A 72,089-nucleotide genomic window follows, 5' to 3' on the forward strand; every position below is an offset into this window, starting at 1 on the left:
GCCTCCCGCCCGGTGGCCGCGCCGCCCGGCCGCGCCCCGGCCGGCCACCGAAGGTCCTCCGCCGCCCGCGCTCGACCCCCGAGCCGCGCCCCATGCGCCGCCCCGTCCGTCCGCGCCGCCTCCCCGCCGCCGTGGAGCCCCACGCCCTCGCCCGGCGCCCGAGCCCCTGCTCCAGCCGCCGCTCCTCCGCGCCGCCCCGGCCATCGTCCGCCGGCGCCGCCGCCTCCATCCCAGCCGACCCCCTCGCTGGGAGGCCTCCTCCCCGAGCTCCGGCGAGCTCCTCCCGGCCGGACCCGCCCTTCCTCGCCCTCTCCGGCGAGCTCTCCGGTGAGATCGCGTCCCTGCCTCGATCCGCGTGCGAGGGATCCAGATCTGTCTGAAGGTTGACTTTCCCCTTCCCCGAAATTCATCTAAGTCCCGAATATTTTACATAATCATGCCATGTTCATCGCATTGTATCTCTGCATCCGTAGCTCCGTTTCGTGCGTGTAATATGTCAAATTGTTCGTCTCAATGAGTACATCATTTCATTCCATTACATCATGTTCATTTGAGGTCAAGATGACCGCTACCCTGGATCTCACTACTATCATTGCTATGCTAGTTGCTTCGTTCTATCGCTATGCTGAGTTACCTATCATTTTCTCTTCAAGCCTCCCAAATTGCCATGAACCTCTAACCTTTGACACTTTTCCTATGCAAACCGTTGTTTGGCTATGTTACCGCTTTTGCTCAGCCCCTCTTATAGCGTTGCTAGTTGCAGGTGAAGTTGAAGATTTCTCCATGGTGGACAGGATTTTATGTTGGGATATCACAATATCTCTTATATTATTAATGCATCTATATATTTGGTAAAGGGTGGAAGGCTCGGCCTTATGCCTGGTGTTTTGTTCCACTCTTGCTGCCCTAGTTTCCGTCATGCCGGTGTTATGTTCCCGGATTTTGCGTTCCTTACGCGGTCGGGTGATTTATGGGACCCCCTTGACAGTTCGCTTTGAATAAAACTCCTCCAGCAAGGCCCAACCTTGGTTTTACCATTTGCCTCACCACCACCTATATTTCCCTTGGGAGTAATTAACCCAAGGGTCATCTTTATTACAGCCCCCCCGGGCCAATGCTTGTCTAAGTGTTGGTCCAAACTAGAGCACCGTGCGGGACCATCCCTTGGCAACTTGGGTTACGTCGGTACCTGTACGCTTAGCTTATCCGGTGTTGCCCTGAGAACGAGATATGCGCAGCTCCTATCGGGATTGTCGGCGCATCGGGCGGTCTTGCTGGTCTTGTTTTACCATTGTCGAAATGTCTTGTAAACCGAGATTCCGAGTCTGATCGGGTCTTCCTGGGAGAAGGTATATCCTTTGTTGATCACAAGAGCTTATCATGGGCTAAGTTGGGACACCCCTGCAGGGTATAATATTTCGAAAGCCGTGCCTACGGTTATAGGCAGATGGGAATTTGTTAATGTCCGGTTGTAGATAACTTGACACCAGATCCGAATTAAAACGCATCAACCGTGTGTGTTGCCATGAGGGTCTCTTTTCGGCGGAGTCCGGGAAGTGAACACGGTTTCTGGGTTATGTTTGACGCAAGTAGGAGTTCAGGATCACTTCTTGATCATTGCTAGCTTCATGACCGTTCCGCTTGCTCTCTTCTCGCTCTTATTTGCGTATGTTAGCCACCATATATGCTTAGTCACTGCTGCAACCTCACCACTTTACCCCTTCCTTTCCCATTAAGCTTTGCTAGTCTTGATACCCATGGTAATGGGATTGCTGAGTCCTCGTGGCTCACAGATTACTACAACAACAGTTGCAGGTACAGGTTTTGCGATGATCATGACGCGAGAGCGACGTTTGCTTGTGTTGGAGTTCTTCTTCTGCTTCTTCTTTGATCAGGGGATAGGTTCCAGGTCGGCAGCCTGGGCTAGCAGGGTGGATGTCGTTTGAGTTTCTGTTTGTGTATCATCCGTAGTCGGATGTTGCTCTTATGTTTTGTGATGTTGTATTCGTGTGGCATTGTATGCCCTATGTATGTATCCCCTTCTATTATGTAATGTTGATGTAATGATATCCACCTTGCAAAAGCGTTTCAATATGCGGGTCTATCCTTGGTGGGACCTTCGAGTTCCTTTTGGATAGGGTCGCATATTGGGCGTGACACCTTCTTTGCCTTCTCCAGTCATTCCCCAGATCCCCTTTCTCACTCTCATCCTTCTCGCTTCTGAAATCCCCAGATCTACTCCAACCCTGCATCCTATCAAGGCATGGCGCCTCACCAGACCCCGGCCGGAGCTTGGTACTCACCCGCTTTGGATCCTCCGAACGTGACGGAGAAGAACCTTGCCTGGACGCGCCAGATGATGGCGGCGCAAGGCAACGATGGGGTGGCCGCGCTCAAGGTTGGTTCCGCCCTTCCCGAGGACAACGGAAGCACCTTCTAACTGCTCTTCGTGAGCGCCATCGCCGTCGGTTTGGTGCCTCCATTTTCCGAGTTCTTCTTTTCTGTTCTCCGCCATTACAACCTGCAAGCTCTGGACCTCCATCCCAACTATGTTCATCTTCTGGCGATTTTCGCCTACTACTGCGAGGCTCATGTTGGGGTAAGGCCCTCAGTGGCCTTGCCGCGCCATTACTTTTACCTCCGGGTTTCCCATGGCCCCATCACTGCGTGCACGAGCTTTATTGCGTACTCCAGCTCCAATGCTATCTCGAAGCCCGGGAAGAGGATTGAAGGCTTCTGGAGCAAGTGGGTCATGGTGGATGCTGGGCGCATCCACCCCCGGCTGATCCTGCCCATGAGGCAGCCCGAGGCCGTTGACGGTTGGTCCCACGCGGAGCTCGTCGATCCCCGCGTGAAGCCAGTGCTGGAGAGGATGGACGCGGACCTGTGGCCGGGCAACATGGCGACGACGAAGCTGACCGGGGCGTCTGTCCTGAGGGAGTTCCTGGAGCACCGGGTGGCTCCGCTTCGGGAACACTCGCTCCCGCTGTGGAGGCTTCGCCCGAGGCCCGTAGTCTTGGCCGACGAAGATCTGGCCGCGGTCCTCCAATCCTTGGTTGGGGGAGACGTGGCTGTTGGAAATATGCCCTAGAGGCAACAATAAAAGGATTATTATTATATTTCCTTGTTCATGATAATTGTCTTTATTCATGCTATAATTGTATTATCCGGAAATCATAATACACGTGTGAATACATAGACCACAATACGTCCCTAGTGAGCCTCTAGTTGACTAGCTCGTTGATCAACAGATAGTCATGGTTTCCTTACTATGGACATTAGATGCCGTTGATAACGGGATCACATCATTAGGAGAATGATGTGATGGACAAGACCCAATCCTAAGCATAGCACAAGATCGTGTAGTTCGTTTTGCTAGAGCTTTTCCAATGTTAAGTATCTTTCCTTAGACCATGAGATCGTGTAACTCTCGGATACCATAGGAGTGCTTTGGGTGTACCAAACGTCACAACGTAACTGGGTGACTATAAAGGTGCACTACAAGTATCTCCGAAAGTGTCTGTTGGGTTGACACGGATCGAGACTGGGATTTGTCACTCCGTATTACGGAGAGGTATCACTGGGCCCACTTGGTAGTGCATCATCATAATGAGCTCAAAGTGACCAAGTGTCTGGTCACGGGATCATGCATTACGGTACGAGTAAAGTGACTTGTCGGTAACGAGACTGAACGAGGTATTGGGATACCGACGATCGAGTCTCGGGCAAGTAACATACCGTCTGACAAAGGGAATAGTATACGGGGTTGCTTGAATCCTCGACATCGTGGTTCATCCGATGAGATCATCGAGGAGTATGTGGGAGCCAACATGGGTATCCAGATCCCGCTGTTGGTTATTGACCGGAGAGCCGTCTCGGTCATGTCTACATGTCTCCCGAACCCGTAGGGTCTACACACTTAAGGTTCGGTGACGCTAGGGTTATTAGGAAGACTTGTATGTGATTACCGAATGTTGTTCGGAGTCCCGGATGAGATCCCGGACGTCACGACGAGTTCCGGAATGGTCCGGAGGTGAAGATTTATATATGGGAAGTTGTCATACGGACACCGGAAAGTTTCGGGGGCATATCGGTATTGTACCGGGGCCATCGGAGGGGTTCCGGGGGTCCACCGGGAGGGGCCACCCCTCTCGGAGGGCCTCATGGGCCGCAAGGGGCAGAAAACCAGCCCCTGGACGGCTGGGCGCCCCCCCCTTGGGCCCATGCGCCTAGGGTTGGGGGGGGGAACCCTAGTGGGGGCGCCCCCTTGCTTGGGGGGCAAGCCCCCCTCCCTGGCCGCCGCCCCCACCTCTAGATCTCATCTAGAGGGGGCCGGCCCCCTTCCCCCTTCCCCTATTAATAGAGGGGCGAGGGGAGGGCTGAACACCTGATCCAAGGCGCAGCCCCTCCCCTCCCCAACACCTCTCCTCCTCCGTTGAGTGCTTGGCGAAGCCCTATCGGAGTACTGCCTCTCCACCATCATCACGCCATCATGCTATTGCTGGAGCCTTCTTCCTCCTTCCCCCTTGCTGGATCAAGAAGGAGGAGACGTCATCCGCTCCGTACGTGTGTTGAGCGCGGAGGTGCTGTCCATTCAGCACTTGGTCATCGGTGATTTGGATCACGGCGAGTACGACTCCATCATCCCCATTCCCTTGAACGCTACCCCACGCGATCTACAAGTGGTATGTAGATGCAATCTCTCTCCCATGAATCGTTGCTTAGATGAACTCATAGATGGATCTTGGTGAAACCGTAGGAAATTTTTTATTTTCTGCAACGTTCCCCAACAGTGGCATCATGAGCTAGGTCTATGCGTAGTTCTCTATTGCACGAGTAGAACACAATTTTGTTGTGGGCGTAGATCTTGTCAACTTGCTTGCCGCTACTAGTCTTTTCTTGCTTCAGCGGTATTGTGGGATGAAGCGGCCCGGACCGACCTTACACGTACGCTTACGTGAGATAGGTTCCACCGACTGACATGCACTAGTTGCATAAGGTGGCTAGCGGGTGTCTGTCTCTCCCACTTTAGTTGGAGCGGATTCGACGAAAAGGGTCCTTATGAAGGGTAAATAGAAGTTGACAAAATCACGTTGTGGTTATTCGTAGGTAAGAAAACGTTCTTGCTAGAACCCAATTGCAGCCACGTAAAAGATGCAACAACAATTAGAGGACGTCTAACTTGTTTTTGCAGCAATTGTCATGTGATGTGATATGGCCAGAAGTTGTGATGAATGATGAATGATATATTGTGATGTATGAGATCATGTTCTTGTAATAGGAATCACGACTTGCATGTCGATGAGTATGACAACCGGCAGGAGCCATAGGAGTTGTCTTTATTTTTTGTATGACCTGCGTGTCATTGAAGAACGCCATGTAAATTACTTTACTTTATTGCTAAACGCGTTAGCCATAGAAGTAGAAGTAGTCGTTGGCGTGACAACTTCATGAAGACACAATGATGGAGATCATGATGATGGAGATCATGGTGTCATGCCGGTGACGAAGATGATCATGGAGCCCCGAAGATGGAGATCGAAGGAGCTATATGATATTGGCCATATCATGTCACTACTATATAATTGCATGTGATGTTTATTATGTTTTATGCATCTTGTTTACTTAGAACGGCGGTAGTAAATAAGATGATCCCTTATAATAATTTCAAGAAAGTGTTCCCCCTAACTGTGCACCGTTGCTAAAGCTCGTCGTTTCGAAGCACCACGTGATGATCAGGTGTGATAGATCCTTACGTTCACATACAACGGGTGTAAGACAGATTTACACATGCAGAACACTTAGGGTTAACTTGACGAGCCTAGCATGTACAGACATGGCCTCGGAACATAAGAGACTGAAAGGTCGAACATGAGTCGTATGGAAGATACGATCAACATGGAGATGTTCACCGATGATGACTAGTCCGTCTCACGTGATGATCGGACACGGCTTAGTCGACTCAGATCGTGTAACACTTAGATAACTAGAGGGATGTCAAATCTGAGTGGGAGTTCATTCAATAATTTGATTAGATGAACTTAATTATCATGAACTTAGTCTAAAACTTTTGCAAAATATGTCTTGTAGATCAAATGGCCAACGGTCATGTCAACATGAACTTCAACGCATTCCTAGAGAAAACCAAGCTGAAAGATGATGGCAGCAACTATTCGGACTGGGTCCGGAACCTGAGGATCATCCTCATAGCAGCCAAGAAAGCATATGTCCTAGATGATCCGCTAGGTGAAGCACCCATCCCAGAGAACCAAGGCGTTATGAACGTTTGGCAGTCATGTGCTGATTACTCCCTCGTTCAGTGCGGCATGCTTTATAGCTTAGAACTGGGGCTCCAAAAGCGTTTTCAGAAACACGGAGCATATGAGATGTTCGAGGAGCTGAAAATGGTTTTTCAAGCTCATGCTCGGGTCGAGAGATATGAAGTCTCCGACAAGTTCTATAGTTGTAAGATGGAGGAAAACAGTTCTGTCCGTGAGCACATACTCAAAATGTCTGGGTTGCACAACCGCCTGTCCCAGCTGGAGATCAACCTCCCGGACGAGGCGGTCATTGACAGAATCCTTCTGTCGCTCCCACCGAGCTACAAGAGCTTTGTGTTGAACTACAATATGCAGGGGATGGTGAAGACCATTCCTGAAGTATTTTCAATGTGAAGTCAGCAGAGGTTGAAATCAAGAAAGAACATCAAGTGTTGATGGTCAATAAGACCACTAAGTTCAAGAAGGGCAAGGGTAAGAATAACTTCAAGAAGGACGGCAAGGATGTTGCTGCGCCCGGTAAGCCAGTTGCCGGGAAGAAGTCAAAGAATGGACCCAAGCCTGAGACTGAGTGCTTTTATTGCAAGGGGAAGGGTCACTGGAAGCGGAACTGCCCCAAATACTTAGCGGACAAGAAGGCCGGCAACACTAAAGGTATATTTGATATACATGTAATTGATGTGTACCTTACCAGTACTCGTAGTAACTCCTGGGTATTTGATACCGGTGTCGTTGCTCATATTTGTAACTCACAACAGGAGCTGCGGAATTAGCGGAGACTGGTGAAGGACGAGGTGACGATGCGCGTCGGGAATGGTTCCAAGGTCGATGTGATCACCGTCGGCACGCTACCTCTACATTTACCCATGGGATTAGTTATGAACCTCAATAATTGTTATTTAGTGCCAAGTTTGAGCATGAACATTGTATCTGGATCTCGTTTAATACGAGATGGCTACTCATTTAAATCCGAGAATAATGGTTGTTCTATTTATATGAGAGATATGTTTTATGGTCATGCCCCGATGGTCAATGGTTTATTCTTAATGAATCTCGAACGTAATGTTGCACATATTCATAGCGTGAATACCAAAAGATGTAAAGTTGATAACGATAGTCCCACATACTTGTGGCACTGCCGCCTTGGTCACATTGGTGTCAAGCGCATGAAGAAGCTCCATGCTGATGGACTTTTAGAGTCTCTCGATTATGAATCATTTGACACATGCGAACCATGCCTCATGGGCAAAATGACCAAGACTCCGTTCTCCGGAACAATGGAGCGAGCAACCAACTTATTGGAAATCATACATACCGATGTGTGCGGTCCAATGAGCGTTGAGGCTCGCGGAGGATATCGTTATGTTCTCACTCTCACTGATGACTTGAGTAGATATGGGTATGTCTACTTGATGAAACACAAGTCTGAGACCTTTGAAAAGTTCAAGGAATTTCAGAATGAGGTAGAGAATCAACGTGACCGAAAGATAAAGTTCCTACGATCAGATCGTGGAGGAGAATACTTAAGTCACGAATTTGGTACACACTTAAGGAAATGTGGAATCGTTTCACAACTCACGCCGCCTGGAACACCTCAGCGTAATGGTGTGTCCGAACGTCGTAATCGCACTCTATTGGATATGGTGCGGTCTATGATGTCTCTTACCGATTTACCGCTATCATTTTGGGGATACGCTCTAGAGACAGCTACATTCACTTTAAATAGGGCACCGTCTAAATCCGTTGAGACGACACCGTATGAATTATGGTTTGGGAAGAAACCTAAGCTGTCGTTTCTAAAAGTTTGGGGATGCGATGCTTATGTCAAGAAATTACAACCTGAAAAGCTCGAACCCAAGTCGGAAAAATGCGTCTTCATAGGATACCCTAAGGAAACCATTGGGTATACCTTCTACTTAAGATCCGAGGGCAAGACCTTTGTTGCCAAGAACGGATCCTTTCTGGAAAAAGAGTTTCTCTCGAAAGAAGTAAGTGGGAGGAAAGTAGAACTCGATGAAGTACTACCTCTTGAACCGGAAAGTAGTGCAGCTCAGGAAAATGTTCCTGTGGTGCCTACACCAACTGGAGAGGAAATTAATGATTATGATCAAGGTACTTCGGATCAAGTTGCTACTGAACCTCGTAGGTCCACAAGGACACGTTCCACACCAGAGTGGTATGGCAACCCTGTCCTGGAAATCATGTTGTTGGACAACGGTGAACCTTCGAACTATGAAGAAGCGATGGCGGGCCCAGATTCCAACAAATGGCTTGAAGCCATGCAATCCGAGATAGAATCCATGTATGAAAACAAAGTATGGACTTTGACAGACTTGCCCGATGATCGGCGAGCGATAGAAAACAAATGGATCTTTAAGAAGAAGACGGACGCGGATGGTAATATTACCATTTATAAAGCTTGACTTGTCGCTAAGGGTTATCGACAAGTTCAAGGGGTTAACTACGATGAGACTTTTTCTCCCATAGAAAAGCTGAAGTCCGTCTGAATCATGTTAGCAATTGCCGCATACTATGATTATGAGATATGGCAGATGGACGTCAAACCGGCATTCCTTAACGGGCATCTTAAGGAAGAACTGTATATGATGCAGCCGGAGGGTTTTGTCGATCCTAAGAATGCTAAAAAAGTATGCAAGCTCCAGCGATCCATTTATGGGCTGGTGCAAGCATCTCGGAGTTGGAACATTCGTTTTGATGAGATGATCAAAGCGTTTGGGTTTATGCAGACTTATGGAGAAGCCTGCGTTTACAAGAAAGTGAGTGGGAGCTCTGTAGCATTTCTCATATTATAGATGACATACTTTTGATGGGAAATGATATAGAACTTTTGGACAACATTAAGGCCTACTTGAATAAGTGTTTTTAAATGAAGGACCTTGGAGAAGCTGCTTACATATTAGGCATCAAGATCTATAGGGATAGATTGAGACGCCTCATAGGTCTTTCACAAAGCACATACCTTGATAAGATTTTGAAGAAGTTCAAAATGGATCAGTCCAAGAAAGGGTTCTTGCCTATATTGCAAGGTGTGAGATTGCGCTCGGCTCAATGCCCGACCACGGCAAAAGATAAAGAAGAGATGAGTGTCATCCCCTATGCTTCAGCCATAGGGTCTATTATGTATGTCATGTTGTGTACGAGACCTGATGTAAACCTTGCCGTAAGTTTGGTAGGAAGGTACCAAAGTAATCTCGGCAAGGAACACTAGACAGCGGTCAAGAATATCCTAAAGTACCTGAAAAGGACAAAGGACATGTTTCTCGTTTATGGAGGTGACGAAGAGCTCGCCGTAAAGGGTTATGTCGATGCTAGCTTCGACACAGATCTGGATGACTCTAAGTCACAAACCGGATACATGTATATGTTGAATGGTGGAGCAGTAAGCTGGTGCAGCTGCAAGCAGAGCATCGTGGCGGGATCTACATGTGAAGCGGAGTACATGGCAGCCTCGGAGGCAGCGCATGAAGCTATTTGGGTGAAGGAGTTCATCACCGATCTAGGAGTCATACCCAATGCATCGGGGCCGATCAAACTCTTCTGTGACAACACTGAAGCTATTGCCCTCGCCAAGGAGCCCAGGTTTCACAAGAAGACCAGGCACATCAAGCGTCGTTTCAACTCCATCCGTGAAAATTTTCAAGATGGAGACATAGATATTTGCAAAGTACATACGGATCTGAATGTCGCAGATCCGTTGACTAAACCTCTCTCACGAGCAAAACATGATCAACACCAGAACTCTATGGGTGTTCGATTCATCACAATGTAACTAGATTATTGACTCTAGTGCAAGTGGGAGACTGTTGGAAATATGCCCTAGAGGCAATAATAAAAGGATTATTATTATATTTCCTTGTTCATGATAATTTTCTTTATTCATGCTATAATTGTATTATCCGGAAATCATAATATACGTGTGAATACATAGACCACAATATGTCCCTAGTGAGCCTCTAGTTGACTAGCTCATTGATCAACAGATAGTCATGGTTTCCTGACTATGGACATTAGATGTCGTTGATAACAGGATCACATCATTAGGAGAATGATGTGATGGACAAGACCCAATCCTAAGCATAGCACAAGATCATGTAGTTCGTTTTGCTAGAGCTTTTCCAATGTCAAGTATCTTTCCTTAGACCATGAGATCGTGTAACTCCCGGATACCGTAGGAGTGCTTTGGGTGTACCAAACGTCACAACGTAACTGGGTGACTATAAAGGTGCACTACAGGTATCTCCGAAAGTGTCTGTTGGGTTGACATGGATCGAGACTGGGATTTGTCACTCCGTATTACGGAGAGGTATCACTGGGCCCACTCGGTAGTGCATCATCATAATGAGCTCAAAGTGACCAAGTGTCTGGTCATGGGATCATGCATTACGGTACGAGTAAAGTGACTTGCCGGTAACGAGACTGAACGAGGTATTGGGATACCGACGATCGAGTCTCGGGCAAGTAACATACCGTCTGACAAAGGGAATAGTATACGGGGTTGCTTGAATCCTCGACATCGTAGTTCATCCGATGAGATCATCGAGGAGTATGTGGGAGCCAACATGGGTATCCAGATCCCGCTGTTGGTTATTGACCGGAGAGCCATCTCGGTCATGTCTACATGTCTCCCGAACCCGTAGGGTCTACACACTTAAGGTTCGGTGACGCTAGGGTTATTAGGAAGACTTGTATGTGATTACCGAATGTTGTTCGGAGTCCCGAATGAGATCCCGGACGTCACGAGGAGTTCCGGAATGGTCCGGAGGTGAAGATTTATATATGGGAAGTTGTCATACGAACACCGGAAAGTTTCGGGGGCATATCGGTATTGTACCTGGGCAACCGGAGGGGTTCCGGGGGTCCACCGGGAGGGGCCACCCCTCTCGGAGGGCCTCATGGGCCGCAAGGGGCAGAAAACCAGCCCCTGGAGGGTTGCCCCCCCCTTGGGCCCATGCACCTAGGGTTGGGGGGGAACCCTAGTGGGGGCGCCCCCTTGCTTGCGGGGCAAGCCCCCCTCCCTGGCCGCCCCCCCCCCTCTAGATCTCATCTAGAGGGGGCCGGCCCCCTTCCCCCTTCCCCTATAAATAGAGGGGCGAGGGGAGGGCTGAACACCTGATCCAAGGCGCAACCCCTCCCCTCCCCAACACCTCTCCTCCTCAGTTGAGTGCTTGGCGAAGCCCTGTTGGAGTACTGCCTCTCCACCATCATCACGCCGTCGTGTTGTTGCTGGAGCCTTCTTCCTCAACCTCTCCTTCCCCCTTGCTGGATCAAGAAGGAGGAGACGTCATCCGCTCCGTACGTGTGTTGAGCGCGGTGCTGTCCGTTCAGCACTTGGTCATCAGTGATTTGGATCACGGCGAGTACGACTCCATCATCCCTGTTCCCTTGAACGCTTCCGCACGCGATCTACAAGTGGTATGTAGATGCAATCTCTCTCCCATGACTCGTTGCTTAGATGAACTCGTAGATGGATCTTGGTGAAACCGTAGGAAAATTCTTATTTTCTGCAACGTTCCCCAACAGTGGCGAGATTGGAGAGTGCTCCTGTACCCCTGTTCCTTCAGGATGATTGGGAGCAGGTGGTGAACTCTATGCCTGCTTTCAACGGGGACGGGCCTGTGCCCGCTGAGGTTCCTGAGGACCTGGCGGCTCGGGCGACGTTGAACGTGTCCTCCAGTGACTCCGGCGGAGAGGAGGAAGAAGAGGGGCAGGAAGAGGAGCCCAATTCCGAGGCGACCGACGGGGAGTCGAGAGAGCCCGTCCCTCAGCTCAGATACCGCGCTCTTCGCCTCATGCTGGACGACGACGAGGATGCTGACGAGCGAGGCGGTGGGAGCTCGCCCCTGATCGCGAAGAAGGACAGGACAGGGCTGGTTCTCCGCGGGCCTGCCCCGGCTCCGAGGCGATCTGCAGACGTGCCTCCTGCTCCTGAGGCCCCTGAGGTTGACCCCAGCAGCCGGCTCTCGGGCTTCAAGTTTGGCCGGAGGTTGCTTGAGTCCGTGGGCGATGACCAGTAAGTGCTTGATTCTCGTTTTGCTTCTTGCTTTGTTGCTGAGGCTTGACGTCCATATTCCTTGGCTAGGCCGGTGCCTGCGGAAAAAAAGCTGAAGGGGGCCCCTGAGGCTTCGTCGGGGGCAGCACTTCCACCCGCAGGAGAAGGGGGCGGCAAGGCCCGGGCTTCTCTTGCCCGGTCATCTTTGCGAGGCCAGGCGGGGCGTGCTGGGGCGAGCTCAGCCCCCATGGCCCAAGCGACTCTCGAGGCTTCTTCGCCTGATGCTACTGGCGCAGTCATCAGGGCGCAGTCATCAGAGCGCAGAAGGTCCCCACTCACGGTGTTGTGATCACGCTGCCGTCTTCTCCTCCTACTCCGCCAACTGCCGTTTCTCCGACTCCTTCTACTATTCTGTATCATGCTGTTGCTGAGCTGGACCGGTTGCGAGGAGATATTCAGGGCGCTGACCCTCACTTGGTGGCCGGGCGCCTGGAGCTGGCCTCCGGCTGGGTCCGCTCTGATGCTTCAGTTCGGGCGGCACTGGTTCAGGCCGCGACAGCTTGCGACGAGGAGAAGCAGGCCATTCTTCAGGCCAAGGCTGCTCGCGACTCTGCCTTGGGTGAGGTTGCGGATGTCCGGCGTCGCTGCAAGGCGCTGGAGAGCGAGCTGCAAGGCCTGCACGACCAGCTCGCCAAGGAGGCCCGTGGCCGCCAGGAGAAGGAGGAAGAGATGAAGGCTCGTGAGACTTCCGCCAAGGACCAGGATGCCGAGCTTGATGAGCGCCATGGCCGCTTAGGTACGCTGGAGCAGGCATTGGAGGCGAAGAAGATCGAGCTGGACAGCATGGCGCGGGTCCTGGCCGAGGACCGCGTGGCCTTCGCGAAGCTGGAGGAGAAGCCTCGCGCCTTGCTGAAGACGCTTTATGATAGCGGCCTGGAGAACCCGCTGGCCGGCGCCGAGGACGGCCCCGCCAAGTTGCTTCCCTTCCTGGTCTGCGCCCTTGAATATGTTGCCATCGGCCTTGGCCCCATGGCTGAGGCTGAGGTGCGTGTCCTTTCTTCTGCAGCGCTGACGTGCGTCTTCACCCACGTCTACCTTCATGACCCCAACGTCGACCTTGACAGCCTGCTGGAGCCTGTGAGCGGCGAGCTTGCCGCTGCCATTGCTGAGGCTGTGAAGGGTCGAGTGGAGGCTCTGCTGGCGAGGTTTCGTGCCTTCAGCACCAAGCCAAGGCGAGGTGCTGCCGATCTTGAGCCTCCACGAGGCGAAACCGCCCAGCGCAGCTCCGCCACCAGTGATGGCGCTGCCGGAAAGTGACCCCTTCGCGGCTCCTGTCCTGCTTTTAGCTCCTGCAACATGCATCATGCCTCGTGGAGGCGTTTAAACTTGTGTTTGGCGTTGTGAAAACAATCTATGGACTGTAATATTTGCTTTTGAATTCCTTGAGATTTGCATTTTTCCTTCCTAGTTGCTTGTGTTCTACGTCGGCAGAGCCCGGCCCCGCGCATACCTCAGCCGCCATTAGCCCTGACCGGAAACCAGGACAGGACCAAGGAGTGAGGGGCTACGTGACCAGTTAGGCTCCTGAGTCACGATGCTTAGGATTCCCCCTTGACGCGCGAATAGCAAGTAGGGAGGGGAGATGTATGAGTAAATCTACCGTTCTACGTCGGCAGAGCTCGGCCCCGCGCATAGCTCAACCGCCGTTAGCCTTTCGGAACTAAGGGGTGAGGGGCTACGTGACCAGTTAGGCTCCTGAGTCGCGATGCTCAGGAGTCCCCCTTGATGTTCAAATAGCCTTCGTACCTTGGCTCTGCTCAGGAAGAGACGTGCGACGAACCAGGCCCGAGGGGCCTGGCTGGGTGGCGTGCGTCTGGGCGTGACCCAGGCGTAGCCCCCGTGCCCAGCCACCTCGCGCGGCATTCCCGAGGGGAGGCGTTACGATGAGGCCGGACACTAAGCTCTGGGCTCCTTGAGGTTGATGCGGCCGGGGGCCACCCTCGGTTGTTTATCACCAGCGCGGAGCATAGCGCTTCCGTATATGTACGGGCATAGCCGCTCCTCGGCAGTGTCGTCAGCCAGCGCGGAGCATGGTGCTTCCACTGGTGCATGGGAGGGGGCTCCCCTCCGGGAGGAGCCCCGCCCTGACACGTGGTTGGCATGGTAGGGCTTGGCGAGGTGTATCTGGGCACCTGTGAGCCAGCGCGGGACTCATGGGGCCCTACCTCAAGGCGGGTTGCGCCTGGCTCTGGGCCTTTACTTGTAATGTGCTCCTGCAAATTTGGTTACATGTCGACACTCTACATCCTCGGGTACCAGCCCTCGAGCGAGCTCAGCCGTCGCTGGTATGCCAGGTCGCGATGCCGTGGACAAGGCCAGGAGGTGAGGGCTGGAGAGCCAGTAAGAGTCCATAAGTCGTGATGCTCAGGTACCCCCCCCTTTAACGTGCAAGCAGCCGACATGAAGGAAGAAGGGTGCCGCCACAAGTATCAAGTAATGATCATGGTGGGTCAAACGCACGACCCGAATAAACGCGAGAGGGATACATGCCACTGGGTCAGGCCCGAGTGGCTTGGGGATAATGCAGCCCGAGGGGCGCGCCCAATAAAGTAAGCTAAAAACATGAACAAAAGGGATACATGCCACAGGGACGGACCCACGCGGCCTGGGAATGATGCAACCCTGAGGGCGCTCCCGGCTGAAAATGAAACTCGAAGGATGTCACCTGATGATGCTGAAGATGAAGGGATGCTGAAGTGGCGGAAGGCGCGCCCTGTGGAAGCCGATCTTTACGATCCCCCAGGCCCAGGAGCCTCGGGAGGCTCCGGAGGCGCTGGCGGCTTCTCGTGGACCATCTCCATCTCTACCAGGACTGTGGAATGCCTGATCGCTTGAGCCTCCAGGATGCTCCTCATGAGGCGCTGACGCACGGCAGCCGCGTTCAGCAAGCCGTAAGGCATGCGAACATAGCTGTGGGGTGGACCTTCTCAGTGCTCCACGCGTGAGGGCCAGATGCGCTCCTGAGAGGCGGCTCGGTTGAGCCCTGGTATGTCGATGCAGACGTGCAACCTACCATCCTCGCCCGGATGGGGAGCTGCGGCAGGTAAGTGGCGGCTGCCACTCATGACTCTTGACTCCTGCAGCTCCTTAATGATCTTGCTGACGAACTCCTGAGGGTTTGGCCCTCCTTGCCTCGCTCCTTCCTGAGGGAAACGTGCTTTGAAACACGCCTCCAAGCAGTGCCCGAGTGCGTCCCTCGTGATCTTAGCAAAGTCGATGGCCCTCCAGGAGAGAGCCCTCGAGCCTTGCTCAAGGAGGGCGCCGGGCGCGCCTTCCTATGCGACAGAAGGAGGCATCCCTGGAACGGGCGCGGACCCTGAGGGGCCTGCCTTCCGAGGGTTCGGACTAGGCGATGTCTTCTTCTTCTTAGGGAGTGCCTCGGGAAGCCTTCCGCTCCTATGATCTGGGTCTTCAATTGACGCGGCTTGAAAAGCACGCTCCAGAGAACACACAGCGTCTCTCTCTTCACAAGGCACCGTGATGACTCCACCGCTTCCTGGCATCTTGAGGACACTGTAGCTGTGATGAGTCATGGCCATGAACTCGGCTAGAGCCGGGTACCCGAGGATGGCAAATTATGGCAGGCGAATGTGCGCGACGTCGAAGTTAATGAGCTCGGTGCGGTAGTTGTCGCGCTTCCCAAAGGTAACAGGAAGGCAGACCTGCCCTATCGGAACTGTGGAACCATCAGTGACTCCTGAGAAAGGCTTGGTTGGCTGAAGCTGATTGTATGGCACTTGGAGATTGTTGAATGTCTTGACGGACAAGACATTGAGCCCTGCTCCGCCATCGATGAGGGTCCTGGTGACTTGCACATTGCTGATGATTGGGGAACAAAGCATCGGGAGGACTCCGGCTGTGGCTGTGCACTTAAGCTGATCCGCTGAGCTGAACGTGATAGCGCATGCTGACCACCTGAGGGGGCGTGTGGCCTCGAGCTTGGGGAGGACTGCATTCACTTCGCGAGCAAACTGTTTGAAGATGCGCTGAGAGGCTGGGGCCTGAGTGCCGCCCAAGATGCAAGCGATCACGCGCGGCTCTTGGAAGCCCCCAGCCCTCTCGTCCTGATGATGGTCTTCATCCCTCCTCGGTTGTGGTGGCAGAGGAGGGAGGCCCGCGTTGCCTTGTGGGCGATCCTCGCGAGGTTGGTCCTGCCAGCGGTCCTCGCGAGGTCGGTCACGCCACCCTTGGCGAGGCCCATGGTCTTCCCATCGTCCTCCACCTCTTCCTCCTCCTCGGCCATATCCCCGGTCATTGCGCTCGGGGCATCGGCCGGCACGCACGTCCCGCATGGCCCTGAGCTCTTGGCATTCGTTGGTGTTGTGGGTGTGGAGGTCATGGTACACGCAGTATCGGCTGCCCTTGGATGACTCAGGCTGATCCCTACCTCGCTTGGTGTCTGGCTCTACTGCAAGCACGGCAGCCCCCTTGCGCTTCACGTCCTTGACCTTGGGCTTCTTCTCTTCTAGGTCGGCTGCCGGCAGCTCAAGGAGGGAAAGGCGTCCTTCCTCAGCCCTGACGCACTTGGTCACCAAGTTGAATAGCTCCAGGGAGGTGCACAGGTCTTCACATGGATCGCAAGCTCCTATTTCATCTTGACGTCACGCACGCCGTCGGAGAAGGCTGAGATGATGGCCTCCTCAGACACCCTAGATATCTTAAGGCGAGCGTTGTTGAAACGCTAGATGAACTTATGCAGGGTCTCTCCTGGCTGTTGCCTGATGCGCCGCAAGTCGCTCATGGCCGGGGGCCGGTCGCGGGTGCCTTGGAAGTTGGCAATGAATCGGGTGCACATCTCGTCCCAGGAGGAAATCGTGTCAGGAGCCAGGTTCAGGAGCCAGGTGTGGGCACCGTCCTTGAGCACCATGGGAAACCAGTTCGCCATGACCTTCTCGTCCCCGTTGGTGGCTTCAATGCCCAGCTCATAGAGCTGGAGGAACTCCGCAAGGTTAGTCGTGCCAGCGTAGTGCGGGGGCAGATCTGGCTTGAACTTGCCTGGCCAGGCCACACCGCGCAGCTCGGCGGTGAAGGCACGACAGCCTCCAGTGGCCACGGGAGGCCTTTGGTAACGGAGAGCTCGATCTTGGAAGTCTCCATGCGCTGCCGCAGGAGCAGCGCGGCGTCTTGGTGCGCTAGAGCAGGAGCGCGGTCGTGACGGGCCGGTGCGGGGAGCACATGGGCAGCTTCTTGGGGACGAGGGATCTCTTGGCAGCTCTTCTCTTGCTGTGCTGGCGCCGGACGGAGTGGGTCCCGTCCAGGGGCCACGCGCCTTGGGGCCAAGGCGCCTTCTTGAGGGGGAGGCGGTTGAGGCGCCCCCGGAGCTTCGTTGCCCACACTGGGCGGGGCGCGGTGCGGCGAGAGGGATGGCGCAGGGGAGCCCCCAGCGGCGCTGACGAGCTCGGTGATGCGGGCGAGCCACTCGTCGTAGAGGACGTCGACGGGACGGTAGTGCACGAGCTCCCGCACCAGGAGCAGCGCGGCGTGCGCGTCCGCAGGAGCGCGATGGGTGTGGGACGAGGAACCGTCTGGAGTCAGCGACGGGGTGGCGGTGCGGCCTTCTCGTCGCACCGAATGATGCAGGAATGACGCCTGCTGCTCGTTCCTCGTCGAGCCGGTGGCGGCGTTGACGGCAGGCGACGGGGAACGGCGGCGGCACCCGCCGATGGGGGCCGTCTGGGCGACGTGAGTGGCGAGAGCGGCCCGGCGCTCGGCGCGGGCTTGACGAGCATCTGACATGGATGGGACGGGCGGCGAAACACAGGGCGGCGGAAGGCGGATTCCGGTGCACCCCTACCTGGCGCGCCAAATGTCGGATTTCGGGTTTCGGCAGACCCTCAAGGTTCGAACTCTGGGGTGCGCGCGGAGATCGCACCTCCTGCCTACCTATGTCTCGTCGCCTCGCAAGGATCTAAACTACACAAAGAACAACACAAGAGACACGAAGTTTATACTAGTTCGGGCCACCATTGTGGTGTGTACCCTACTCTAGTTTGTGGTGTGGTAGATTGCCTCAGGGGCTGGTGATGAACAATACAAGGAAGAATTGCCTCATGAAGGGAGGAGTTCTTGTGGTGGTGGTGGTGTTGGAAATATGCCCTAGAGGCAATAATAAATTAGTTATTATTATATTTCCTTGTTCATGATAATCGTTTATTATCCATGCTATAATTGTATTGATAGGAAACTCAGATACATGTGTGGATACATAGACAACACCATGTCCCTAGTAAGCCTCTAGTTGACTAGCTCGTTGATCAATAGATGGTTACGGTTTCCTGACCATGGACATTGGATGTCGTTGATAACGGGATCACATCATTAGGAGAATGATGTGATGGACAAGACCCAATCCTAAGCCTAGCACAAAGATCGTAGTTCATATGCTAAAGCTTTTCTAATGTCAAGTATCATTTCCTTAGACCATGAGATTGTGCAACTCCCGGACACTGTAGGAATGCTTTGGGTGTACCAAACGTCACAACGTAACTGGGTGGCTATAAAGGTGCACTACAGGTATCTCTGAAAGTGTCTGTTGGGTTGGCACGAATCGAGACTGGGATTTGTCCCTCCGTATGACGGAGAGGTATCTCTGGGCCCACTCGGTAGGACATCATCATAATGTGCACAATGTGATCAAAGGGTTGATCACGGGATGATGTGTTACGGAACGAGTAAAGAGACTTGCCGGTAACGAGATTGAACAAGGTATCGGTATACCGACGATCGAATCTCGGGCAAGTACTATACCGCTAGACAAAGGGAATTGTATACGGGATCGATTGAGTCCTTGACATCGTGGTTCATCCGATGAGATCATCGTGGAACATGTGGGAGCCAACATGTGTATCTAGATCCCGCTGTTGGTTATTGACCGGAGAACGTTTCGGTCATGTCTGCATGGTTCCCGAACCCGTAGGGTCAACACACTTAAGGTTCGATGACGCTAGGGTTATAAAGGAAGTTTGTATGTGGTTACCGAATGTTGTTTGGAGTCCCGGATGAGACCCCAGATGTCACGAGGAGTTCCGGAATGGTCCGGAGGTAAAGATTTATATATGGGAAGTCATGTTTCGGTCACCGGAAAAGTTTCGGGTTTTATCGGTAACGTACCGGGACCACCGGGAGGGTCCCGGGGGTCCACCAAGTGGGGCCACCGGTCCCGGAGGGCTGCATGGGCCAAGTGTGGGAGGGGACCAGCCCCAGGTGGGCTGGTGCGCCCGCCCACAAGGGCCCAAGGCGCCTAGGGTTTGGGGAGAGGGTGCTTCCACCTAACTTGGGAGGCAAGTTTCCCCCCTCTCCCCCCTTGGCCGCCACCCTTAGATGGGATTGGGGCTGCCGCACCCCTTGGGGTGGAAACCCTAGAGGGGGCGCACCCCCCTCCCTCTCCCCTATATATACTTGAGGGTTTTGGGGCTGCCAACACATGAGTTTTGACCTCTCCCTGGTGCAGCCCTACCTCTCTCCCTTCTCCTCTCCCGCGGTGCTTGGCGAAGCCCTGCAGGATTGCCACGCTCCTCACGCCGTTGTGCTGCTGCTGGATGGAGTCTTCCTCAACCTCTCCCTCTCTCCTTGCTGGATCAAGGCATGGGAGACGTCATCGGGTTGTACGTGTGTTGAACGTGGAGGTGCCGTCCGTTCGGCACTAGGATCTCCGGTGATTTGGATCACGATGAGTACGACTCCTTTAACCCCGTTCTCTTGAATGCTTCCGCTTAGCGATCTACAAGGGTATGTAGATGCACTCTCCTTGCTGGTTTCTCCATAGGTAGATCTTGGTGACACGTAGGAAAATTTTGAATTTCTGCTACGTTCCCCAACAGTGGCATCATGAGCTAGGTCTATTGCGTAGATTCTTTGCACGAGTAGAACACAAAGTAGTTGTGGGCGTTGATTTTGTACAATATGCTTACCATTACTAGTCCAATCTTGTTTCAACGGTATTGTGGGATGAAGCGGCCCGGACCGACCGTACACGTACTCTTACGTGAGACAGGTTCCACCGACTGACATGCACTTGGTGCATAAGGTGGCTAGCGGGTGCCAGTCTCTCCCACTTTAGTCGGAACGGATTCGATGAAAAGGGTCCTTATGAAGGGTAAATAGCAATTGGCATATCACGTTGTGGTTTTGCGTAGGTAAGAAACGTTCTTGCTAGAAACCCATACCAGCTACGTAAAACATGCAAACAACAATTAGAGGACGTCTAACTTGTTTTTGCAGGGTATGCTATGTGATGTGATATGGCCAAGAAGAATGTGATGAATGATATGTGATGTATGAGATTGATCATGTTCTTGTAATAGGAATCACGACTTGCATGTCGATGAGTATGACAACCGGCAGGAGCCATAGGAGTTGTCTTTATTTATTGTATGACCTGCGTGTCATTAACAACGCCATGTAATTACTTTACTTTATTGCTAACCGGTAGCCATAGTAGTAGAAGTAATAGTTGGCGAGACAACTTCATGAAGACATGATGATGGAGATCATGATGATGGAGATCATGCTGTCATGCCGGTGACGATGATGATCATGGAGCCCCGAAGATGGAGATCAAAAAGGAGCAAAATGATATTGGCCATATCATGTCACTATTTGATTGCATGTGATGTTTATCATGTTTATGCATCTTATTTTCTTAGAACGACGGTAGTAAATAAGATGATCCCTCATTAAAATTTCAAGAAAGTGTTCCCCCTAATTGTGCACCGTTTCGAAAGTTCGTCGTTTCGAAGCACCACGTGATGATCGGGTGTGATAGATTCTTACGTTCACATACAACGGGTGTAAGCCATATTTACACACGCAAAACACTTAGGTTAACTTGACGAGCCTAGCATGTACAGACATGGCCTCGGAACACAAGACACCGAAAGGTCGAGCATGAGTCGTATAGTAGATATGATCAACATGAAGATGTTCACCGATGATGACTAGTCCGTCTCACGTGATGATCAGACACGGCCTAGTTGACTCGGATCATGTAATCACTTAGATGACTAGAGGGATGTCTATCTGAGTGGGAGTCCATAAGATGAACTTAATTATCCTGAACATAGTCAAAAGATCTTTGCAAATTATGTCGTAAGCTCGCGCTTTAGTTCCACTGTTTAGATATGTTCCTAGAAAAAATATAGTTGAAAGTTGACAGTAGCGATTATGTGGACAGTAGAAAGCTTATGTCCTTAATGCACTGCTCAGTGTGCTGAACCCCAAAACATCATTTGTGGATGTTGCGAACATCGGACATACACATTTTGATAACTACGTGATAGTTCAGTTAAACGGTTTAGAGTTGAGGCACCAAAGACGTTTTCGAAACGTCGCGGAACATATGAGATGTTTCGAGGGCTGAAATTGGGATTTCAGGCTCGTGCCCACGTCAAGAGGTATAAGACCTCCGACGATTTTCTTAGTCTGCATACTAAGGGAGAAATGGCTCAATCGTTGAGCTTGTGCTCAGATTGTCTGAGTGCATCAATCACTTGAATCGAGTGGGAGTTGATCTTCCAGATGAGATAGTGATGTTTCTCCAAAGTCATTGCCACCAAGCTGCTAGAGCTTCGTGATGAACTATAACATATCAGGGATAGAGATGATGATCCTTGAGGTATTCACAATGTTTGACACCGTGAAAGTAGAAATCAAGAAGGAGCATCAATTATTGATGGTTGGTGAAACCACTAGTTTCAAGAAGGGCAAGGGCAAGAAGGGATACTTCATGAAACACAAATCAGCTGCTGCTCTAGTGAAGAAACCCAAGGTTGAACCCAAACCCGAGACTAAGTGCTTCTGTAATAAGGGGAACAACCACTAGAGCAGAATTACCCTAGATACTTGGTAGATGAGAAGGCTGGGTATATTGGATATACATTATGTTAATGTGTACTTTACTAGTACTCCTAGTAGCACCAGGGTATTAAGATACCGGTTCAGTTGCTAAGTGTTAGTAACTCGAAATAAAAGAGCTACGGAATAAACGGAGACTAGCTAAAGGTGAGCTGACGATATGTGTTGGAAGTGTTTGCAAGTTTGATGTGATGAAACATCGCACGCTCCCTCTACCATCAAGATTAGTATTAAACCTGAATAATTATCATTTGGTGTTTGCGTTGAGCATAGACACGATTGGATTATGCCTGTCGCAATACGGTTATTCATTTAAGGAGAATAATGGTTACTCTATTTATTTGAATAATACCTTCAATGGTCTTGCACCTAAAGGAATGGTTTATTGAATCTCGATAGTAGTGATACACATTTTCATGCCAAAAGATATAAGATAGTAATGATAGTACCACTTACTTGTGGCACTGCCATGTAAGTCATATTGGTATAAAACGCATGAAGAAGCTCCATGTTGATGGATCTTTGGACTCACTCGTTTTTGAAAAGTTCGAGACATGTGAACCATGTCTATTGGTGTATACGCATGAAGAAACTCCATGCAGATGGATCGTTTGGACTCACTTGATTTTGAATCACTTGAGATATGCAAATCATACCACATGGGCAAGATGACTGAAAAGCCTCGTTTTCAGTAAGATGGAACAAGATAGCAACTTGTTGGAAGTAACACATTTTGATGTGTGCAGTCCAATGAGTGCTGAGGCATGCAGTGAATATCGTTATGTTCTTACTTCACAGATGATTCGAGTAGATGTTGAGTATATTTACTTGATGAAACACAAGTCTGAATTATTGAATGGTTCAAGTAATTTCAAAGTGAAGTTGAAGATCATTGTGACAAGAGGATAAAATGTCTATGATATGATCATAGAGATGAGTATCTGAGTTACAAGCTTTGGCACGCAATTAAGACATTGTGGAAATTGTTTCACAATTAATACCGCCTGGAACACCATAGTGTGAGGGTGTGTCCGAACATCATAGTTGCACCCTATTGGATATGGTGCGTACCATGATGTCTCTTACCGAATTAACACTATCGTTTATGGGTTAGGAATTAGAGACAACCGCATTCAATTTAAAATAGGGCACCACGTAATTCCGTTGAGACGATACCGTTTGAACTATGGTTTGGAGAAACCAAAGTTGTCGTTCCTTAAAAGTTTGGGGCTGCGACGCTTATGTGAAAAAGTTTCAGGTTGATAAGCTCGAACCCAAAGTGGATAAAATGCATCTTCATAGGACACCCAAAACAGTTGGGTATACCTCCTAATTCAGATCCGAAAGCAATAGGGATTGTTTCTTGAATCGGGTCCTTTCTTGAGGAAAGGTTTGTCTCGAGAATTGAGTGGGAGGATATTGGAGACTTGATGAGGTTATTGAACCATCACTTCAACCAGTGTGTAGTAGGGCACAGGAAGTTGTTCCCGTGGCACCTACACCAATTGAAGTGCAAGCTTATGATATTGATCATGAAGCTTCAGATCAAGTCACTACCGAACCTGGTAGGATGACAAGGACGCGTACTGCTTCGGAGTGGTACGGTGATCCTGTCTTGAAGGTCATGTTGCTAGACAACAATGAACCTACGAGCTATGGAGAAGCGATGGTGGGCCCAAATTCCGACAAATGGCTAGAAGCCATGAAATCCGAGATAGGATCCATGTATCAGAACAAATCATGGACTTTGGTGGACTTGCCCAATGATCGGCAAGCCATTGAGATAAATGGATCTTTAAGAAGAAGACGGACGTGGACGGTAATGTCACCGTCTATGAAGCTCGACTTGTGGCGAAGAGTTTTTCACAAGTTCAAGGAGTTGACTACTATGAGATTTTCTCATCCGTAGCGATGCTTAAGACCGTCGGATTCATGTTAGCATTAGCTGCATTTATGAAATCTGGCAGATGGATGTCAAACGAGTTTCCTTACCAGTCTTCGTATGGAAAGGTTGTATGTGATACAATCAGAAAGTTTTTGTCGATCCTAAGGATGCTAAAAGGTATGCTGGCTCCAGCAATCCTTCTAAGGACTGGAGTAAGCATCTCGAAGTTGGAATGTGTGCTTTGATGAGATGATCAAAGATTTTGGGTTTATACAAAGTTCATGAGAAACTTGTATTTCCAAAGAAGTGAGTGGGAGCAATATAGAATTCCTGATGAGTATATGTTGTTGACATATTGTTGATCAGAAATGATGTAGAATTTTTGGAAAGCATATAGGGTTATTTCAAAGGTGTTTTTCAGTAGAAAACCTGGATTAAGCCACTTGAACATTGAGCATCAAGATCTATGAGGATAGATAAAAAACGCTTAATGGTACTTTCAAATGAGCACATACCTTGACATGATCTTGAAGGTGTTCAAGATGGATTAGTCAAAGAAGGAGTTCTTGCCTGAGTTGTAAGGTATGAAGTTAAGAGTTAAAGCTCGACCACGACAGAAGAGAGAGAAAGGACGAAGGCTGTCCCCTACACTTCAGACGTAGGCTCTATAGTATGCTATGTTGTATACCGCACCAGAAGTGTGCCTTGCCATGAGTCAGTCAAGGGGTACAAGAATGATCCAGGAATGGATCATTGGACAGCAGTGAAAATTGTCCTTGGAGTAAATAAGGACATGTTTCTCGATTATGGAGGTGATAAAGAGTTCGGCGTAAAGGGTTACGTCGATGCAAACTTTAACACCTATCCGAGTGACTCTGAGTAGCAAACCGGATACGTATAGTGGAACAACCATTTGGAATAGCTCCAAGTAGAGCGTGGAAGCAACATTTACAATATGACCTAGAGATTTGCGAAGTACATACGGATCTGAATGTTTCAGACCCGTTGACTAAAACCTCTCTCAAGCAAAACATGATCAAACCCCAGAACTCATTGAGTCTAAATCACATGATTATGTGAACTAGTTTAATGACACTAGTAAACTCTTTGGATGTTGGTCACATGGCAATGTGACCTGTGAGTGTTAATCACATGGCGATGTGAACTAGATTATTGACTCTAGTGCAAGTGGGAGACTGTTGGAAATATGCCCTAGAGGCAATAATAAATTAGTTATTATTATATTTCCTTGTTCATGATAATCGTTTATTATCCATGCTATAATTGTATTGATAGGAAACTCAGATACATGTGTGGATACATAGACAACACCATGTCCCTAGTAAGCCTCTAGTTGACTAGCTCGTTGATCAATAGATGGTTACGGTTTCCTGACCATGGACATTGGATGTCGTTGATAACGGGATCACATCATTAGGAGAATGATGTGATGGACAAGACCCAATCCTAAGCCTAGCACAAAGATCGTAGTTCGTATGCTAAAGCTTTTCTAATGTCAAGTATCATTTCCTTAGACCATGAGATTGTGCAACTCCCGGATACCGTAGGAATGCTTTGGGTGTACCAAACGTCACAACGTAACTGGGTGGCTATAAAGGTGCACTACAGGTATCTCTGAAAGTGTCTGTTGGGTTGGCACGAATCGAGACTGGGATTTGTCACTCCGTGTGACGGAGAGGTATCTCTGGGCCCACTCGGTAGGACATCATCATAATGTGCACAATGTGATCAAAGGGTTGATCACGGGATGATGTGTTACAGAACGATTAAAGAGACTTGCCGGTAACGAGATTGAACAAGGTATCGGTATACCGACGATCGAATCTCGGGCAAGTACTATACCGCTAGACAAAGGGAATTGTATACGGGGTCGTTTGAGTCCTTGACATCGTGGTTCATCCGATGAGATCATCGTGGAACATGTGGGAGCCAACATGGGTATCCAGATCACGCTGTTGGTTATAGACCGGAGAATGTCTCGGTCATGTCTGCATGGTTCCCGAACCCGTAGGGTCTACACACTTACGGTTCGATGACGCTAGGGTTATAAAGGAAGTTTGTATGTGGTTACCGAATGTTGTTCGGAGTCCCTGATGAGATCCCAGACGTCACGAGGAGTTCCGGAATGGTCCGGAGGTAAAGATTTATATATGGGAAGTCTTGTTTTGGTCACCGAAAAAGTTTCGGGTTTTATCGGTAACGTACCGGGACCACCGGGAGGGTCCCGGGGGTCCACCAAGTGGGGCCACCTGCCCCGGAGGGCTGCATGGGCCAAGTGTGGGACGGGACCAGCCCCAGGTGGGCTGGTGCGCCCCCCCCCCCCCCACAAGGGCCCAAGGCGCCTAGGGTTTGGGGAGAGGGTGCTTCCACCTAACTTGGGAGGCAAGTTTCCTCCCTCTGCCCCCTTGGCCGCCACCCTTAGATGGGATTGGGGCTGCCGCACCCCTTGGGGTGGAAACCCTAGAGGGGGCACACCCCCCTCCCTCTCCCCTATATATACTTGAGGGTTTTGGGGCTGCCAACACATGAGTTTTGACCTCTCCCTGGCGCAGCCGTACCTCTCTCCCTTCTCCTCTCCCGCGGTGCTTGGCGAAGCCCTGCAGGATTGCCACGCTCCTCCACCACCACCACGCCATTATGCTGCTGCTGTATGGAGTCTTCCTCAACCTCTCCCTCTCTCCTTGCTGGATCAAGGCATGGGAGACATCACCGAGCTGTACGTGTGTTGAACGCGGAGGTGCCGTCCGTTCGGCACTAGGATCTCTGGTGATTTGGATCACGATGAGTACGACTCCTTCAACCACGTTCTCTTGAACGCTTCCGCTTAGCGATCTACAAGGGTATGTAGATGCACTCTCCTTCCCCTCGTTGCTGGTTTCTCCATAGATAGATATTGCTGACACGTAGGAAAATTTTGAATTTCTGCTACGTTCCCCAACAGGTGGTGCTGGCTCAGGTTCGAATCGCCCCTTGCCTTGAGAGTGGCTAGTCATATTTATAGAGCAAGGCCCTGGTGCTCTTCCCAAATATTGAGCGGGAAGGGCGCCAACAATTGGCCATTTTGAAGGGGAACATCTAGTACCTTATCCTGGCTAAAGTCGGTCCTCGCCTGCCAAAGACTCTGACGGTGACGCCGGCTTGGGCTCCACGATGACCTCCATCCTGCCGTTCTGCTGGTCTTGGTCTTGTTGCACCGAAATGGTTGCCTTTGCTTGATACTCTTGCCTGCGCTTGCCCCCTTTGCACCAAAGAGGAAACAAGGACTCTGCGCGGGCCGGCACCCTCCTGGCGCCCGCCTGGCTTCGGTCGTCATGGCTTGCATCATGAGCACCTCGTGAGGTACCCCGCCTTGATCTCTCCGCCTCCTCGCGAGCCAGCCTGACGAGGTTGTGCTCGAGGAAGCTTCCTGTCGTCCGCCTCGCGAGGCTTGGCCCCTCGCGAGGCTCTTGAGCATGTGTTGATGAAGATGGGCCGTACTGGGCCACTCCTTGAGCCACGCCGCAGGCCGCAGGCAGGCAAGTCTGGGTACCCTTGTTCCCAGGACGCCGACACCAACCCTAAAAGCGCATGACAACCTCTGCTTCCCTTTGCGAAGGGCCTATCTTTTACTTTATGTTTTACTTTATGCTTGAGTCAAGGTGCTCCTCACCTTTCTCTTTTTCATTTTATCCTTTGGCAAGCTCTTCGTGTTTGAAAGATGATGATATATATATATATATCCAATTGGATGTAAGTTGGCATATGCTATTATTGTTGACATCACCTAAAGGTGAATACGTTGGGAGGTAACACAAGAAGCCCCTATCTTTCTCAGTGCCCGGCTGAAACTCTATAACCACAAGTATTGTGTCAGTGTTAACAATTATGGGAGACTACGAGATAGTTGAGTATGTGAGCCTGCTTAAAAGCTCTATTATTGACTCTTTCTGATGTTACGATAAATTGCAATTGCTTCAGTGACTGAGATTATAGTTTGTTAAATTCCCAATGAAGTTTTTGAACCATACTTGACTTTGTGAATTGCTTATTACTTGAACATAGGAAATCATATGACAAAATCCATATATGTTGCTGTCATTAGAACGATCATGATGCCCTCATGTCCGTATTTTATTTTTATCGACACCTCTATCTCTAAACATGCGGACATATTTTTCAATTTCGGCTTCCGCTTGAGGACAAGCGAGGTCTAAGCTTGGGGGAGTTCATACGTCCATTTTGCATCATGCTTTTATATCAATATTTATTGCACTATGGGTTGTTATTACACATTATATCTCAATACTTATGGCTATTCTCTCTTATTTTACAAGGTTTACCATGAAGAGGGGGGATGCCGGCAGCTGGAATTCTAGCTGGAAAAGGAGCAAACGTTGGAAACCTATTCTGCACAACTCCAAAAGACCTGAGACTCCATGAAACAACTTTTTGGATTTATTAAGGAATTATGAGCAAAAAAAATAGGCCAGGGGGCCCACACCCTGTCCAGGAGACAGGGGGCGTGCCCCCCCTAGGGCGTGCCCCCTATCTCCTGGGCCCCCTAGTGGGCCTCCGGCGTCCATCTTCTACTATATGAAGGGTTTTGTCCTAGAAAAATTCATGGGCAAGCTTACGAGATGAAACTCCGCCGCCATGAGGCTGAACCTTGGCAGAATCAATCTAGGGCTCTGGCGGAGCTGCTCTGCCGGGGACACTTCCCTCTGGGAGGGGGAATTCATCACCAACGTCATCACCAACAATCCTCTCATCAGGAGGGGATCAATCTCCATCAACATCTTCACCAGCACCATCTCATCTCAAAACCCTAGTTCATCTCTTGTATCCAATCTTGTATCAAAACCAAAAATTGGTACCTGTGGGTTGCTAGTAGTGTTGATTACTCCTTGTAGTTGATACTAATTGGTTTGGTGGAAGATCATATGTTCAGATCCTTCATGCATATTATTACACCTCTGATTATGAACATGAATATGCTTTGTGAGTAGTTACGTTTGTTCCTGAGGACATGGGTGAAGTCTTGCTATTAGTAGTCATGTGAATTTGGTATTCGTTTGATATTTTGATGAGATGTATGTTGTCTCTCCTCTAGTGGTGTTATGTGAACGTCGACTACATGACACTTCACCATTATTTGGGCCTAGAGGAAGGCATAGGGAAGTAATAAGTAGATGATGGGTTGCTAGAGTGACAGAATCTTAAACCCTAGTTTATGCGTTGCTTCGTTAGGGGTTGATATGGACCCATATGTTTAATGATGTGGTTAGGTTTACCTTAATACTCCTTTTTGTAGTTGCGGATGCTTGCAATAGGGGTTAATCATAAGTGGGATGCTTGTCCATGTTAGGGCAGTACCCAAGTGTCGGTCCACCCACATATCAAATTATCAAAGTACCGAACACGAATCTATGAACGTGATGAAAACTAGCTTGATGATAATTCCCAATGTGTCCTCGGGAGCTCCTTCCTCATTATTAGAATTTGTCCAGGCTTATCCTTTGCTACATAAATGATTGGGACACCTTGCTGCACTTTATTCGCTTTATTTACCTTTTGCTCGTTACTATTTATCTTATCACAAAACTATCTATCACCTATTATTTCAGTGCTTGCAGAGAAAATCTTACTGAAAACCGCTTATCATTTCCTTCTGCTCCTCGTTGGGTTCGACACTCTTACTTATCAGAAGTTCTACAATAGACCCCCTACACTTGTGGGTCATCACTGCGCACAGCAGTCCTCTGACATCTTCATTGCATCTTTGACTTCAAGTTGGAGCTGAGCTGAAGCAAGCCTTTCCGCTTTAAGTTGAGATTGAAGAAGTCGAACTGATTGATGTAGCGACTGCATAGAGGTTGTCTTACACCTGCTGGTGAGTAGCTTCAACTCACTGTCTTCATCAAGACAGGACCTTGGGGTCATCTCGCTATCCTCAAGATGGTTTGGCTCACTATCTTCCCTAAAGTTCTGCCTGGCGTAAGAGATACGACTCTGAAAGAGAAACAAGGAGACACGTAACAGGTTTCACAATTATATAAGCAAACAAATGGATCTGTTCTGCATAAGGAACATGTTTTACAACTACAATTTGAAACTGGTAGTTGTTGCAAACATCCAATCAGATGTAAACAGCAAAGCAAACAGCAGTTGAGGAAATGATGCCTATCCAAATCTATACTAGAACAAAGTTTGAAGGCTTGAGAAGGATGAACTTACATTACATGTTAACACGGGCTGGACAAAGTCCTTCTCCATGTTGATGGAAGGATAATTCAATAAATTCTCCAAAGAAAATTATTTATAAGCGTTGCCATTATTCTACATTTTGCAAAGAGTAAATATAGATCAAATAATATTGGAAGAAACAGAGGATAGTGAAGCTCAGGTGCAGACTGATGATACATAATCAAATAGCAATTAATTAAGTATAGCGTTACAAGGCAAAAGGGAGAGAGGTACTGACAAGAGCAATGCAGAGCCCATTATTGTTTTGAGATCGTATGATCCTTTGAGGAAGGAGATTCATCTGAAATTAGTTTTCATACAAGAGAGAAGGTAAGGCACAAGCAGAAATTTAGGAGTTCAAATTTTGAATTGATATCATAGACAGTACCTGACGCTGGGCTCCCAGCAGTTCTAATAGGGGTTTGGCCACTGGAGTAGGGGTAAAGTGTGGTACAGTTGGGCCTGTGTTTTCTGTGGCTGCTGATCTATCTGATTTAACAGGTATCACTACCTTTTCCAAATACCTAGTTTGTACTCCTTGAGGATCTGCACTCACCCTCTTCCTTTTGGACATCTATTACAAAAGAACAACATTTGACTGGAAAAACATAGTGTGACGACACATGGAAAAGGTACAGAAAATGGATAGGTATGGCATATACTCATATATGATGCTTAAATTAAGCAGATGGTGTAACAAAGTGGAAGTAATGCAACAGGTCAGATGCAAAATATGTGCGACCAATACAACTTTGCAAAGTTAGAGCAAGCACCTTGATGGGTGAATAAGATAGGCCATCCTCCACCATGCCAAGTTTGTTAGCCAGTGGATCGTTCCGCAATAATCCTCTCGTGTGCCCATTCTCATATTCATTTTGATAATGTTCAATATCTGACATGCATGAAAACATAAAAACAAGTGAGATTTTCTTTGTAATGCAGAAGTGATTCTAATCCAATACTGCCTCCCTGTAAACCCCTTTATGCTATCTCTCCAATTCTTTTAAAAGATGCCATGCATGCTGTAATTTGTTGTGTGCATTAATATAATGTGGCCTACTACTCAAAATATGAGAGCTCCAGAAGTGATGATACTTCGCAGATGACAGCTTCAACATATAGTAAAGAAGAACAAGTCGACCTGACCTGGCAGATTCAAAATATACTAAGGGAGAACAACTCGACCTGACCAGTCGATCACAAGAGAAGAGTATCATCTTAAAGAAGAGCAGAAGAGCAAGCAGATTGAAGATATTACAACTCTTTCAATACAATGTCGGTTGGCCACCCATGATGAACCAGAGCACACAGAGAAATACTATTCTTTCCGGTCTCTCCATATGTGGCTCACATGCATTTCAAAACTAAAGTAGGAACATTTAGCTAACCAATTAAACATCTCTCAGTTTTACTAATATCAGCAATAATATCGGATATGAATTTGTACAACTAAGCTTGTTTAGCTCGATGGGTGGAGCAGTGCTATTACGACACGAACCACGTAGGCTGATTGTGGTCATCATAAAATGGGGAAAACATAAGCATGATGAGTACAGTGTTGACCGTCGCAGTGGGATGGCAGATCTGAAGCTGCAAACCGTGCAAAGGGTAGTTAGCAACCGATGTTTGCTTTGAAATAACAACTAAGATTTGGTATGGACAAGAAAGTATGGTCAACAAGTGACAAATAAATGCAATTATGTTGTCTCTCTATATGTCGCGACATGCATTTGGAAACTCAAGTGGGACCTTTAGCTAACCAATTAAATGTGTCAGTTAACTAATATCAGTATCATATCACAATCATATTTGAAAAACTAAGCTTTCGAATTCTGAGTGCGTGTTGTTTAGCTTGAAGGGTGGAGTAATGCTAGTACGACAGAAAGCACCTATGCAGATCATAGTATAGTAGATAAAAGGGGAAAACCCTAAGCATCAAGAGAAAAATTAGGAAAGTGGAACTAGCTGGACCAGTGGGTGGCGCACATGCTTTTCGAAATGAATATAGGAACATTAGGTGGCCAATTAAACGTTCTCTATTTTAGTGATATGAGCTTCATATCAGACTCATATTTCAACACGTAAGCTTTGGGTTGAGGTCTTGAGGAGCAGTGCTAGCACGACATGAAGCACCTACGATGATGGTAGTGAATATAAAGGGGGGAAACCATAAGCTTTATGAGTATAGTGCCCGTGCCATGGCGGATCTGAAGGTGCAAACCAGACAAAGCTACTTCGCAACCAATGTTTGCTTTCAACTAGCCACTACGATTTGGTACGGACAAGAAAAGTATAAACAAATTACGATCTATTTTGCGGGTGAGATCAATAACTTAAGCACATATGGAAGAGTACCACCTCTCTTGCAACGCCTGTAGGCCTATGCTGATACGTTGAGGGTGATGCGGGTGCGATGGCTGTCGGCGGCAGGGAAGAAGACTTTAGACGGCAGACGGCCGGGTCGGGGGATATATCTTGTTATCATGGATGAGGCGGTCGTAGGAGTGGCAATGGCAAGGTGGACGACGGCGCCGATGAAGCGAGAGGAGGCGATGAAAGGATCCTGGTCCAGCGCCGTGGATGAGAGACGTCCATCTCTTGCAGTGGACGACGGGGTAGGGGTAGCGGCTCTAGCAAGGTGGAGGATGGGGTGGCGGATGGAGGAGGTTGGCCGCAGTGCGGAGGTTGTCGTGCCGCCGACGGTGTATGAATGGGGAAATGGGGGGGAGGGGGTATCTCAAACTTTGGGACGCGCTTCTCTGAAATGGGGGAAAGTTATGAACTTATCCCCCGTTTAAAATTTCGGACATCGCGTCGGTTGGGGATAGGATGGTAATCTCGCATCTCCCAAATATTTGCCGGTAACTATTTCGGGTGAGGAGAGGGTGTTTTGTCGCCCACGGTTGGCGCCCATGGTATATGAACGGGGCTGACAGGTAGGGAGGTTGTGTCACGTCTGATGTTAGTTACACATCTGCCCCTATTTAAAATATTAGCCTACATCGATTTCGGACGAGGAGAGTTTGTTTTACCGCCCACCGTGTATGAGTGGGGAAATGGAGGAAGAGCCACATCTCTTTCAGACGAGCTTGAATCAAATGTGTTTTGCCGCCCACGTTTGGCGCCCAACGTGTCTGAATGGGCTCAGAGGCCGTCGTGTCACGTCTGATTGAAGTTACTAGTTTACCCCTATCGACAGCAGCGTAAATCCGGTCGATAAGGATGTCAAGTGTCAGGGGTAGACAATAATTTCCATCTCGCAAACACTTGCTTCGGGCAGCCCACAAATTATAGTGGGTGTTTAGCCGCTTCGTTCAAAACTTGGGAGAATTAGCATTCACGTTTGCCCTGGGCCCTGGCAAACTAAATTCAAATCCAATTTGTATTCGATTATGAATATCCATAGATAATTATACATTTTGTTATTTATTTCTTCAAAACCACAACAAAGATTTATTCCACCTTTATATATGATTATGATTTAGAAATGACGTGATCTTCGAATTCAATAGGTTGGATACACTCTGAGTCAAACAGTTATTTCATCCAATACAATATGCTCACACGAAAAACAGTTCACCTTATGTCAATCATACAAGTACTGAGGATTACCTCGCCTAAAAAATCCGGATCATTACAACACATGGACAACATAGGGGGTCTTGCAACATAATACATTCAGAGACATGACACAACATGCAAGTACAATAATCTAATGACAATTTCAACTGGTATCTAAAGAAGAACCGGGATTACCTTGGGCTTCAGATAGCAGAAACAGCAGGACCTCCTCCGTCTTAAAATGCAACATTCTTACTTCCTCCAATTCTTGGGTTGCTTGCATATGCGTGCCGCTAATTCCGTAATTTCCAGCCTCAAGATAAAGATTACCTCATTCATGGCAGCTACACCATCTCTTTCTGCCTCTAGTAGAGACTCAAGCACTATAATATCTGTGCTCAGACTGCTCTCCAGCGGTGTTGCCTCTGAACTGCTACCATCTGGTAACATGGATGGTGCACTGCTTCCACAATAGATTCTGGGGTTGTACATTGTGTCCTGGTGTGAACGGCATCCTGAAAGGTTTCCGCTAGACATAAGTAAGAGATAGTTATCGTATGATCCAGGCAGTAAGCTTACATGGTATACGACGGACGAATTATTGCCGATCATGGCAAACTATATTTAAATGGTTCGAAGCAGCATCAGCCAAAAAGAAATTAAAAGGGTAAGACGAAACTAGGGATGTAAGTGGCAAATAAACGACATCCGCCAGTCCCATCTAGTTAGTTTTTGCTACCTCCCTAGTTCATTTTCCTCCAAAAACAAAAACTCTTTTGAACTATCATACCACTAGTGGACTTTAATCAGGATTAAACGGGACCCAGTTGACATCCCTAGTTGAAGGGAGTGTACCACCGCTATATTTAAGTTGCCAAGGCATCTAAGCAGTTGAAATAATCTGGGAAAGCACTTAACAGTGTGGCCTCATATAAACTACGAAGACAGTCTTGTGATGAAGTTGAGAGTAAAAGTTAAGGACTCAAATGAAATAGGCATGCATTTCTTTATGATAGTACAGCAGGCATTGTTGACATATTGGCCAATTCAGATATAGCGTAACAACAAACAAGCATTCGAATCAAACAATACAGCAAAGCAGATACTGAATTATTTGTAATTCGGTAGGATTACAGGTTGAGGGCACAAGCCAAGAAAGCAGCCCACTCGCATTACATTTCACAAGTACTAAAACACACTGGCTTACCATGTGTTGCTGTGAAGCCTCGCTCCTGTTGCAATGTTCTTTGAAGATATCGTCAGCATCCCGTGGTTGAAAATCTAGTTGTTGTAGTTTATTCTGCACCCTCTATTTAGGTAAAATTAATTTTAATCGCATGCACTGGTCCGAATTGATCATCAATGGTTCATCTAAACTAATGAAAGAAGGGTGTGTGCATACACGACAACATATATGCTTCCCTCTATTTTTATGCTTGTTCGAGGTGCCAGCCCCAAAAGAACAAATATTTTGCTTGATGGGGTTGGCAGCTCCATAATTAATAGAAGCATCAAATTAGTCATGCAACTTGGGAAGATCAAGAACACACAAACAAGTAATGAACAGAGGCTCGGAGCAGTGATGTAATAGCTAGCATCAGAAATATAGGGTAAAACAAACAAAAAGCAGCGGAACCACATGCTAGTTTGTTGATGTGTAATTAAGCATAGAGAACATTAAGCAGTCTGATGGAACCAACAGGTGGCATCAGAACAAAACTAAAGCATATTAACTATATGTGCACTGGTATGTAATTTAGCACATGTAACATGTTCACTTCCAGAAGTATGGCCCTACACGTGCAAGCAGAATAACGTGTCTCATGAAAAATTGAATGATGCCCTGAAGAAATTCAAAGGTGCGGTGCTTATGCTAGGAAAGTGAATGTAGGCGCCGGCCGTTGGATAATAGTACCCGATTCTCGGCGGCGTATGGGTATCGTTGTCATACTTGATAGCTAAGGATCGTCGATGGTGCTCGTGTTGCGGTTGAGTTTGGGCCGGTTGTCGCCGTCGCTGAAGTGGCTCCGGTGCTACGGTTGCGGCGCCTGTCGACATACAAGAAATCTCATCTGTGGTAAGTGAACAGTTGCATGATAAAGAGAAAAAAAGAAGGAATACAAATCGAAATAACCTGATAACGTTGCGGCGTCGGTAAAGCAGGGCCAGTGGAGTTGAATATGGCGTCCGTAGAGCAGGTCCAGTGCAGTGGATGAAGGCTTCGGCGGGCGCGTTGTACAATGCTTTCGGTGAGGCGGATCTGTTGCGGCGGACGAGGGCTTGTATGAAGGGCCAGCGAAGGGGCGGACAAGGGAGTTAGTGAAGGGCCTACGCTGTGGTGGACGAGGGCACCGGTTAAGCAGATCCGGTGCGGTGGACCATGATGGCGGTCAAGGAGATCTGGAGTGGTGGACAAGCCAGTCGCTAAAGCGGCTCCGGTGAAGTGGTGAGTTGGCAGTTGGGGGTTCCAAGGTGCGGAAGGTAGATCCGACGGGGTGTGAGGTCCACTGCTGCGGCGGAGGACTAGATTCGGCGGCTTGCCGTGGTTGGGGGGCTCGGGGATGGGAAGGGGAGGGGCTCTAGGGAAGATGTTGGGGGCAAAGAGGGGAAAACAATGGAGTTACCAAAGCAGCCCTTTTCCGTTCATGTGGCAGGGGTAAAACAGGAATATCGTAGGGCTAAACTTTCGGGCGCGTGATATTTCGATGTCAGCGGGAAGTTTGAAAGCTTTTGGCGCCTAAAATTATAAGTATTCTGCTCTCGTACGGCCGACTATGATATCATGGCCGACAATTTGTTTGTTTTGCACGCAAAAAAATGTGCAAGTTTTGAAAATCAGTGTCTCCAACTCGAAACTTAGATTGTCCATTCAATTCAAATATGGATCATTGAGCTACTACAAGCAAATACCATGATACGGTCCAATTCAAATGAAATTCCAAATGTGTTTATCCTAAATATGATGACAAAAGCAAAAATGCGTATGTGTATGAATAAAGTGGATGATTATAAAGTTTGAACATGCCCGTATGTGTATATCTCTAGGTTTGATATATGAAGTTGAAATCACGAAATCCCGGCTTAAAAAATGTACCTCCGTTTAAATGAATTACAAAAGCTAATGATGGAGTCAAATTCCAAAATTCCAATCTTAGGTTTGTAATTTTGGTACATCAAGGTATATCACACATGTTCAAAACTATCGTTATCTCATAGTACAAACTGTGAAACAAATTGATCAACCATGAGTGCACAATATCTCAATTACGCTAAAGTCCCTCAAATATAGACACCTCACTCTTTATCTGAAGTCAACCCCCCCCCCCGCCCCACCACCACCACACACACACACACATAGAGAGAAGTCGTTCTCTCCCCCAAACACCAACACACGAGCACATTAACACCCCTCTCTCTCTTCTAAAGTCCGGACCCCAACATAGGTCTCTATCACTTTGTCTCTCGGGCATGCACACATCTCTTCCCTCACTCTCTAGGTCTCCCTCTATATCTCTTACCCAAGCACACGCACTATGTAGAGTGTATATTTCCCATACACACAAAACATCGCCCCCAAACGTCTATCTCCCTAGTTATGTGGTTCTCGCACACTCACCTCACACACCACCCCCACTGCAAACAAGCACACTTTGTCTCCTTGTGCACCACTCTCCTCTTTCTATCTCTCCCACATGCGGACCCGCCCAGCTCCTTCCCTGTATACATATATGTCGTGACTCTTTGCATAGCTCCCTAATGTATAATCGTTCTCGATTTCGCACATTGTTCTCTACACCATCTATTCTAAATCTCTCATGAAGTCCCTATCACACACACGATGACTCGCTTCCCATGCATCTTCGTTCATAGGCCAATTTCGGAAAACATCAACATTGTCTCCCTATCTATACGCCATTTATGGACACAAACGACCCCTCTCGCCCCCTCTCTTCCTCTCTATCTCTCTCCGTCACTAGCTCTCTCTTTCTCTCGCTCTCACACCCCTCTCCCACACACAAACACTCGATGTCTCTTCCAAATAGTCTGCTCCCCCCGCCCGCACCTGCGCTATCCCGCTACTACACATGTCACACCATTCCCCCTTCCCTTATACTAGGTTTGCATCATCAGTGGTCTCTCTACTCCACATACACTCTCTCCCTCTCACACACAAACGTGTGCACAAACACACACAGACACGCACAAACACCCATTTATCTAGATCCTCATCTCTCCCCATGTCCGCATGTGTATCTCACACACACACTTTCTAATTATGTATATGTGTCTCCATGTTACACAACACAAAGCCCCATGTACATGTCTCTCTCTATCCTCCACACACATAGACACAAAGAATCTGATATCATTGCCTCGGTCTCTAACATATCACACACGCACACTGTCTCTCTCTCTCGCAAACACACTTAACAAGGGTTTCCACATGAATAACTTACTGTCTATTCATCAACAGTCATGGCAGTACGGCGAACACGAGACGTGAAAAATAATAAATCTATACGTGCTTAGACCACCTAGTATGGCTACTAGGACTAGACAAAGCCAAAAAGCGCGCCGCTGTCACCCCCTCCTTGTCGGCGACGGGAAAATCTTTGTTTTACATAGTCGAGAAGACATTGTGCTAAGGCCCCACATGCCGAGGCATTGAATAGAATGTAGATGCTAGTTTACAGAAGCAAGTATTGATAATACGTTTGTATCTCCATACTTATATTTCTTCTCTTATAAAAAACCGAGTTGGTGATGATGGTACGTGTGTGAAAGATCGTGGATGTCGCCTAGAGAGGGGGGAATAGGCGTTTTAAAATAATTACGGTAGAGGCTTGAACAAATGCGGAATAAACCTAGCGGTTAATTTGTCAAGCACAAAACCTACAACAACTAGGCTCACCTATGTGCACCAACAACTTATGCTAAGCAAGATAAGCAACTATGTGATAGCAAGATATATGACAAAGAACAATATGGCTATCACAAAGTAAAGTGCATAAGTAAAGGGCTCGGGTAAGAGATAACCGAGGCACGCGGAGACGACGATGTATCCCGAAGTTCACACCATTGCGGATGCTAATCTCCGTTTGGAGCGGTGTGGAGGCACAATGCTCCCCAAGAAGCCACTAGGGCCACCGTAATCTCCTCACGCCCTCACACAATGCAAGATGCCGTGATTCCACTAAGGGACCCTTGAGGGCGGTCACCGAACCCGTACAAATGGCAACCCTTGGGGGCAGTCACCGAACCCGTACACTTTGGCAACCCTTGGGGACGGTCACCGATACCCGTCAAATTGCTCGGGGCGATCTCCACAACCTAATTGGAGACCCCGACGCTTGCCCGGAGCTTTACACCATAATGATTGAGCTCCGAACACCACCAACCGTCTAGGGCGCCCAAGCACCCAAGAGGAACAAGCTCAAGGGCACCAAGCACCCAAGAGTAGTAAGCTTCTCAACTTGTAACTTCCACGTATCACGTGGAGAACTCAAACCAATGCACCAAATGCAATGGCAAGGGCACACGGAGTGCCCAAGTCCTTCTCTCTCAAATCCCACCGAAGCAACTAATGCTAAGGGGGAAAATGAGAGGAAGAACAAGAAGGAGAACACCAAGAACTCCAAGATCAAGATCCAAGGGGTTCCCCTCACATAGAGGAGAAAGTGATTGGTGGAAATGTGGATCTAGATCTCCTCTCTCTTTTCCCTCAAAAACTAGCAAGAATCCATGGAGGGATTGAGAGTTAGCAAGCTCGAAGAAGGTCAACAATGGGGGAAGAACACGAGCTCAACGGATAAGGTTCAAGGGGGAAGAAGACCCCCTTTTATAGGAAGGGGGAAAAACCAACCGTTACCCCCCTACCAGTCCCGCAGAGAGCGGTACTACCGCTAGGCCAGTGGTACTACCGCTTAACAGCCTAAGCGGTACTACCGCTCCTCCTCGCGGTACTACCGCTCTAGAGCGGTACAACCGCCACTCCTACCGCGGCTAGTACCGGAAAGTCCGACACGAAAAACGAGCCCTCGAATCGAGGCAGCACTAGCACGAAACCACAGCGGTACTACGGCTGGGGCTACAAGCAGTACTACCGCTGTGGAGCGGTACTGCCGCTTATAGCATCCAAGCGGTACTACCGCTCCGGCCTGCGGTACTACCGCTCAGACCAGAGCACGGAGAAAAGCAGAAATGCCATAACTTCTTCATATGAGCTCTGAATTGAGCAAACTCAAGCTTGTTGGTTATAGTAAGAAGAGGCAGGGGAGGTATGCCTAACAAACAAAGGAGTGAAACCTCCAACAGAGAAGAACTGGCGTACCCTCCAACATCGAAAACATCATAGAAGATGCAAGTGAACTCCGTTTTCGATGAACTCAAGCTTGTCATAAAAAAGACCAAGATCTCCAAATCTCACAAGGAGAAGAACCAAACAAGAAACAATAAAGATGATGCAAGGATGCAATGGTTTGAGCTCTCTACGAACGATACAATGCAACTCATCGAGAGCCCCCCTTGATAGTACGACAATCGATCCTATAACCCAGTCTCCCACCGTGAGACCGGTAAAATAGAAAACCTATCAAGGGCAAACCTTTGCCTTGCACATGATCCACTTGAGCTAGATGATGACGATCTTCTCCTCCTCAAGATGGACCACCTTTCTTGATTGCGTTGGCTCAATGAAGACTAGTAGATTTCTCCCCCATACTCCACTATGGGTGAGCCACTCTTCTCCACATCTTCACAAGTCCATCATCGCCACAATGGACGGCAAGCTTCAAGCATATGATCTCTTCGTGATGATCCTACTTGAACTTGCACACCGCAACCTAACCCCACAAAGAACTCTCACGAAGACCATGGGTTAGTACACAAAGCGTAATTGACCATGCTTACCATACCATGGGATCGCTTGATCCCTCTCGGTACATCTTCTATGCTTTGTGTGTTGATCAACTTGATTCATTCTTTGACTTAGTCTTGATCAACCTTGAATCTTTCCAACTCTCTTCATTTGGATGATGTCTTGAAGGTAAACATGAATGATCACACACTCTTCTTCTTCAAGACATGCTTGCTATAAGCGCAATACTCATAAGACCAATCTTTGGATAATTCCTTAATAGCACCTTGGTCATCACAAACTCTCCTTGAAACCAACAAATGGACTCCAAGAAAAGCCTATGGACAAACCCTTCAAATATAACTCAAGGCAACCATTAGTACATAGAGATTGTCAACAATTGCCAAAACCAAACATGGGGGCACCGCATGTTCTTTCAGTGTGCCATCTTTTAATATAGACCGTCCGATCTATATCTGACGGATGGAAATTAAACTAAAAGATACCCGTACCCCTCTCCACATTTGCAGACAAGGCCTTCCCTCGTTCATCCTTATCTCCAACAAACCTAATTGTTGAGCAATTAAGAAAGGAAGCCTCTGGAACAAACTGGCCTGGTGGCTGCTGCCGGCGTCGTCAATCCCCATGCCTCCGCTCAGTCCCCCACCAACCACCACCACACCCCACTCCTCTTCACCTTATCTCATATTTCTCGAGATATCATTAGTTTTACAGATGGGATTACTCCCGCAAGGGTCAATCACAACAAGTGTTTTATAAAAAAAATGCATCTTGATGTTCCGTGTGATGCATGGATCTTGCTAGTACTCCTAAACAAGACTAAGTTGGTGATGCTAGTGTGTCTGCCATCTGTCGTTTCTGACCATTAGATCTACATCTAATGATTGTGAGGTAAGGAGTTGCCTTTTCTCACCAACATCCCACTTGTCTACCAATTTGCAGAAAAACCCATAATTAGTATCTTAAAACCAACCACATCCCTCCCTGACCTCACCAAAACAGCCCAAGGAATATATTCTAATTGAAACATAATATATCTCTAGTGACATATGTATATCAAAATTAGAGTGTTTTCTACCAAGTTTGTGAATAAGTACTATTCTAATTATGATTCGTTGCAACGGACATGGACATTGCTAGTATTTCCAACCATGCATTTTTTCCTAGTATTCCATAGTTTCGAGTTTTCCATCAAGATATTAGTCACTCATGGTTGATATTTACTTTCAATCATATACACATATGCGCTATGTAACTAGCCTTGCTTATTGGCTTCCAAAGCTTAACTTCCACTCCTACTTACAATATGTAGAGTATTTAACAAAAAATTACCACTTTCAACCAGCCCTAGGAAGAATCTATTGTATAAAAAATAGCAAAAACATACCCAAAATTTCTTAATCCACGACAAAACTACTACCTAGTACTCCTACCAATTAGGTTCGTTTAAACCCATTTATGACAGGGTTGGCCCACACGTCCGTGCTGATGAGGCAGCTTAAGCCAACACATTTTGTTTGACCGTTGACACGAGGGACCCACATCTGACCTTCTATCCTGTTATTCCCCCTCAAATCATTATTTTTCCTGAACATTACTTCAAACAGTACTGATGCGTGTTCGTCGGTGGCGCCGGTGATGAGTGAGTTGGCCGCCGCTTCGCCGGACGGGCCAGACGCCGCGCTGGCCTCCGCACGGGTTGGTAGGCTGGCCCGAGCGTGACTCACGAGCGAGCAAGCCGTCGCGCTGGCCTTCGCTCGAGCCAGATGGCTGGCCTTAGCGCGGCGCGCGCGAGCAAGCCGCCGTGCTGCCGTGCCAATCTAGCTAGCAAACCTTGCAGACAAGCAGCTAGACGGAGCTATCTTGGCTAGCTAGCGGCCGCGAGCTCTGGACGGAGCTGGTATCCGGGCTGCCGCAACATGGGCTCCGCACTGCCGGCGGTTTTGACCTCGCCTTCTGCCTACGGCGGTAGCTGCGTCCCGTGGCCGAGGATGACTAAGTGGACGGGCCAGAGGTAGGAGGTCACTCGAGGATTTTTGTTGGTAAGAGCATGTACAATGGTTGATAAGGTAGTCTTATCTTAAGTCTGCCACGTATGCAAGTGGTAGTAGTTTCTTGGCATTTTAGTGGTTTCTTGCATTATAGGGGTTTCTTGTAAGGAACAATGTACGTACTACTAGCGACAAAAGGCGATTCTAGGTTGCCTTGTACTCCAACGAGTACTACTAGTGGTCGCGGGAGTGTATACATCTCGTTTTGTGGGTTCGATCCCGGCCGAACGCATGGCGGCCTTTTTTTTAAAATAGTACTACTACACTTCACCGCGAGCCAATATTTTACACGGGTAGTTTGAGTTTTGAAGTCAAAGGACGTGCGGCCCCACAATCTGGGTGCACTGGATAGCCTAGCCACGTGAACGGGTTTTCCTTCCCAGCATCCCGTGGCTCGCGTGCTCGCCCTAGCCGCACCTCGCTTGCAGCTTCCTCATCAGCTAGTAGCATATTTAAACTAGCGCCTCCCCATTAAGCCCGAGGAGCCGGAAAAGCCTGGCGGGGCATTGGGAACTGTGCAATATGGCTCTGCACGTAAAGTGCTCTACTATAGCTTGTGGCGTTGCACGCATGGACTTCACTCCATTATCGGCTCTACTATAAAAGAAATTCCTATTAACGTGTTTTTTTGAAACGGAGGCAAAAGCTTTGCTTCATCTCTTCATAAACAAGGAACTACTAACAAAGTTCGACGAGATCCATTACACCTCCACAAATGGAAGCGAAAAGCCTAGTCTCGATGTATCAAATAACTCAAATGTTCTGCCCCCGCAGTAACCGTCGTTGATAAACAGGCTGCTAGTGTGTGCGTGAGAGGAGCGGCTGAGTAGGCCAGCTACGTGAGAGGAGCGGCTGAATAGAGCACCGAGAGTACCCACTAGGCCACTACGCAGGTGTACTTTCTCTGCATTGATAGTACAGCGATGGTTCTAGAGAACAGTAGTACCCTCCACTTCCAACTGTAGCTCCTTGGCCCTGAGATTCAAGAGTTCAAAACTGGTGCACTATACTAGAACTAGACAAGAAGTACAGCACATCACACTACTAGTTGAGAAAAGTAGTACTAGTACTGCTACAGTACGAGTACGTACTCCTCCGTCACATAATGTAAGACTTTTTTTGACACTAGTTGGCGTGTACAAGAAATGACAAAAACATACCCAAAATTTCTTAATCCACGCCAAAAACTAATACCTAGTGCCAAAAATTTCTTACTAGTGTTATTGTTTACAGTATAATGCAATCCCATAAAATTCCATAATGGTAGTACTAGTACTAGTTATAAAGCCTCACCCCTTCGATGAGGAACGATCTACAGTTGGAAGGGACGAGGCCCTGCGATTACTACGCTCTTATCTCCTCCTCGCCAGTTCCCCTCCCCCGAAGAGAAGGCAGTTCGTCGCTGCTCCCATGGATTCGCCAGGCAGTTCTCCTCCTCGTCGGGGCTGGGAGACCTTGGACGATGATCCTCTAGGAGAAATTGCACGCCGCTCCGACGTCCTCACCGCCGCAAGACTCGGTGCTTCCTGCACCAACTTTTTCAAGACGCTGCTTAAATAGGCTTGGGAAAAGGCCATGCTTGTTGGTCTTCCATGCGTCCTCGAGGAGAAGGTTCTTCTATGGGACAATCCTTCGAATAGTCCACCGCTCCCTGGCCATGGTTGCACGTTGACTCCGCTAGAGTTGCCGACGTTGAGAGGTAGTCGGATTTTGTCCGATGAGCAGGTCAGTAATGGAGTTTGATCATGTAGTACTTAGTTATTCCATTTCCATCCCGTAATTTCTCCGCTGCCCACCGTCTTATATATAGGTCTGGGTCGGTGCCAACGAAGATTGGCTTGCATACCTCCGGTCGGATACCACCATCATTTTGCACAACATCCACAGCAGTGCGGCCGTTCCGGTAGACCCCTTCTCCACCATTGGGATCGGCCTTCCGGACTGGCTGGGCTTGAATACGTATGATGATGCCTACATGAGATTGAAGAAGATAGCAATTGCGGACCCGCCGACAAAGCGACGCGGCTACGACGATTACTATCTCATCGCGGTGTTCGACATAAGGATTGCCATCAATGCAAGAGGAAGTAACGGCAGAGGCTGGCGCATGTTGGCGGCGGCAGATTTGTACCCCTACACGTTCGAAGACGCCGTGCGCCATCTAGGCCGCATCTTCGCGGTGACAAGCCAGGGGACTTGTTTCATCTGGTTGCCATCCTACGGTACGGGAGATTACAAACGGAATGCACAAACCATCATTTTGCATCCCTAACGGTACTCCATTATTTTGCAGGGACCAGTCATCCCCCGATCAAAATAAGATCGCCGATCCTGGATGTGCATTTGCATCCGCGATTCGGTCTAACCTGGAACCTTGTAGCTGACTTTGGCATATTGGGATCAACTATCTTAGCAGTCGTTACCCATGGTACCACTGATGTGCAACATGGTCACACAATCTACCACGATCGGACCGTCACCATCTACCCAGGTATTCCATTTTTTAACCCTCTCGCCTTCTCTTTCATTGTTGTACTAGTAGTATACTTAGTAGTACTAGTAGGAGTACTTTTTACCTTGGAGGACGCGTATAGCTAGCTAGGCCCTTGAAGACTTGAACCCACTAGCTGCCACCATTTTTGTTTTTCCATGTCTTACTATCTCATCCATGTAGCCAAGAGTGTGGCTATATATAATAAGCCGGTTATTTTACTTCCTCTATACCGGAGTAGTACTATTTGCTGCACAGTATTACTGACCGCCATATTTGAGCACAACATTATTATGCATGGACCTTGACTATGTACGTCACCATGTGTCCAGATCTGGGATGCCGCGTGTACCAGATGAACGGCGCCGAGTTCGACCCCCGTGATGCTACGTGGGTGCCGAGGAACACTCTTGGAGAGTACTCGCTTTTCATCGGGGACAGCTACCCCATTGTGAAGCGGATGCCACCTTCCGTGCACGACACGGAAGGCCTGCCGTTCATGAAGCATGGTTGTGTCTTCATTGCGCACCGCCGGATGAACGACATGCTGGGACACGCTATCCCTGATTTATGCCGCTTCAGCTTGGATGAGTCTCCATCGTGTGGAACCGGACTAGAAAGCTGCGACAATGATTCCCGTTGCCCACCGCTATGGATCGTGCCATCCATGAAGAACACCTGGGACTGGAACCTGGAGGAGGACATGTAGCCCATCTATAACGTGTAAGTGGAGTACGGTAATTGTGAACGGTAGCGCTGTGAATATATGTGGACTAGTCGTGCACAAATTTATCACATGAATTGGAGATGAACTTGTGTGGCATAGTGGCATTTTTCCTTTCGAATTTATTACTAGTAAATGTGTTATGTGTACGTGCAACTTGTGTGGTTGTTGCACGGGCTCCAACACGCTATTTGAGAAAAAAAAAGGTGGCACGGCTTTGGATATACGTGGCGTGGCGGCATCATACAGTAGCATCGTTCGCTATAGTTGTAGTACACTCCTACTAGGACGACAACTCCTATAAAACCTTGCGCTTGGCTCTTTGCCTCTTCAGGAGGTTCAACAGTTCGTACTCGTGTGAACCTTGCACTTGGCTCTTCGCCTCTTCGGAAGGTCCAACAATGATGATACTATAGTACAATATGCTCCTGGCAATCTGACACCGATTGAACTGCTGCACGTCCACCGCGAGGGCGAGGGCGAGGGAGAGGGAGAGGGCGTTGTAGTCAAAACCCTCTCCTCATCCTGCAAACCACTACGCGTGTGGGTGAGGGAGAGGCGTAGTAAGCAAGCTTCTCCTCGTTCGGCGAGTTGACGGGACACATCAAAGCAGTACTAGTACTAGTAGTAGTCCATATTGCGTCCTTTCCAATTAATATGGCTTAATTTGAAATGAGAAAAATACACTAGCGGTCAACTTATGTAACAATACGCTCTTTACGGTCACTATATATAGTTTTGCGGTGATTATACGATCACTAGCTCATCGTAGAGCACCGTATTGCACCCTACTGACCGGCCACATAGTCGACATGGCCCTTTGTTGACTGGTTAAATTGTCACCTGGTTTCTGGGTCCCACCTGTCAGTTGGCAGAGCAAAGAAATCAGTTAAACAAAACTTTACGCAGGCGCGACACGAGTCCAACCCTTGCGCGCGAACCGCCCTGGCTGTGTATGTGAGTGCATGCACGTGTACTCCCTCGGTCTTCCAACAAAGAGTGTACATCGGCTATAAGGCTGGTCATAGTGGAGAGTAACATATACTAGTATCATGCATATGAATATATGATACTAGTGTATGATACTACATCTATAGTGCTAGTATCATAAAGTAGTATCATAGATGGTCTCATTTATTGCCATGCATGACACATACTCCCTCCTTTCCGGTTTATAGGGCTTATCTCAAAATTTTAGTTTTTCCATTTTATAAGGCTCAATTTGGTTGTAGCATAACATTTATTGTGTTACGGTATCTACCTATGTTACTACTACCCTCTCTCTCTTCTTTAATTGTTTGCCACATAAGCATGTTTGCGAGTCCCAAGTACATGATACTAGTTATGTTACCCCCACTATGGCCAGCCTAAAACAAAGAGTGTAGTACATGATGTACATCTACACTTACAATGCATTTAGCCTTCATTTAATCTTCTTCTCTCAATGGTCGCATGCACACATAAGTCTGATACTTTTGGGCGTTAATTATGCCCTGGTCGATGTGTAAATCTCTAAATGTACAGTCTTTCACGGACGTAGGGAGTAGCTTGAGCACTTGAGCGTGAGCGTGTGTGTTGCGTCGTGTGCTGTGTGCCGCATGGGTGCGTGAGTGTTGCGTTCGTCCATGTGTACGTGTGAGTGTTGCATGTTGCATGCATGCATGCATGCATGGGGCGTACTCCCTCCCATTGACATGTTCATATTTCAAGCTTCCTCTGTTCCCTCCATATGGTGATACTCCCTCTGTTCCCAAATACGGAGTAAAAGCCTACCTCTGTTCCCAAATACGGAGTATTTGTCTTTCTACAGATTTCAACAAGTGACTAGGTACGGAGCAAAATGAGTGAAGTGAGCGTAGAGGCATAGGGATACTGTAGAAAGGAAGTCCTCGCGATCCATTATTCCCCATCTCGGTCAGAGAGAACTATTCAACTAGTCTTTGCAGTGAAGTGACAATACACGCTGCATCAGATGGGACACGTAATTAATAAGTTGAACCAGCGTGTTGGTGTTACTAAATCAGCCTTACCCAGTACTGCCATCATTTTGCCAGTAGAGCACACTTCCGCAAATACGCCTACGCACCTCTGTCCTCCATTAACTGACATATGGGCCCTCTTGTGGTAGACCCACATGTCATCGGTGTAACTATTTACACTCCGAAGGACGGTATATCATGGTAGTAGTACTAGTAGAATTGAGATTTAATGCACTTTCTTCCCCGTCTTCCAGTCTTCTTCCTCCTCTCTTCTTCTTCCTCCTCTCTTCCCCATCGTCGGCCACACACCATTTACCCCCGCTCACTACTCGCCCGCCCGCACCATCTTCCTTGGTAGCTCGCGTGTACCATATCCCCCCGCTCACTGCTTGGCCACTCGAGGAGAAGCTTCTTCGCTCGCCCGCCCGAATCCACTTCCCCGTTGGCTCGCGGGCACCAAAAACCCCAATGGCAGAACCAACTGACACGCAGAGCCACGATTGGAATTCCCTCCCCAATGTTCTCTTGGAGCAGATTTGTAGTCGTATGGACCTACTCAGCACCATCCGTCTGGCCGCATGCTCGGTGTCTTTGTACCGTCTACTCGTCTGCAACCGACCGACTCTTTTCAAGACACCCTGCTTGCTGATGCCTGATCCTCGCAGGTGGCCCACACACCGACTTGATGATCCTACGGAGGTTGCCGTGGTGCCCCTCGACATGCTACCACTACCCGTCCACCTATCCTTCATGCGCGACCACTACTAGGCGGGCATGAAGGCCAACTAGATCGTCCTCATCCACCACTCCGGTAGTCCGTGGCGTCTCGTGGATATCTACACCCAGCGAGAGATAACCCTTCCATCATTGTATACCACCGCCATCGAGCCTCGCGGCCCGCCAGACACTCCTGCCTACTATGCACGAGACGCGTCAAGCTTTTGGCTCGACCTCTGTTTGCAGAAAGTTGTAATCTGCGAAGTGCCCACACCATCAGAAGACTACATGGATTACAAGCTCATTGCCTTGTTCAACATGGGATTAGTCTATCTGGAATCCGGTCACCATACATGGTTATGGCTCATCATCAATCCTGTTGAGGCAACATTTCTGTCTGATGCTATAGTGCATGATGGCATCGTTTACGCAGTCGACGCACAGATTGGCTGCCTATACTGGTGGAATCTATCGTCGTGTAATTGTTCTATCTCATCTCATCTTTACCTTATGAATACGACTGCATGTTCATTTGTTACAAATTTAGAATACATAGCATGTCTATAACCACATCATTGCTATATGTTCCTCTCATTTCCTAGATTTTTATGACCACACATGTTATTGCTAGAGTTGATATGAGAACAATTGGCATCTAATGATTGTTAGAATACATATTATGAGCATAATATCATGATTGCTATATGTTACTCTTGTTTACAAGATTTTTATAACAACACATGTTATTGCTTAGAGTTGATATGAGAACAGTAGTAGTAAGTGCTATGGTAGAATATGAGTAGGCGCTGTCATAGCTATTTTCCTCTCATTGTTACATGATGTTTGAACCATGACATATTGCTAGAATATGATATCCATTGGCTTATTTTTTTAACTTGGGGTATGATTATGACCACGGCATTGCAATTCTCTGTCTATGATATGTGTCACTGTTACAATAATCTTAATTCCACACATACTCTAAACATGATTGTTTATTTTTGTCCTTTTGGTCTCTAATTTGAATTGTTGCAGCAGACGCAAATGCGCTGGCCTTCATGATTCTAGGACCTGGAATCGTACCAGCCGATGGGTGGTGGTTTATCGCTCGTTCAGCTGACGGCGGTCATTTGATGCTCATTCGCACGTACCAAATTGACCAAACCATTACATCAAACCACATGCAGTACAATGCGTGGGGCGTTCGTGACATTGATGGCTATGGCTGCTTCGTGTTCGAGAAAGATCCCAGCTCCGTTGGGCCAGGCGTATTCAACTGGAGGCGGGTTTACAGCCTCGGCAACCACTCCTTGTTCCTCGGGCTCAATTATCCGATCATCCAACCAATCATCGATCATATCACCGGCGATGATTACCGTGCTATGCAACTTCCATTCGCGAGGGGGGCTATGTTTACACATCATACCATGGGTTTCATGAATCACCATATCCAGAGATTCGTCGATACAGCTTGTTGCCAGATAATCTTCAGTGTGTGAAAGGCATCAAGCTTCCATGCGATGGATGGCTTTTGCAAACCCGACATGCGGCGATGTGGTTCATGCCAACAGCAAATATGCACAACTTGATTCGTGCTGATATCTAGATTGAGCCATTTATTCTGCTGCTGTAGCATGATCCTCTTTTGTTGGATATTATGTACTGTTGTTAGTTTGAAGCACTCATCTGGTTTGAAGGATAGTAGATACCTTCCTAGGATCAAGTGCATCCTAACTCACCTGCGTAGGATGTACTGATAATGATGATGGAGATGATGTGCAGAAGCCATATATATATGTATATATATATATATATATATATATATATATATATATATATATTAGTTAGGCTTCAAGTGCGTACTTGTTAGTTAAACCTATGCATAAATTGTGACACTAAATACGACTAGTAAGTAGTACAGTAGCAGTACTAGTATACGTCGGTCAAATTATTCATCATGTCCACACATTGAATTGACGTGACAACATGTTGCGCGTGAGGTGACACAAGAATCCCGGCGGCGTGTTCGGGTATTCTGGACTTCAGATTTGGAGTACCACTTATCTGTCGAAATCTTTCATCATTCACTTAAAACAGTCGATTGATCATACATTGAGTACCATATAACTGGAATTACCGATGCAAGTCGAAGAAGGATTGGCCGGTGCTGCCGGCTGGCGTCAAGTTCGATCCCATGGATCAGGAGCTGATCGAGCACCTTGAAGCCAAAGTGAGTGCTAACAGCGTGAGATTTCAGTCTCTCATAGATTTGTTCATACCAACCATCGACAGCGAGCACGACATATGCTACACCCGACCTGAGAAACTTCCAGGTAAGACACCGATCGGCCGTCTACTTGCACAAACATACTCCTTTGTTTGTAGCTCTATTTTCTTTTTAGACGCAGACCTGGTGAAGCAATTACAATTTGACAGTTAATAAAAAGTGAAACAAGTGACTGCATCATGCCAAAGATGTTATAAAAATGCCAACTACGTACACTAAAACCTGTATTCCACAATACTGCAGGTATCACACTGAGTGGCCTAAGGAAGTATTTCTTCCAGCGCAATTCCAGGGCGTTCAAAAGGGGCACGTGGACGCGTCGCAAGATACAGTCGGAGTGCGGCATGCACGCGATGTGGCACAAGACCGGCAATACCTTGCCGGTGATGGTCAACGGCCGGCAGACGGGCAGCAAAAAAGGTTCTGGTGCTGCACACCAACAAGAACTTCGACCAACAGAGGACCAACTGGGTGATGCACCAGTACCACCTCGGGGACCTGGAGCAAGAGAAGGAGCGGGAGCTGGTCCTCAGCAAGATTTTCTACCAGACGAACACTAGGGCCAAGAGTAAAAACATTATAAGTTAGTTTGGTATTGGTAGTTGTACTACCTTGTCGTCCGCAAGTTGGTATTGTTGTTAACGATCTTTTGGTATGAACTTGCATTTGCTTCCAACCATCATGCCGAGGGTCGACGTGGATATAAAGCTAAATCATTTATTTTGAAACAAATTTTCAGGCACCTGCTTTTTATTTGATGGGTAGCTTAAGCACCTGCCGTTCGAATTCCCAGTTCTCCAGTTTTTTTTGAAACAAGTGCATGCACTTATTATCATGATAAAAAAACAATATCTGTGATGCATCCCAGTTATCAGTCTGTACTTGCAGAATTCTCTCGTTTATTGAGCACGTATATTGTTTTTTCAGGTCGAGCAAGTTTCAACTAGGCTGCAGACTGCCCAGGGTTGGTTTTGTTTTTACCAGGCCCAGCCCATGACGACAACGGGGCACAAAGATCCAGCAGGTATCTACTAGCCTCTGGCCCGCCAGCGTTAGTTATATCTTGTCTTACAACATCTGCAAGCAGTTTTTTACTGAATCAAACACATCACAGTTCTATTTTCCTCTTGAAACGCATGTCCTACATCCGTTTTCTAATCTCCACATATAGTTTTACTAGTTCATATACATGTATTATTATATTGAAAACACATAAAATTCCCTTTTCATATTTACATCCTTATTTTTATTATTTTTTCCCACCCAGCGCTGATTTTTTTACCACTGGTTTTCCCTTAAACCAACTCAATTGTCCCCCGTCTTATTTGCTTACAAAAACAAAAAGACTTTTTTGGCAAATCAATAAGTTCTTAAAAAATGTTTAACATTTCGGGATTACAACAGTTCGGACTCCACCAAAATATGCAAAATAAGGTTGACAGCTGGGTCCACGGCCACAGCCCAGTTTTTTTGTGACTTGCCAAGTAAGTCGCTTTGTCAGGCCTGTTGGGCTGCAAATCTTTCAAGACGAGGAGAGCTTTCATTCGGCTGGCCGAGAAAATGGCCCATAAGTAATGAAAAATGGGTTGTACATTTTTAAAACACATCTAACCGGCAATTAGTTTCAAATATCTTTTTTTATTTCGAGATTTTAAATTACATTAATTTTTATGCATGGAGAATTTGTTGGATTTTATATTGATATACATTTATTTTTAAATTCAGTTTGAATGTGAGTCGAAATTTCGGGATTAAAAACAGTTCGGACTGCACCGAAATATGCAAAATTTCGTATAATTTTTTAACCGTGGCCACAATATGGGTTGTAATGCTAACAAAAAGAATATGTGCTCCAAAAAAACCTTAAGAATTAGCAAATGGGTTGTAAATTATTAGAAATAATGGCAGATGGGTTGTATGCTGTTTTCCACAGATTTGAGGCTTTCCTGAAAAAAGGTTGACGCACAAGCAGTGACTGTTGGATGGCCATCCAACGACCGTCGTGCTTCTTCAATCTCTGCTCTTCCTGCTCCAGCCGCTCAAACAAGCGCCGGCGGGACTGCCTGCTCCCTCCTCCCCACGGCCGGCTGTGCTGCCGCGCAGGCCTCAGTGCCTTACCATACTCCCATCGCTGGCCTAGCCATCCCTCTACTCACCCACACCTGCTGTTATTCTCCGGCGACGGCAAACGAACCAGTAATCCCTCGTACAGTCGTACTCCTCTCCGCGTGGGCATCCACTACCGAGTCTTCCCCGGCTCCGCGTCGTCCCCTTCCTAGGCCTCATCGTTGTCCACCGCCTTGGTGCTCTCGACGCGGCGTGGTCAATGTGGTCAACGCCATTCCATCGGAAGAGTATTGTACGTGGAGAGGCTGACAGCTGGGTCCACGGCCACAGCCAGTTTTTTGTGATTTGCCATGTAAGTCACTTTGTGAGGCCTGTTGGGCTGCAAATCTTTCAAGACAAGGAGAACTTTCATTCGGCTGGCCGAGAAAATGGCCCATCAGTAATGAGAAATGGGTTGTACATTTTTAAAACACATCAAACCGGCAATTAGTTTCAAATATCTTTTTTTTCATTTTGAGATTTTAAATTATATTAATTTTTATGCGTGGAGAATTTGTTGGATTTTATATTGATATACATTTATTTTTAAAATCAGTTTGAATGTGAGTCAAAATTTTGGAATTAAAAACAGTTCGGACCGCACCGAAATATGCAAAATTTCGTATAATTTTTTAACCGTGGCCACAATATGGGCTATAATGCTAACAAAAAGAATATGGGCTCCAAAAAAACCTTAAGAATTAGCAAATGGGTTGTAAATTATTAGAAATAATGGCAGCTGGGTTGTATGCTATTTTCCACAGATTTGAGGCTTTCCTGAAAAAAGGTTAACGCACAAGCAGTGACTGTTGGATGGCCATCCAACGGCCGTTGTGCTTCTTCAATCTCTGCTCTTCCTGCTCCAGCCGCTCAAACAAGCGCCGGAGGGACTGCCTGCTCCCCCCTCCCCGCGGCCGGCTATGCTGCCGCGCAGGCCTCACCGCCCCACCATACTCCCATCGCTGGCCTAGCCATCCCTCTACTCACCCACAGTCCCACACCTGCTGTTATTCTCCGGCGACGGCACACGAACCAGTAAACCCTCAAACAATTGTACTCCCCTCCGCGTGGGAAACAACTGTCGAGTCTTCCCTGCCTCCGTGTCGTTCCCTTCCTAGGCCTCGTCGTCATCCACCGCCCTGGTGCTCTCGGCGCGGCCTGGTCAACGTGGTCAACTACCGACATGCATCTGAAGTGGACTGCACGTGGAGAGGCCGACAGCTGGGTCCACGGCCGCATGCAAGGAAATGCCTCCTTATTACGCGCAAAATAATGATTCCTCCACCTGACATCAGGGACCCACCGAAAGGGCCTCTGTATTTCGCGAAAAAAACATTACCACCGCTGACAGCTTGGACCCACCAGCTATATCTTTGCACGCAAGGATGTGCCTCCTTATTACGCACAAAAAATGAATACTCCCCCTGTTAGCTGGGACCCAGTATAGTGGCAGGCTGACTTGTGGGCCTACTAAGTTGACGGGGACGGAGGTCTTTGTCAACTTAGTCAATATGCACGATTCTAGCTCCAGTGACCGTACGATGTCCATCCAACGGTCGTAGTGCTTCTTCAACCTCTGGTCTTCTTGCTCCAGCCGCCCAAACCAGCGCCAGTCGTGCCTCGTGCTCCTGCCTCCCGTGGCCGGTTGCGATGCGGCGGAGGCCTCACCGCCGCCTACTACTCCCACCGCTGGCTAGGCCATCCCTCTACTCACCCACACCCCCTGTTATTCTGCGGCGACCGCAGCCTCACAACGCAGCGAACCAGTGAACCCTCGTACTCCTCTACGCGTGGGCATCGACTGCCGCATCTTCCCCGGCTCCGCGTCGTCCCCTTCTTAGGCCTTGCCGTCGCCCACTGCCCTGGTGCTCTCAGTGCGGCGTGGTCAACGTGGTCAAGGAACAACTTCCATCGGACGTGGACTGTACGTGGAGAGGCTGACAGCTGGGTCCATAGCCGCAGCAAGGAAGTGCCTCCTTATTACGCGCAAAATAATTATTCCTCCACCTAACAGCGGGGACCCACCGGACGGGCCACCGTATTTCACGAAAAAAACGGTTCCCCCTGACTACTGGGACCCACCAGCTACATCTTCGCACGCAAGGAAGTGCTTGACAGTCGGGACCCACCTGGTCGAAGCGTACTTAGCGTTGTCATTCTGGTCGTGAACGTGTACGTACATATATACTGGTCGATGTAGAGGCGCGCACATTTCGTAGTAGAGGCGCGCACGTGTCGTAGTAGAGGCGCGCACATAGCATGTACACATACGTACAGCGGCCAGTGCACAAGAAGGAAAATACAGCCACGTATGTGTACATACGGGCGGGGTCTCGAACGCCTACTCGCGCATACGTATGGCCAGGGCTCGTGTACATGGCTGGGTCAAAACGGAGAAGCAGCGTCGTCATCGTGTTCATGGGGAGCCAACCAGCTGGGTCGGAACGGAATGTGTGGTCGTGTTCATCGGGAGGGCTTGGACGGAACAAGCAATGGAAATGAGGCCTGGCGTACCACAGAACGGAGGAAATGGCCTTGTGTTCGACCGGCCATGTTCAAAACAGGATCCTGTTCATCGGGAGGGGTGTGGCATACCGCAAAACGGAGAAAATGGACCTCCTACGGTCGAAATGGGGGTCCTGTTGATCGGGAGGGGTGTGGCGTACCGCAAAACGGACGAAACGGACCTCCTACGGTCGAAACGGGGGTCCTGTTGATCAGGAGGGGTGTGGCGTACCGCAAAATGGACGAAACGGACCTCCTAAGATCGAAACGGGGGTCCTGTTCATCGGGAGGGGTGTGGCGTACCGCAAAACAGGACTCCGCGGGATACTGTTCATCTCCACCGTCGACCTCCTCCAGCCTCCACGGGCTACCGTCGACCTCCTCCAGCCTCCACGGGCTCCTGTTCATCCAGCCTCCACCGCGCGCTACTCCACCGGCTACTGTTCAACTACCCCTCCATGGGCACCCCTCCATCGTCTACTGTTCATCCAGCCCTCCACACCACGGGGTCCTGTTCATCCACCCCTCCACGGGCACCCCTCCACCGTCTACTATTCATCCAGCCCTCCACAACACGGGGTCCTGTTCAACCACCCCTCCACCGTCTACTGTTCATTTAGCCCTCCACACCACGGGGTCATGTTCATCCAGAGGCAATGCCACCGCTCACTGGTCATCCAACCCCCCCCCCCCCCGCAATGCTCACTGTTCATCCAATCGATCGGCTTCAGTTAGCAGCAGTAGCAAAGGAATCGCTCGATCGGGTTCAGTTAACATCCATCGATCGATCGCTCAGGTTAGGTAACGCGTAGCCTGCAGTGCAATCGCTCGGGTTCAGTTAGAGCCCAACGCCTCGCTCGGGTTCAGTTAGAGCCAACGCCTCACACACACGCGCGTACGTGTACGAGAGAAACGTGCATTGCTCGACCCCCAACCTCCCACCGTAACCGGGAACTCCCCGAAATTTTCCTCGCCCTCGCTTCTACCACAGTTTTTTCCGTCATGGAAGGCCCAAAGAATGTCATGCAACTGCGTCTTCGGCCCGCCCAGGACGAAAAGCCCATTTTCTGTCATGATTTTTTGTCGTAGAAGTAGGAGCCCACCACATCTATGATGATACCGGGTTTTGTCACAATTATCGTCATAGAAGTGTCATATGTATGACAGAAAAAAATCGTTCGGCCCAAAATGTCACGGATGTGTCTTTTTTTGTAGTGCCTAAAGTATTCACGTTGATCCAACATGTCTCCCATAACATAATTGAATGGGGTTTTCTTAGGATTATCAAAGTAGTACATAATATCTTTCACATAACCAGCACCGAGGGTTTCAGGTGGTTCCCCATCTCCATGAGCAGCAAGTACACCTATTTTTTTGGTATTTCGTGTTCCATATCCATAGCTAAAGATAGAGAACAACTAAGAACAGCAAATAAAAATTACTTAGTGATAAATCAAACAAGCACACACGAGAATATTCACCCCACGCTATGACTCCCCGGCAACGGCACCAGAAAAAGGTCTTGATAACCCACAAGTATAGGGGATAATTGTAGCCTCTTCCGATAAGTAAGAGTGTTGAAACCAACGAGGAGCTAAACGTAGAACAACTATTCTCTCAAGTCCTATCTGCCACTGATACGACTCTACGCACGCTTAGTGTTCACATTACCTAGAACAAGTATGAAACTAGATGTACTTTGTAGGTGTTGTTGGATAGGTTTGCAAGAATATAAAGAACGCGTAAGGGTTTGTTTAGATAAAGAAGCAATAGAGTAAATATAGCGAGTGTGGAAAAGTGGTGGTAGGAGTTGTGAAATTGTCCCTAAGCAATTGACTACTTTACTAGACCGATAGCAAGTTTTATGTGGGAGAGGCATAAGCTAACATACTTTCTCTTGTTGGATCATATGCACTTATGATTGGAACTCTAGCAAGCATCCGCAACTACTAAAGATCATTAAGGTAAAACCCAACCATAGCATTAAAGCATCAAGTCCCCTTTATCCCATACGCCACAATCCCCTTACTCGGATTTAAGCTTCTGTCACTCTAGCAACCCACTAAGCGAATCATGAACGTATTGCGACACCCTACAGCGGGAATCCCTCACACTTGCGTGACATGGAGGGCACAATAGGACAGCAACATAACCACAAGCAAATTAAACCAATCATAGCAATTCATCAATCATCGGTAGGACAACGAAAATCTACTCAGACATCATATGATGGCAACACATCATTGGATAATAATATGAAGCATAAAGCACCATGTTCAAGTAAAGGGTACATCGGGTTGCGGGAGAGTGGACCGCTGAATATAGATGGAAGAAGGTGATGGAGATGTTGGTTAAGATGGCAGAGGTGTTGGTGAAGATGGCGGTGATGATGATGGCCCCCAGCGGCGTTCCGGCGCCACCGGAAGCAAGGGGGAGAGAGCCCCCCTTCTTCTTCTTCTTCTTCCTTGACCTTCTTCCTAGATGGGAGAAGGGTTTCCCCTCTGGTCCTTGGCTCCCATGGCATGGGAGGGGCGAGAGCCCCTCCGAGATTGGCTCTATCTCTCTCTCTCTCTCTCTCTCTCTCTCTCTCTCTCTCTCTCTCTCTCTCTCTCTCTCTCTCTCTCTCTTTCTGTGTTGCCAGATTCTGCCCTGGCACCGTTTCTTTTATATCCGGAGATCCGTAACTCCGATTGGGGTGAATCTTTCGCCCAGATTTTTCTCATAAAATTAGCTTTCTTGCGGCAAAAGAAGAGCATCAATCACCTTATGGGGTGCCCACGAGGGTCCAGGGTGCGCCTGCCCCCTGTCTTGTGGCCCCCTCAGGCACTGTCTCACGTTGATTCTTCCTCCCAAAAATCACAAATATTCCAAAATAATTCTCCGTCCGTTTTTATCCCGTTTGGACTCCATCTGATATTGGGTTTCTGTGAAACATAAAACATGCAACAATCAGGAACTGGCACTGGGCACTGGATCAATATGTTAGTCCCAAAAATAATATAAAAAGTTGCCAAAAGTATATAAAAGTTGAATAATATTGGCATGGAACAATCATAAATTATAGATACGACGGAGACGTATTAGTGGCCTCTCTGGTTCTTGATTTCTTTTTTCTTCAAACCACCAAATCTATTTTGGTTTGTTTTCGTCTTATCTAGAACTGTTCTTTTCCATGTGCCATCCTACAAAGTCCAGCTTCAACATGTTTCTGGTCTCCTACAAGTGCAAATCCATAATAAAAGATAAAAGCGTAGGCACTCCCTCCGCCCGGGTTTATTCGGACCGAGAGCCAAAATGCTAAGACTAAGGAGGTGCACGATAGTATGGGGGAAATAATTGATTAATTTGCTCCCTAACAACCCAATCAAACCGCCTTATTAACTGACCAGCATATGCGGCGTGCATGCGCATCGAATGAGCGAGGTCCATGTGCTGGCTTCAATGTAGTAACACAGGAAACTAGGCGATTTTTTTGGGATAACCAATGTAATCGATGGAGCAGCCTAATAAACATGTACAACTACCGACGACTCTCGGGCCCAATAAACCCAGACGGATGTAGTACAATACAGTAAAGATGATTGATTATGCATAATTGCACAATTTATTCTTTAAATTTGTACTGCAAAACACATGTATCACTCCCCACATGAATTCTACATATCACCTCAGACATACAGACACACTGGGTGTCTAAATAGTGTCTTAAAACATTCCTATGATGTGTGCACTCGTGCTAAGATATATGGTTTGAGCAATTTTCTTGGAAAAATATTTTGTGCAATATGTCACACATCATTCAACTATGGTATATGCACCCTTTGAATCCCTATTTGGCCATCCTACCTAGCACTTTGGCGTCTATAATATGATGGATCGCACACTCCCTGGTCGTGATTCCCGCCTGAAAGATCATGCAACAACCACGACTTGGTTTCATCACCAACTACTTCAAGCGCAACAACGAATGAAACATGAGGTAGACAAGTCTTGGTACGACCGCACATTTACCACAAATGAACTAATGTACCTAAAAGTTACCACCAACACACAACAACCGGTGGCGGCTCCCGGCAATGTAAATATTTCATTTTGCTTATATGCCCCCCTACATGATCATGTATCATGTGGGTGTGGTGGCGTACCAACTGAAATTTTTAGCCTCCAATCAGGTGCTCCCCGTGGTGTACCTGCCCTAACTCAAGAAGCATGTGGCCTATCAGATCAGAGACAACCTTCTATGCTGCTTATGGCTGATGATGTCTCCCATGTTTCATATGTCATCCTTGAGCGCGCCATGGTGTGTCATGGAAAGACCATGACTCCTCGTGCACATCTCATGGATGGACTCCTCGAAGGGATCATGCCAGCTGGGAAGATAAGGTAACATGCATCATGAGGGCCCAACAACACAACCTTAGGGATAATGCGGTCTTGAATGGGAGGGGAATGTCATGATGGGCAAGGCACTTGAAGTAGAGTTGACCTGGGTTACAACTTAGTATGGGTTTCAGGGTACATGTGTGTGTCCGGGGTCGCCAAACCCATCACGTGGCATGTGACTCCGGTTCCTATTTAGGGTGATGTCTGAATGTGAAGTGTATCAATGGCTGCAATGCATGAGCTTGAAACCAAACCACTAAATCAGGGTATCTATCCTCCTCCCAAGTTCCCGATTACCTCTTGAATCACCCTCATCCTTGTGAACCAAGTTAGGAACATGACATTGTTGAACCAACTATTAGAACTAAACCGGCTACAAATTAACACTCATCATAAATGCTTTCCTTGTTAAACCAAGCCATGAAAACCAACTAATAATGAACACCCATGTTCCCTACAAATAGAACAATTATTTTATCTAGTTTACACAAGGAGATTTCCAATGGTATTGTAACTAACCTGGCAACATCGAGAAGATTCTAGCTTAGAAACTTTTGCATCCCTCCTTCCCAATTTCACAATGTGTGTTCACACGTATACACAAAGACATAAGTCTAAATAGTATTTGATATAATCACATTACACTTGCTATAACGGCTATATTAATAGTATGGCCATGTAGAACCAATGATTGTATGACTCTATCAAGCATTACTAATGTTTTCCCCTCATAGGTATAAAGACATAGCATACATTGTGAAACACAAGGTATATATGACATTTTCTATACTAAGTTCCTAGGAAATCAATCCAAAATGCAAATCCTTTTAGACTTGCAAATTTGGTCCAAAATTTAGCCAGATCTAAATTTAGTGCACTTTTTCTCATGTGGTTCATGCTTCCTCTTTTTTAGTTTATTGGGCTCATCTTCAAAATGCTTATAACCAAGGAGAACCTAATTAGTTCCTATACCATTAATTAATACATAATGCATATCCCCTTCATGCCTTAGTTAGTTTTACAATGAGAACCAAATTGGACATAATTTAATGCAAATGCAGTAAATGTTTGCCTATTTTTTAAAGCAAGAGGGCTTACAAACAAGAAGCTTTAGATTTTTTAGATGGACATAATAAACTACAATGGAGATAATAATAATATTTAGCTCCTCATCAATTCCATCAAGAGTTGGGAATATAACTTTAGTGTCTATAGAAAATTGTAGGAATAAATGAATGGTAGCAACGACATTTTAACTTTTGATAAATGGATGTCCTCATTGGTTTGTTTGAACATATTAAGCTGATACAAGCACAAATAGTTTAGGCCCCTTGCTTCTACATCCTTGATGCACACAACGAATAAGGGCATACAAGAGCCATCCACGAGCAAGGGGAAAGTCACCTGAAGAACGGCGTCATGTCAAGGACGAACAACGACAAGAGAAGGAGATCCAAAACGAAGGGGGTGAATGGGAGCACGATGAGGCAAGCCAGCCGCACCCCCCCAGCCTCATCGAACCATAACCAGCGGCCACCTCATGGAGGGGAAGAACATGAAAAGTCAAAAACTCCCTCGGTGGGGCACAGAAATATCGGTAGTGGCACGAGATCTTTTCATCTCGAGGGTGCTGACGAACCGCACATGCCACGCTCACAGGCACAGCCGCTAACCGGCGTGGCCCACCAGCGAGGGACCCCACACGTCATCTACAGCAAAGTAATTCTGGAGTAAGCAAAACCAGTAAGAAAAATCGAATGGAAGCTACTATTCATCACTATTCATTGTAGCAGTGATCTGGCTTGATCCAACGGCCGAGGTCTTACAGAAGTGAGATCGTACGACCGAGAACGCATCAAAAAACAAATCCGGCCGCCAGGAATCCCGAGAGGCGAGAAGGCTGGGTGGCTCCCGTCGTGCTTGTTTCTGGATTTGTTCGTATAATTCTAAAACATAGGAATAGGAAAAAACATATGATTTGAGATGGAGTGCTATATTTTATCCTACATGAAGTGAAAACACAAGAATTTTCAATAACACAAAGTTTTGTGTATGCAAGAGGAAGTGAAAACTCAAGAAACATAACACTCAAGATGATGTAATATGAATGATATGTTGTCATGTAGGGAGGGTAAAAAAGATCTGATGACCGCCTCTAACTACGCCACCTTCAACAACTTGCGATCCTCCGACCATTGAAGCATATACCAGGCATGGATTTCTTTGTAGATAAGTATATAACCTATAAGAATTTATATCCCTCTTATCAGAAGCAACATCATTTCTACAAAGTCAGAGTGATCAACAATGGCAGTTGTACTAACCAGGTTTAGAGCCCTCAAACTATGTCAGAGACCTATTAATGAATTAGCAAACATATGGTAACATATTGAGGGGTATAAGTTAGACACGACCATTAGTTTGCGCCACATGGTTTTGTTTCCATGATAATGTAAAAAGTTTTGTTTCTTCATCATGGTTACAAAGAACAACAATTTTGTCTGCGCAACCAAGATCTTGAAATGAATTATCTCTTGCTCTTCAGATGAAGTACCCCTTAGTCCATATGACTCACCTATGCATATAACAAAGGAAAATCCCTGCTTTAAAAATGAATTTTCAGTTTCCATAATTGCATTTTGGATTGGTACATCGAATTTCATTACCGTCCCATACATAGATTCGATGAATAAATGGCTGGTCTAGTGTTGTTGACATCAGATTTTGGCACAGTCAAGAACTTATTTAAAATGGCCTTAAATGGAGAAGTGTTCTAAACGAAAAAATTTCGTATTGTCGATACAAACATCTTTGAAGTTTGGACCATTGCCATCTGATCTCATCTCGAAGGCCGAAGTTGTGTTCGAAATACTGAGATTTTGTATTCAGAACACTATTCGGCACATTATGCCTCCAAGACTGCCTCGTATGGAAAAATGATCTACATGTATTGTCTTCGTCTCGTCGAAACGATCGATTTTGATATAAGAATCGTTCCAATCCGAGTTCATATGCAAAAGTTAGAGTCATCCGAATACAGCACTATCACGAGCCAAAAGTGGTGCGCCCCACCAGACACCGTGTCTGATGGGTAGCGCGAATAACAGTCTGTATTGCACGAGCGATTTGACCCTCAAGATGAACTCTAATCAAAAAACGTTCAACATAAAAGTTGTTCATCTCGTCGAAACGGTCAAGATTTCTTTTGGGCTCGTTTCCATCCGAGGTCGTTTACTACCTCAAAAGTTACCCGCAAGGTGCAGCCAGTTTAAACCAAACAGTTTTGGAAAGTTCGGACAAAACCAATCCGAATTTGACTAGGGTTTTGGACATGAATCCAAGCCTTTTCCTTGCACGAGAAGTCCAGCCGCCTCTTATATACTTGAGGGGTGATGCCCGATTGAACAACACACAATCGATCAATCAATCTACCACTTTTTATCTTTTATCTTTTCTCCTTAACCCTAGTTCTTCTTCTTCCTCGTTCTTTGTTCGTTCTTCTTCATTGCAGGGCGGCGAACCTCGAGGCCCTAGGGGCGATCAGGTCGACCTAGGGCAGCCCATAGCCACCGGACGCCCAGACGGGGTCCCTCCCGGGCGTGTGGGGTTTCAGGTCCCAAAAGCGTCGGCTTGCTGTCTTGCGTATCGCGCTAGAAGTCGGCCTCCCGCGGTGTGAGTTGCGGAGCATCTCCCTCGGTGCCGCGGGTACACATCGACGTATTCGTGTGACGCATTCCAGCGTCAACACACTTTTTGGCGACTCCGCTGGGGACGAAGCTTCAAACGGTCTCCGGCCCGTTCTTGCTACAAAGAGATCGTCATCTAGGGTTTGCAGTCTACAAAGGTAATATGAATACCCAATCCCTTTATGTAGATGCAAATAATTCATATGGTGTTACTAGATCGTTCAATGAGTATACTCTATCGGCCAACCCTAGTTTTTTCAATCATGCAACTAACTACGTGCAAGGGCCGATTCAAAGTAATTTATATACTTCAACTTTTTATGATATTAGTAACATGCACCATATGTATCCCAACTCACATGCATCGGCAACCCAGCAAATTCATATGCCGATGAGCAACATGATCAGTTCGATTAATCAATTTGAAACACCCCAATTTAGAATTTCCAATGCCATACAAGAAAGTGTTTTACCCTTTTATTCATCGGCGGCTAATGTGCAATATAGTAATCCAACCATGGCGATGAATGAGAGAATTGGCCATGCTACTAGTGGATATTCGACCAATTACTCTCAACCGTCATATGCTACACCTCATGTTACTAATTCTTCGGCACCATACACAACAGTAGATGCTCATAATTCGGCTTCACACCTTCCTGGTTATAGCCGAATGAATGTAAATTTTACATGAGCGGTTGTGCCCAACATTGTAGAAGATGAGGTAGTGGTGGCTGCATTGAAGAGTTTAGCCCAAAATAAGAGAATTATTGCTCTTTGCCTTGAACAACATGAAAAGGGGCTATTTCCTGATTATGCCGCAATAAAAGCTAGAGTTTTGCAAGAAGATGAATCTTTGCCAATTGATAAAATTGGCGAGCAAAAGTATGGTCTTACAACAGTGCATATGTCTTCACCTATTACTACATCATATTATACACCCCCTACACAATTGCAAAATTTCAGCAACACCCGTGTGTCATTGCCGAAAGAATCTAAAAGCATTGGGGGGCAATCATATCCGGAGTGGGCTGAAATTGAGAAAAAGCTTAAAGCTAATTTTGCCGCTCGTTGTCCGAAACAAATAGAAAAAGAATTGGCTCAGATAAAAGAAGCATTGCCAATTGGTAGTATCAATGAAAAGAAGGATGATTCGGAACATGAAAGTGCTTCGGTTGAAAAAGCCAAATCAAGTAGTATATATTCTGAATCCATCAAATCCAACGAGGCAAGCATTATTGAGAAAGGGCATGGCAAGCATAGGAAAACAACGGTGCTTGATTTTTTTGAAGTTAATGGAACCTACTTCCTGCCCTATGAGTTCCGTGCCGTAGAAATTGACAAGCTTCAAGGACAAGAACAAGTAGCCGAATAAAGTTCGGCCGACAAAAATCTTCAAAGCAATGATGCACGGATTCAAGAAAAAGATGATGACAAGGTGTTGGGGAGCCATCCAAAGACGGAGCAAGATGTTCTTCAAATGGCACCACTATCATGCTCTCCCAACATATTTGAAGAGGTATGCATAGCGAGTAATTTACCTATTTTTAGATTTGGTCGCAACTTCATTATTGATGCATCTATAAGAAATATTCTCATAAGTAATTTTGAAAGACCAATGAAGAAGAGTAATTTACTTGTTAGCAGTAAAATTGTTATGGAACATATCGGTCAACCCATTGCGCCATTTATAAAGACCGATAATGACTTATTGTTACAGCCAAAACTTTTCCCGTTGCTTTCTCTAAAGTTCATATCTAGTTGGGTAGCTTTGCTTATTTATTACTTGGCTTACACTTGGTCTCAACTGAGACATGTATGTTCTAAATATCTTCGTTTTAGAAATTTAAAGCCAAGGTTAAATTCTATTGAGAAAACCGATGCTAATATAATATCTTATCCAAAAACATCGGAGATAGAGTGGAAAACACAATGCATAGCCGAATGGGGAGATTCCAAATCTGAACCATTCGTTTGCTTATCTCCAAAGCCGTTCAAACAGCAAGATCGGCTAGGAAACAAGAAGTATACCTTCAATTCAAGCATGTGTGATAAAATATTTGATTTGTTGCTGAAAAATAATTACATTACAATTCTTGATCACCATGTTAAGCCATCAATCCAAGGACGAATGTATTGTAAGTTGCATGATTCGTCCAAGCATAATTTTGAGGATTGCAACATGTTTCGTCAAATAGTTAAATCGGCCATTGAAAAAGGACGATTGAAGTTTGTTGAAACACCAAGAAATGACTAGTCCATTCTGATTGGTCCCGATGGCAAAAAGTTTTTGCATCGGCTGCTTCAAGCCGATCCATTTAAAGAGAATGTAAAAGCTGCAGGTGATGGGATCAAGCTTTCAAGTAAAGAAGTTGTTGAAGAGCATAACGAGCATAATCTTGAGGGCGGAGTTCCATCGAAGCTACAATGGAGACGCCAAGGACTAGGGGGCAGCAAGCAAATCTAATGATCAATGAAAGCAAACCAAAAGAAAACAAAGGCCAGAATAAGTGCAAGTGTAAGAGATCAAAAATCACCTTTGCTGAACTACTGGATAAATATCAAAAGAAGAGTAAAGAGAAGAATGCTTATCGTCCAAATCATGCAAAGAAACCAAGATCACCGCCAAGGCGCAAATATGAGGATTGGTATTGGCAAAGTGATAATTTTAATGCAACATATTCATATCATTATTTTGGGCCGCCAATACCAATGCCGTGGATGCCTCCCTATGCTCATATAGATACATATTCATCATGTAACATGTATGATACAAGGGCACATTCTCCATCTTACTCTAGACCATCTCACCAATACTATGCAGCTCCAAGGAGATCAACATTTGAGCAATCACGCGTCAAAGACCGTTTCAATCATAAGGAATCGGTCCAGACCTCAAGGAAGAACAAAGTGGTGGTAAAGCAAGTTTACCGCATGAAAAGAGATGGTCGTAAGTGTGTTGCTTCAGATTTGATCTCAAATGAAAAAGAGCCAATGAAAGTGTTGACGTTGGCTACTACAGACAATGAGATGAAGCAATCATTTGTTAAGACTCAGAGTGCCAAATCTGAAGAAAAGAAGTTGAGAGTGTACAAAGCCAAAAAAGAATTGCCATTGGTCAAAATAGAATCACAGCCGAGATGCCCACTCGGCTTATCATATTGGCAAAAGAAGAAATTACAAAATCTTAGTGCACAAGAGCTGAAAAAGAAGAACATGGCATGGGTTCCCAAGAAGATCAATCAAGACAAAAATGATGTGCATGCTTCTGTTGCAACAAGTACAATAAAAGTGAAGAAGGAAAATAATGAAAGTCACAAACAATTAAGCCGAAGGTGCGCATCACAGCATCAAAATCTTCTGTTAGCACATCATCCATTTTCTTCAACAATGCCATTGATGTGTTTGCCATGGAATTCATCCACATGTATGATCAGTTACCCTCCATGGACTTATTTTCATCCATGGATGCAACATAATTTTCCATATCATGACAGAGTATTACCAAATCACTATATATTTGGTTAGTTACATTTTTGTTGCTAAGACAAAGGGGCCGAAATATTTTATTGCTATTTTATTTGTTTATTTCGGCTATACATTCTTTAATGGATGAATTCTACATGGACCTTATGATAATGGCCGATAATTAACTATCGTCTTAAGAAACTATCCGATCATGGCCGGTGTGAAATTCTAACATCGTCCTTAGTTCAATTGGAACCGAGACAAGGTACATGTTAAGTGATATTAACCTTGTCTCTCTAGTGCTATGGAGATTATGTTTCGATGCTTGAATTCATAACAATAGCCACGGTGTTGGTGTTGTTTATATATCTCCATATGGTGCTGTTATGTGAAGCCTCATGCCTCTTAAAATATTTATTGCACAATAATCAAAGCCGAATATGCAATGTTATTCGGTTTGGAACTTTTGCCATATGTGCTAAACATATTGAGGCTTTTGGTGATTCGTTATGAGTAGTGCAACAAATATCCAAGGGTTATGAATGTTTTGACGAATCACTTGTAGTTTATCTTGAGGTATGCCTAGATGCAAAATTTACCTTGGTTGCTTTAAAACTGTTCATATTTCTAGGCATGACAATTCAAAAGAGTTGGCACAGCAAGCATCAGGCTACTATGTTAATCATGGTGTATTGTATTTCATTCAATAGCCGATGCTTAGTCTCATCAACATAGGTAAGGCTGAATCGAAGTCCATCGCTTCGGCCACTAATGATTTTTTTTATGCAGGCAAAAAGTAAGGATTGGAGAAAGTTTATTATTGATTATTAGCAAAATCCTAGCAAAAGGGTGAATAATATGGTTCCGAGGATGACCTTGAGATACATATCTATGGGACTTTATCATCGGATTGTTAAGGAAGTTGAGAAAGTTTCACCCAAGCTTGCGTCAAAATATTCACACAAGCAATGGCCGATATAAACTTATCGTCCTAAGAATATGCCAAAATGGCCGATGGAGTGTTGACATCGTCCTTAGAGCAAGCTGTGTGCAAGTTATTTTTCGGCACACAGGCTTTGCTGAAAAACAGGGAGACATGTGTTGACACCAGATTTTGGCACAGTCAAGAACTTATTTAAAATGGCCTTAAATGGAGAAGTGTTCTACATGAAAAGGTTTTGTATTGTCGATACGAACATCTTTGAAGTTTGGGCCATCGCCATCTGATCTCTTCTCGAAGGCCGAAGTTGTGTTCAAAATACTGAGATTTTGTATTCAGAATACTATTCAGCACATTACGCCCCCAAGACTGCCTCGTCTGGAAAAATGATCTACATGGATTGTCTTTGTCTCGTCGAAACGATCGATTTTGATATAAGAATCGTTCCAATCCGAGTTCGTATGCAAAAGTTAGAGCCATCCGAATACAGCACTATCATGAGCCAAAAGTGGTGCGCCCCACCAGACACCCTGTCTGATGGGTAGCACGAATAACAGTCTGTGTTGCACGAGCGATTTGACCCTCAAAATGAACTTTAATCAAAAAACGTTCAACATAAAAGTTGTTCGTCTCGTCGAAAAAGTCAAGAATGCTTTTGGGCTCGTTTCCAACCGAGATCGTTTACCACCTCAAAAGTTACCCGCAAGGTGCAGCCAGTTTAAACCGAACAGTTTTGGAAAGTTTGGACAAAACCAATCCGAATTTGACTAGGGTTTTGAACGTGAATCCAAGCCTTTTCCTTGCACGGGAAGTCCAGCCGCCTCTTATATACCTGAGGGGTGATGGCCGATTGAACAACACGCAATCGATCAATCAATCTACCACTTTTTATCTTTTATCTTTTCTCCTTAACCCTAGTTCTTCTTCTTCCTCGTTCTTCGTTCGTTCTTCTTCATTGCAGGGCGGCGAACCTCGAGGCCCTAGGGGCGATCAGGTCGACCTAGGGCAGCCCATAGCCACCGCGCACCCAGACGGGGTCCCTCCCGGGCGTGTGGGGTTTCGGGTCCCAAAAGCGCCGGCTTGCTGTCTTGCGTATCGCGCTGGAAGTCGGCCTCCCGCGGTGTGAGTTGCGGAGCATCTCCCTCGGCGCCGCGAGTACACATCGACGTGTTCGTGTGACGCGTTCCAGCGTCAACAGGTGTAAGTTTCACCTAAATGGGTAATTTTCGTCCACTAACTGAATTGGTTCGACAAGTACACCGTTGATTCTATACCATTTTGTAGTGACATTTTAAGTTCCATAGTCCTTTTCATTCACTAACTGAATATTGATTTTAAGTTCCATAGTCCTTTTCATTCACTAACTGAATATTGGTTCAATGAGCTCATAGTGGATTTCATGCCATTCTGTAGTGAAATTTTAAGTTCCATACTCATTTTCGTCTGAATATTGGTTAGATGAGCGCCCAGTTGATCATGTGCCAATTTTGTACTCCCTCCGTTCACTTTTGTAAGTCGTTTCAGACAACACAAAATAAGCTGTTTTGCACATTGTCTGAAATGTCTTCAAGGTCTTATAAAAGTGAACGGAGGGAGTAGTGATATTTTAGCTACAATGTCACTTGTGCCCAACTCTTAAAATACATACTAGAGGTAGTATTATTCAAGTTAATTACAAATTTGAAGGTCTACATCTACATTTTGGATCATAGGTAGCCCTCTCATCAATAATAATATAAGTGTCGTGGTGTGGCTTAGTTTAAAACCGCGACACTTATTATGGATTGGAGGGAGCAGTATTCTTCAGGATAAATCCAAAATTTAATCTAACTCGAAGAAATCCAAATTTTGAGGCCCGGTGTATGTTTTCTAGTGAAGAGATTGTCCTACTTGCATTGACCGTAGATGATGTGTCAATGAGATAGAGCCGACAAGTGGTTCTATAATTATACATACTCTAATGCTTGTCAATTCTTGAGAATTGTGTTGACAACCAGGAGTGCTTATAAGTAAATTATTGCCATAGCATTGGTTCTCTATGCGACAGCGGTTCGTTCATTATTCTTCATAAATCACTACCCGCGTCTTTCCAAAAACAAAAGACTTTTCCAAAAAAAAATAAGAAGACCCCCAGCACCAAATCTGTACACAAATCCTGAACCCTGCGGCTTAAATACGCCTCATTTCGTAGCGATCCTCCTCCACTTTCCAATCTCCCATCCCCTCCCTCACAAAGTCCGCAACATCTCGCCCCATGTCCCACGCCATGGCAACCGTGGACATGCGGCGGTTGGAGACGGGCGCGGGCGGCGGTTTTGACGGCATGGGGCTGTCCAAGCGGGTGGACGACGACCTCGACGACGACGGCCGGCCGCGGCGCACGGGCACGGCGTGGACGGCCAGCGCGCACATCATCACCACTGTGCTGGGGTCCGGCGTGCTGTCCCTGGCGTGGGGGGTGGCACAGCTGGGCTGGGTGGCCGGGCCCGGCGTGATGACTCTGTTCGCCGCCGTCATCTACTACACCTCGGCGCTCCTGGCCGACTGCTACCGCACCGGCGACCCCGTGTCCGGCCCGCGCAACCGCACCTACATGGCCGCCGTCCGCGCCACCCTGGACGAGTCCAAGGTGAAGCTCTGCGGCGCCATCCAGTTCGTCAACCTCTTCGGCATCGGCATCGGCATCACCATCGCCGCGTCCGTCAGCATGCTGTACGGAACTAGACTAAATCGCACTCCACCACAACTTCCTACCTTTTTTCATCTTGTCAAACAATCTTCATTCCTTTTTTGCTGGATTTGGTATGACGAACAGGGCGATCAAGAAGGCGGGATGCTTCCACAAGGAAGGGCACAAGGGCGACTGCAACAGTTATTCCATGAGCCCGTACATTGCCATCTACGGCATCATGGAGATCTTCTTCTCGCAGATCCCGGGCTTGGACAGTATGTGGTGGCTGTCCATCCTCGCCACCGTCATGTCCTTCACCTACTCCACCATCGGCATCTCCCTCGGCGTCGCGCAGATCGTAGGTACGTGGTCTCTGGTCGGTGTGGGGTAGTATATACCAAGTCTTAATTAGACGCGTCGTCGACACGTTGAATCAAGGGAATCTAATCTATTGACGACGACATTGCTACAAAATTTCAGCCAACGGGGGAATCCAGGGCGGCCTCACCGGCGTGGCCGTCGGCATCAACGCCGCCGGCAAGAGTATCACCGTGATGGAGAAAGTCTGGCGTAGTCTTCAGGCGTTTGGGAACATGGCTTTCGCCTACGGCTTCTCCATCGTCCTGCTCGAGATCCAAGCAAGTCGCTATCCAGATACTATCTCGATTTTGCTTAATTAATGACCTGTCCTGTCTTTGTTAATTTGGTGATTGTCGTACCCAGGTGGGGTTGTCTTTGCTGATTTGTTCTTTGTGCATGCTGATTATTGTTGCAGGACACGCTGAAGGCGGCGGCGCCGTCGGAGGCGAAGGTGATGAAGAAGGCGACGGCGGTGAGCGTGGCGGTGACGACGGTGATCTACCTGCTGTGCGGGTGCGTGGGGTACGCGGCGTTCGGCGACGGGGCGCCGGACAACCTCCTCACGGGCTTCGGCTTCTACGAGCCCTTCTGGCTGCTGGACGTGGCTAACGCCGCGGTCGTTGTCCACCTGGTCGGCACGTACCAGGTCATCACCCAGCCCATCTTCGCCTACGTCGAGCTGCGGGCCGCCGCGGCATGGCCGGACAGCGCGTTCGTGGGCACGAGGGAGGTCCGGCTGTGGCCCACGGCCGTCCGCGTGTCCGTGTGCCCGCTCCGGCTGACCTGGCGCACGGCGTACGTGTGCGTGACGACCGCCGTGGCCATGGCGATGCCTTTCTTCGGGTCCGTGGTGGGGCTCATCGGCGCCATCTCCTTCTGGCCGCTCACCGTCTACTTCCCCGTGTCCATGTACATCGCGCAGCGCCGGGTGCCGCGGGGCAGCACGCGGTGGATG

At 47.4% G+C, this 72,089-nt stretch overlaps 1 protein-coding gene across 1 annotated transcript in view; it reads left to right on the plus strand.

Moving 5' to 3' along the window:
- The first annotated feature begins 70,290 nt into the window (after positions 1-70,290).
- Positions 70,291-72,089, plus strand: part of LOC123045863 (amino acid permease 3) — a 2,290-nt gene continuing 491 nt past the window's right edge. Inside the window, exons 1-4 of the mRNA XM_044469085.1 lie at positions 70,291-70,815; positions 70,919-71,136; positions 71,255-71,412; positions 71,550-72,089. The exon at positions 71,550-72,089 is cut by the window's right edge and continues 491 nt beyond it. Coding sequence (XP_044325020.1) covers positions 70,358-70,815; positions 70,919-71,136; positions 71,255-71,412; positions 71,550-72,089 — 1,374 coding nt within the window. The 5' untranslated portion in view covers positions 70,291-70,357. The remainder of the gene's footprint in view (positions 70,816-70,918; positions 71,137-71,254; positions 71,413-71,549) is intronic.

This window comes from Triticum aestivum, chromosome 2B, assembly GCF_018294505.1.
Source record: "Triticum aestivum cultivar Chinese Spring chromosome 2B, IWGSC CS RefSeq v2.1, whole genome shotgun sequence".
In the NCBI taxonomy this organism is placed as follows: Eukaryota; Viridiplantae; Streptophyta; class Magnoliopsida; order Poales; family Poaceae; genus Triticum; species Triticum aestivum.